This window comes from Helianthus annuus, chromosome 3 (assembly GCF_002127325.2).
Source record: "Helianthus annuus cultivar XRQ/B chromosome 3, HanXRQr2.0-SUNRISE, whole genome shotgun sequence".
Classification (NCBI taxonomy): Eukaryota; Viridiplantae; Streptophyta; class Magnoliopsida; order Asterales; family Asteraceae; genus Helianthus; species Helianthus annuus.
The window spans coordinates 155243908-155315996 of record NC_035435.2 but is presented as its reverse complement, the minus strand read 5'-3'; the positions used below and the strand labels follow the sequence as shown (position 1 = coordinate 155315996).

At 37.3% G+C, this 72089-nt stretch overlaps 1 protein-coding gene and 1 non-coding gene across 2 annotated transcripts; both read right to left on the bottom strand.

Annotated features, from left to right (window-relative positions):
* Positions 1 to 43343: 43343 nt before the first annotated feature.
* On the bottom strand, positions 43344 to 57794 carry LOC110930348 (transcription initiation factor TFIID subunit 5). Its single transcript, XM_035987625.1, has 20 exons — positions 57685 to 57794; positions 50098 to 50289; positions 49915 to 49996; positions 49749 to 49827; positions 49548 to 49645; positions 48969 to 49025; positions 48781 to 48868; positions 48584 to 48693; positions 48359 to 48466; positions 47672 to 47823; positions 47464 to 47574; positions 47296 to 47365; positions 46632 to 46668; positions 46364 to 46528; positions 46195 to 46271; positions 46005 to 46121; positions 44882 to 45147; positions 44701 to 44796; positions 44514 to 44589; positions 43344 to 43564 (listed from the first exon to the last, which is right to left on the bottom strand). The coding sequence occupies exons 2-20, from the start codon at positions 50262 to 50264 to the stop codon at positions 43511 to 43513; spliced, it is 2010 nt and encodes a 669-aa protein (XP_035843518.1). The 5' UTR covers positions 50265 to 50289; positions 57685 to 57794; the 3' UTR covers positions 43344 to 43510.
* A 9431-nt stretch (positions 57795 to 67225) lies between these two features.
* Positions 67226 to 67332, bottom strand: LOC118490859. Its single transcript, XR_004890084.1, has one exon. It is a non-coding gene; the product is annotated as a small nucleolar RNA R71 (small nucleolar RNA).
* Between the last annotated feature and the right edge of the window lie 4757 nt (positions 67333 to 72089).

Genomic DNA, 72089 nt, shown 5'->3' with positions numbered 1-72089 from the left:
TTCTACGGTTGTTTCCAGTATTATTGTTCCAACATCGTTTAAAGTATGTGTTTTTTGCTACTCCGATTTTCAAATTTGAGTTTTTAATTTTGAAGTGATATACTCTAATTCTCGGTTTATATTTCAGTCTAATCACAGTTGTTTGAAATTCATACAATCTGCTGCGGGTTATTATAGGTTTGTATTCAAAGAAGCATAAAGTTTAATTAAACACAAAGAAAGATTATTAAATTTATAGGTAAAATAATTTTTGCTTATGACTAAATGATGATTATAATTGACTTGTGCAGAAGATGATGATGTAGAACCCACAGTAGTTCCTACTAAACGCAAGAAAGGATCTGCTATTGTTTTAAGATAAGATTTTATCTTACTAGAGTAATGGTATTTCCTGCCTTTTTTGTATTAAAAGAAGCATAAAGTTTGTTTTAAAGGAGCTCTTTATTAACAAAGTTAAGGATTAAGTATATGAGGAAAGGGCTACTCTTCAACAGCTGAAGAAGCGTTTTCATGTACTGCATTTTGATCATCTGATTATTGCAGATGATGATGTTTTGTTTCATGTTGTAAGAATCAGTGAATTCTCATATAATATATTGCTTTGCCCGATTAGATTGAGTGTTAAATTATAGTTCTTTAAGTCATTGTTTCATTTTCTTGAATTCTATGTAATTTGGTAAAGAAGTACAATAACAAATAGTGGTTTTAACATCTGTTTCCAATTTCGTCAATAGTTAATGGAAACACATGTTAGGTTGAACAGTTTTAACCGAACAGTGGTTTTAAACCACCATTTTAATCATGTTCCTTCTCCAAAAAAACAATATTTTAACCCAACAGTCGTTTCAATCCCCTTCAACCTCCACAAAAACAATTTTAACCCAACAGTGGTTTTCAACCAGCAGATAAACATTTCTTTATGGGCAAACTCCTGTTTATGGTCAAACTTCTGTTTATGGGCAAACTTCTGTTTAAGGTCAAACTTCTGTTTAAGTCCAGACAACTGATATATAAGGCGAAACATATGTTTCTTCAAAACCTGTTGACCATTAACTGTCCAAACATCAGTGTTTAAAAAACTGTTGGGTATCATCTGATAGGAAAAATAGCCACTGCTCACTTTTTTATTGTTGACATCTATTGATATTGACCATCAGTGGTTTTCCTAAAAAACAGCCACTGCTCACTTTTTTGTTATTGATGGTGTTAATTAGTGATAGATTAAAATTATCAAATAAAAACTAGAATTACAATGAAATTACCATTTTACGTCATCGTTACATACCAATGAGGTAAGATTTCCTCCAACATTGTTTTGATCATAAAATTTAAAATTATATTAAAAAATAAAAAAAAAATTCTTGATGACTATTTATTGCAAATCAAATCAGTAATTAATGCTAATTTCTTGAGCTTTGGACATTTAAAATATGCAAAATGTGAATTTCAAACTGACGGTTATTATGTTTTAAAAATTAGAAAAGTCATCATGACAGTTGCTTTCAAATCAGATCAGTAATTACTGATAATATCAGTAATTACAGAAAAGTCATCATGACAATTGACCTTCTCTCTTTTTTTTCCTACTTTGCATAACAATTCAAATATTTAACATTTAATATTTAATATTTTAATAAAGGAGGATATAAGGATATATACTACTGTCGATTACCAATAAACATATGTTCCCAATAAACATCAGTTCCCAATAAATAAGATAATTTAATAATTATCAGTTCCCACATTCAAAATTCAAAATTCAAACTGTATATTCTAATCCTATAAATAAGATATAATTACCTGCTATCACATTCAAATCTCGCTCGCTCATATATGTGTGCGTATCTCTCTCTCTCGAATGCATCTTTCTCGTGATTTAGGCGGTAATCTTCGATTACACTTCTTTGTTCCAATGTTTGTTGAACATGTTATCGTTCCAGTATCATTGTTCCAACATCGTTGTTTTAACGAAGCTTCCCATCACACATCAACCTTTCAATATCGATGTTGCAGTATCATTGTTGCAACATCGTGAAAAGTTTCGTTGTTCGATTTTCGTTAAATCGAAAGTCAGGTTTTCTTGCGTCAGGTTTGTCATTGGGATTTCTTCTTTTATATAAAGTATGGATAGATTCGTGCAATATCTTGAAAACTTAGATGTGCTACAACAGTTGAGAAGAGACCTTTGCATTTTAGGTTTGTTTGTTATTTGTGTTGTCAGTAATATAGAGTGCGGTGATAGAGACGTGCAGTTCTTGGCGATGCTGAAGTACATACATTTAGAGGTTCAGCAATCGATGGAGTTGAAACTAAAGTTTCTTAATTCTTGCTGTTATTCTTAGATTTGAACTTTAATATTGTTCAGTATGTCATGTAATTATTGGACTTTTAGTTTTAAGGTCATGAATAAATGAATAAATTTAATTTATGAATCTATGTTGTATTTTATTTTTATTTATTATTTAGTGTTTGAGTAAGATTTAAATTATGTTGATGTTGAATTGTGTCTGAACATCTGTTTGGTAAGACAACAGAGGTTTAATAGTGTCAATGCTTCCTCTCAAAGGGTTATGTTGTGGTTATAACAGCTGATCATGCTAAGGACTGTTATAATTAACCACTGCTCCTTATAAAGACTGATGTTCTTAAAGGCTGATGAGGCATATCCACTGTTGAAGACAAGAACTTATGTACCTAAAGCCTGATCAATCCGTATAAGGAAAACCACTGCTCAGTAGCAGCAGTGCTTCATCATCTACAGTGGATTCAACTTTAGTATTTATCTACCAGTGTTTCTTTTGTAACAGTGTTTACTGTAGCAGTGGTTAGCTATATTTTATCTTTCGAGGCAAACCTTATTCAAACTCAAAGACGAACCACTGCCCAACAACATAAGTGGTTCAAATTAAAAGCAGATATTGTACCTTTGTTTATGTTAACAGTATTTATATGTAACAGTATTTATCACATCAGTGTTTTATACTATGTTAGATTGTTAGATTTCATATCACTGAGATGTTTATATATAACGGTACTAGATTTTTACTCGGGATTGCTTCCCGGGCTCGGAAAAGTTATTTAGATTAATTACTATTTGTTATTAATATGACCACATTAAATCAACCATCTTTTCTATTCAACAACATTGTCTTAAAATCACCGAACTAGATCATGAACCCATATTATAGATCTTACAAAAGCACAACAGGATAAGATGTTGAGGACAAAGCCCTGTTAAAGACAACCACTTATGTTAAAGACAACCATATTCAACCGAATTAGATCATGAACCCATATTCAGATGTTCAATAAAGACTGATGTACTTAAAGACTGATGAGAGTGTTCCACTGTTGAGGACAAAGCCCTGTTAAAGACAACCACTTATGTACCTAAAGGCTGATGAACGAAAGGAAAGCCACTGCTCAGTAGCAGCTGCGTTTCAGCAACTACAGCGGATTCAACTTTATTATTTATTTATCAGTGTTTCTTATGTAACAGTGTTTAGTGTACCAGTGGTTCATAAAGTTTATCTCTGGAGACAAACGCTATATAAACTCAAATACGAACCACTGCCCAATAACAAAAGTGGTTCAAATTAAAAGCAGATATTCTACCTTTGTTTATGTTAACATATTTATCACATCAGTGTTTTATACTCTGTTAGATTGTTAAATTTCATATCACTGGGTTGTTTATATATAACGGTATTTATCACATCACCCCATCATGCTAACTGATTATATGTAATACTTTATTTTAAAAATCTCAACATTCATCTTAAATATAGTTAAAATGAAAAATTTTTATGAGTTATAAGCATTAAAATGTTTTCAGGCTATCCACTTATAACTTAAAGTCTCCCACTGTTTTCATTGTAATTATTGCAACCACTGTTATTATTCCATCAGTGTCTTTATAAAACAATTGTGTTCCATTACTCATCAGGGGTTGGCTCGTGGACAATTCATAGCCGTCAGATCTTTTGTAATCGCTGCCACGTCAGCATTCACTTTTAAAGTTCAAAACCCTGATCAAAACCCCCAAACAGCTTTTTAACTGTCAAATCGAATTCATTTTTCCTTTTTCAAAGCAGTTATCCTCCATTTCTCTCAAAATTCCTCATCGTCCTTCTTCCTCAAATGGCAAAATCAAGGTCTTCATCAGTTAAAAGGAAATCCAGTCAAAAGGTCATAGAAATTCGATACAAAGCTCCCCATAACTACTTGGGTCTGTTGACAAAACCAAGTAACACTGAAACGTTCAATTCCATCATAGATGCCCTTTCGTCTTCAAAGTACAAAACTTTGTTGACTTCTGATGCTCCGATTTACTTGGCAACGCAGAGGGAATTTTGGAAAAATGCAAAACTTGAATATCAAGATAAAACACCCATAGCGATCATTCCTCGATAAAGGGTGTTGATGTTAAAATCACACCACAAACCATCTCTGAGGTGTTTGAACTCAATGATCTTGAAGGTAAGACTTCTTTCCCTAAAATAGAGTATCAAACAGATTTTTTAGAAAGAGGGTATGCAAAGAAAATGAAAAAAGACACTTTGCAAAAAGGCAGTTTTCCCCTTGCCCCAAGGTTTTTGTTTCATACCCTCTTAATGTGTGTTTCTAATAAGACTACTGCTTTCAATGAAATTCCATTAAAGATCCAATACCTGGCATATGCTATCTTGCATGGGGAAAACTTTAACTATTCACATGAGATCTTTAATGACTTGGTAAAAAATGTTGATAGCAAATCTTTTTTACTATTTCCAAGGTTCCTAAGCTTTTATTTTCAAAAGAAATTTGGAAAGGATGATGCTCATGTACTCATCCAGGGTGAATCTTTTCAAATAAATGGTCTTACACCGTTAACATTTACAAAGCTATCAAAAGTGTCCAAAACACAAGCAGAGGCTCCTGAGCAGACTTTAGCAGTTACCACTGCTCAGGCACCTGCTGCTGAGCCCACTGCTCAAGGTGATCACAGCAGCAAAACAACTGCTGTGAAACCCACACCTAAATCCACCAAAAGACCAAGACAAAAGAAAACACAAAATCCCCTCAAACCTAAAACAAAGGCAACTCTGGAAGATGAGATCCCAGAGCAACTGTCGGTGAAAACACAAAAGTCACCAGAAACCACTGCTGCTACTTCCTCACAGTAGATGGTAGAAATATATCAACCTAAGCCTCAAGCTCCTCCTATTTCTTTTCAAAAAGAACAGGTTGTAAGAATAGGGACATCAAATTATGTTGCTTTGGACTCAGTTGAATCCATCATCCCCAGCCCACTGCCCGGGGCAAATCCTCTTTCCACTCCCATACTCACTGTTACAATTCCACCACAAACAAAACTTTTGTTGGATGCAGTTGATATAACTCAGATAGCAATCAGTTCCTCTCAACCACCTATCACTGAGAGCATGCCACAGAAAGTGACTGAGTCTGAGCTTCCTATCATTGCTAACCCACCAACAACACCTGAGAAGGTTACACTGCAGGATGTACAAGTACTTCCTGTCAGTAGTTCAAGTGAAGCAGCTACTACAAGTGTTGAACCCACTGGTTTACACTTGGACATTAGTTTCATTAATCAGACTTCCTTGAAGGCAATTTCTTCTATGGGAACATTTCTAAATACTGGTGTGTATCCTGTATACACTGGTGAGCTTAGATTGGTAACCTCTGCTATGGAAAGAAGTCCCCAGTTCCAAGAAAAAGGGGCAACAGGGGATGACTTTTGGGAAAGTCTCCCTCAGTCAACCACTGTTACAACCACCTCTGGTGGGAAATCAGATGATCCCATTAAATTAGATGATGGTTTAATGTACCGAAAATTGATAGAGAGGGTTAACAAACTGGATACATCTGTTGCAGAAATCAAAACCATACTGCAACAGTTGTTACAAAAATAGCAGGCACCACCTGCTCCCACTGACGTTTGGGTATTATTTCAACCTCTGCTTCACCAACAAAGAGCAAATGCTGATCAGCAACATGAAATTCAGCTTTAAAATATCAGAAATATCATGGAAGCCAGGTTCAAAGACACCCAGGAAGATATAAAAACCCTGAAGGCTCACTTTATGAACACCACTGGCACTGCTACTCCCTCTATCATCTTTGTGGACAAACCACCACCAAATAATGCCAAAATGGCGGAGAAAATGAGGTAGTTGAAGAAAAAGGGATATGAAGATGGTCTGTACATTGCAACAGATAATTCAACAATTCTTGCATACATCTCCTTGCCAGATGGTTCCAAAAAGGTTGATGTAACCTTAAATGCCATTGCTGATGCAAAAGCAAGGGTGAAAAAGGATATGCAGGAAAAGAGAGTTTTTATGGAGATGAATGAACAGGGTATTTCTGAGCCAAAGGATCTAGAAAATCCTCAGCCCATAAGAAAGTCTACCAGAAAAGTCATACAACCCAAAACCACACCACCCAAATCCACAAAACAAAATCCCAAACCTTCCAAAAGCTCCACACATCAATCTTCCAAACCAACAGATGTTAAAACACCTGTTGTATCAACAGGTGTTGCTTCTTCAGTGGTTTCAACATCTGTTATCCAAACAACTTTCACTGCTACCACTTCAACACACACTACATCCACCGCCTTATCCCCATTACTAAAAATCCCTTCACCACCACCAATACCACCTGCTAAAAGGCAGAAGACAAGAGTTGACACATCATCCATGGTAATTGCAACAGTGGTTGAAACCCCAGTTGTTTCAACAGCTGTTAGTCAAACACACATCATCACTACTCAAACATCACAAACAAAACCATCATCACAAAACTCACCACCTGCCTTAAAGCAAAAGACAATTGTTGATACATGAACAGTTGTAGTGACAACAGTGGTTGAGACACCAGTTGTTTTGACAACTGTTAGTCAATTACCTACCATTTTTAACAATCCTTCCCAAGCCATAATCCTGTTTGCTCCAAAACCTCAAATAGAAACACCTCCTCCTGAAAGTGTGTATACTAGAAGAAAAAATGTTCAAGTGCATGATGATGACATACCAGCACTTGATCCTGTTTCATCTGTACCTTCTAAAATCACCAAACCTGAGTCTTTCATTCCTCCAAAATTAGTCAATCCAATCAAAGATCCAATAGCTCTTCAAGGATATGACTCTGCAGATACTAACCCAGCAGCTGCCAGTTATCCACTGGAAGTCCATGCAGTAAAGAATGAAATGAGGCAGTTCTACACAGTGGATGATCCTTCAAAAAAGAAATTCCCTTCTCTGCTTGGTTTTAGAATTCCAAAAAACATGGATGAATATCTAAAACTAAAAGCTAAACAAGCTCAAATAATAGCTAGGGTTGAATGCGAAGGAGAAAATGACAGTGTGTATTCAAGTCATTATCAGTTTTTACTCACGAAAGTCAAGCTCATGGAAGACTATGCTAGAGATTTAAGTAAAGAAATGTCAAATGTACCACCAGAACCTGGCCTGCAAAAAGATGTGAGAAAAGACATTCTGGCACTGATCATGAGTGAGAAGTTCTACCCTGCCAAGGAAGAACAATTCCAAGATTGGCCACTTGTTGGTCTCAAAGCAGAACTCAATAGAATTGAAAGAGTAAAAAGAGATCCAAGCATGAAAAGGTCAGCACCAAACTGGCGTAAATACAAAAAGCCTATTGATGATCTTGCCTTGGAGTATAAAAGAAAGAAACAAGAGTTGGTTGATGCAAAGGTTGCACCTGCCAAGGCCATAGCAAAATGGACAAGGCAGTACACTGATGAAGCTTATGAAAGGCTGAGAAAAAGGAGAGAAACAGATCCTAGCCTTCCAAAGAAGCCTGATTACAAAACTATTAATATGTCAAAGAAGCAGGTCCACAATTCGGAACCACTGTTCACATCATCAGATACCTCTGTCATTATGTTAAACCAAAGAAAAAGGCAAAAGTTGACTAATGCATAAGAGAAAGAGCAAGAAGCTGTATATTTTAAAGAGGCTATGAAGAAAATGGCACTTGAAGATGACAGCTTAGCAAAGCTTCAACATACATTGGAATCCAACCACTGATGAAGTATAAAAATTGAAGCTCAAACTACTCATGGGATCCAAGCATTGTTGAAGATCAAAGCATTGTCATTCAATGTCTGATCACCCTTTGAAGATAGCACAATTCAGTGTTTATGTTGAACATTTGATTTACTTTTGGTCAACATCTGTTTGAATTTTGGTGAAAATCTTATTTTGTTAAGAAGTACAAGAACAAACATTTTTACAAAATCCCAAATCACCCGGTCATTTAAGTGCATTAAAGTAAAATTGGAAACGATGTTATTCATGTGGTCATGTTGTGCTTTTGTTTGATCTATAATATCGGTTCATGATCTATTTCCGTGATTTTAAGACAATGTTGTTGAATAGAATAAGATGGTTGATGTAATGTGGTCGTATTAATAACAAATAGTAATTAATTAATCTAAATAACTTTTCCGAGCCCGGGAAGCAATCCCGGGTAAAAACCTAGTTATTAAATATATGAATTATGATGTTCCGACAAGCTTTGATATGGGCCGGAGCATGTGAGGATGATAAGAAACTAAGTTTGATGGTCAAAAAGGGTAAAAATGGTATTATAGAGATTTTGGTTACGAGTTAACAAAGGAATAAGTTATATGGATGGGATAATGAATAACCAAAATCCCACAAGAATAAAATGGACATTTAGACTTAATGGGTCAAATGGTGAAGATATCACCATTTGGCGATATTGACTAATGAATTATTTTATTAAGTATTATGAATTCACAGAATGTATAGCAAAATGATTTGCGTTGCTATTATCTAGCAATTTGGCGGATGAAGTAATAAAACGGGTCATAGCATTGATTCGAGCCAGGTATGTATAAGTAGAGTCGTTGCTAAGTCCTAGGATTGGGTAAATATGTAAGGAAGTCCTTTGTTGTAAAGGATGGGTCAGAGTTGACCAAAACGCCCTTGACAGACATATCGGGCAAACAATCGTAAAAGTTGTTTAGAGATTAGTTAATTGATTAAGGGAAATGTTTTGGACACGTATGAAAGTGAGAAGTATGGTTTTTGTTAGTCATAGACCTTAAATGCGCAAATACCCTTAACGGGTCAAAATAAGGTTTTGAGCAATAATGGGTTAAGAAGATGTAAGAAATCAGGAAATTGAACCTTATGTGTTAAGCGACTTTGAAATTATTAGGTTCATAAGAAGTTATGGTCAAACAAACGAGTTATGTTGATAAATGCATGAACGGGTCAAAATATTGGTAAAAAGGGTAATAAGTCGAAGACTTAAAAGTCTGAAATTTTATTAATCCGGATATTGGATTTTAACTCCATAAGACGGAGAATTAAATTACGGACGCGTAGGGAAAAAATCGCGCAAAACGGACATCTAGATCAAAAGTTATGAAGCTTTGAAGTTAAAATTTTGATCAAAAATGGAGCTGGGCAAATGCAGCAATCAACAAAGGAACTTGCTGTCAAAAAAGGGGCTAGGTGGGGCGTCTAGCCCCTAGGTGGGGCGTCTAGCCCCCCTGATTCCGAAAAATTGTTTGTTTGTTCTGTTTTGTCTTGGGAACTCGTTTAAACGCGTTACAAGTTACGTATGACTAATTTAACTTACGTTTTTATGAGCATATGGGTATGCACACATGTAGATAGGTATGTATGTATGTATGTATGTATGTATGTATGTATGTATGTATGTATGTATGTATGTATGTATGTATGTATGTATGTATGTATGTATGTATGTATGTATGTATGTATGTATGTATGTATGTATGTATGTATGTATGTATGTATGTATGTATGTATGTATGTATGTATGTATGTATGTATGTATGTATGTATGTATGTATGTATGTATGTATGTATGTATGTATGTATGTATGTATGTATGTATGTATGTATGTATGTATGTATGTATGTATGTATGTATGTATGTATGTATGTATGTATGTATGTATGTATGTATGTATGTATGTATGTATGTATGTATGTATGTATGTATGTATGTATGTATGTATGTATGTATGTATGTATGTATGTATGTATGTATGTATGTATGTATGTATGTATGTATGTATGTATGTATGTATGTATGTATGTATGTGGAAGGTATCTATACACGTATGTAGAAATGTATGTAAGCGTGTATGCACATACGTATGTAAGTTTATAAGTGTATGAGCAAGTATACGCGGATATATGAAGGTATGTATGTGGGTAGGCATGTATGAGTTATGTATATTGCAAGTAGTGATGTATGTATGTAAATATGTATAAAGTTATGAAGGTATGCGATAATGTAGTTATGTGTGTATGAAGACACGTATGTAATAATGTAGATGTGTATATGTGGGCATGTATGTATGTATGTATCTATGTATCTATGTAGGTAGTTATATGCGATTGTGTGAATATGTATAGGTATGTATGAAAGTATGCATGCAGGTATTCAACGTTATTGAGTATTGACGATAATAATAGTGTGCCTTGTAGATGAAGGTAATGCAGGAACAGTAAAGAACTCTCACCAAGAAATGTATGATTAGATGGAAAGTTGGGATGTAAAGAGTTAACGGAACGAAAAGTAAACGTGAATAAATCTTGTATGTTTATAATGCGTACTAATTTTATGTGGTGAGCGCAGGTAGTACGAGTCATGAGGATCATCAAGGAATAGAGATCGAGAATCGAGTCACAAGACAGATTGTACGGGAACCTTGGTGTATGAAATTTAGAAAACCCATGTTATGTTTTTTTTAATTGTAAATGATTCGATTGATGACTTCATGTGAAAAAGTTGTGTTAAAATGAAGATTTAAGTAAGTCAATGTATTTATAAGGAAAGAAATTTTATGGCATGAACTTCCGCTGCGACTTTTTGTCAAATACGAACTAGGGGCTTACAGCTGTAAACGAACCGAACGAACACGAACAAGGCCTTGTTCGTGTTCGTTCGTTAGGGATATAATTTGTTCACGAACGGTTCATGAACACTTACCGAACGAGATTTGTTGTTCGTGTTCGTTCATTAAGGAAAGGAACGTGTTCACGAACGGTTCACGAACACAAACTGACACATATAAAAACGGTGAAGACGGTGGTGGTTAGAGGTGGATAGTAAGAGGGAGCGGCGCTAGAGCTTGAAGCTTTAATTGTTGAACGAAGGCCGATAGTACTTTTTGATATGAATAACGAGAAGGAAAGTGGAATGGTGGATATACAAGGTGGAGATAGGGTTTCCTATTTTATTTATTTGGCTAATGAGACAAATAAGAATTAAGGATATAAAAATTTTGCATAAAATAAATAAATGCTAAAAAACCTTTAATGAATAGCATAAACAAACAAACATGAACCAATGTTCACGAACACATTACCGAACGTTCACGAACGCTATTGAACAAACGAGACATCTATTCGTGTTCGTTCATTTAACTAACCGGACGAAATTTCTTGTTCATGTTTGTTCATTAATTAAACGAATGAACGTAAACGAACTTCCCGCCGAACGGTTCACGAACTGTTTGCTGAACGTTCAGTTCGTTTACAGCCCTAGTAATAATCCTTTTTATTCAATAAAACAATCAAGATAACTACTATAAGCATTGTATATATTTTCACATTCATATAATATTTATTGTAGTATCATTGTGATAAATACGCATCGCATTGCGATACTTGTTTTTGGTTGTTTCTTATTCATATAATATTGAATGTAGCATCATTGTGATAGATATACATCAAAAGCGAATTAATCGGGTAATACATTTCATTGTGTTGTTCCTGGTTCGGTTGGTTCAGTTATTATCCTCAACCGAAGCCGAAACCAAAGTCCGGTTAGTCTATTTTATTAACCAATCGGTTTTCGATCAATCACTTCGGTTTATTCGGCTAGACTGACGGTTTTTGATATGGTTCATTTAGTTTCAGTTAATAGCAAAAACGAAACTTGAGCTAAAACTTTTGCTTAGAAATATATGAAATTGAGGTATAAATACATGAAACGAAAGTATAAATATATGAAATGAAGATACAAAATATAGAATATATGAACAGTAGGTATAAAAGCTAGAAATATATAAAAATATGAATGATTCAGTTCGGTTCAACTAATTTGTGTTAAAAGAGAGTACAAATTATTGATAACCGGTTTTTGGTTAATTCGGTTTTGAATTTCCAGTTAATTCAGTTTTTGGTTGATTTCGGTTTCGTTTGTTTTCGGTTTGGTTTAGGTTAACGATTTAGTTATTGCTCACTAATAACCAGTTTTGGTTAATAACCAATAGGTGCGCGCGTGATGCGGCGAGAAACACATACATTGCCACAATGTGCGTTGTTCGGTTGGTTAGATTATTATCCTCAACCAAAATCGAGGTCGTCGATTAATCTATTTTATTAACCAATCCGTATTCAGTTAATAGCTCTTTATTCAGTTAAATTGACATTTTCGATTTGATTTATTTAATTTCGGTTAATAGTCAAAACCAAAGTTGGGCTAAACTTTTGATTAGAAATACATGAATTTTATGTTTAAATACATGAAATGGGTGCAAAAGTACATGAAATGGAGGTATAAATATATAAAATGGAGGTATAAATATGAAATACATGAACTGAAAGTATAAAAGCTAGAAATATATGAAAATATGAATGGTTCGGTTCAGTTAATTGTGGTTAAATGAGTATACAAAAAAACCGATAACCGTTTTTGGATAATTCAGGTTCTAGTTAATCAATTTTTAGTTAATGAGTAAATTACAAAAATCGTGCTTTATGTTAACATCAGATTGCAAAGTGTGTCCTTTGTCTTCAAAAAGTACAAAAAACGTACTTGATGTTTGCAAACGTACTTGATCAGACCAAATGGACCCCACGCACGGGTATCTTAGTCATTTTACCCTAGACACTTAAATAAATAATAAAAAACCCCTTTCTCCTTATCTCTACCAAAAATCACCCTCCTTCCTCAACCCTCTCTATCTCTCTGTAGAGTCTACGACCACCACTGCCATCACATCACCACCTCCCAAAGCTCCTCCATCATCACACCATCACCATCATCGCACCACCACCCATAGCTCCCAGATTCTATCAGGTTCCCGCGCAACAGGGGTGTACGGTCTCATGGCGGTCGAGAAGTCGACCTTGGAAATAGCCCTAGCAGGGTTGGGTTTACACATGAGATTCTTTGCCGTTCAAGAAAAAAAAAAGGTGATAAAGCACAATACCGATAAAACAAAAAAAAGATATATGAATTGACAAAATTCTAAATCTATATATATATATATATATAGAGAGAGAGAGAGAGAGATGGAGAAAGAGGGAGAGAGATTATAAAGGATTAATTGTTGAGTGATAATTGTAACTCCTATTATTGTTTACACCAATAATATATAATATATAATGACATATAATATATGCTAAAATATTCTCTTGCTCAGATAAGCTTAAACTTCCTTATAAAAGGCATATGTTTCTATCAAGTGAGCTAACTAAGACCACACAGTGTGTACGTGGAAACACGGTGTTGTTGTCGGTCCACACCCACAAAACCATCCCGTCCCCCGCGTTGTGGTTGGGGCTTGAGGATTTCCACCGGCGTGGGGGCAAATGTGTGGGTGAGGTGGAAGCTCTTGATTGGTGGGTGTAGTTTAGGTTTGTTTTGATTGGTTGATGTTTATTATTATTTTTTTTTTTGTTTTTCATTCTCTTTCATGCCACTTTCCCACCCCCGTGCTTTTTTCTCCACACCACAATGCTGATGTGGTTGATACGTGTTGTTCCACGCCTTTCCTTCAAGCCCCTACACGTCGTGTAGTCTAACACGTGTGATAGCATTAGGCTTCAATCTACATAACGGTAGGACCACTGTCCCCACCTCGTAGCCATGTTGTTTATGTTCTTAATTATTTTTATTGATTAACAAAGAGATTATGTTCAAAAGTGAACAACTTCTTGAAAGTGAACTGAGTAAACTAATCTTGGTCCTTGATTATTTTTAGATTAAAAGGGTAAGATTGACATTAACCAATTATGTTTAATTAAAATCCCTTAATTTTCTCATTTCTTAACTCTCTGTTTCTCTCTCTCATTTTTAATTATTTCTCCATTATTTAATTTATAAGAAATTGAAGGGCTTTAAATTTTGGTAGACCATCATGGATTACGACATTATCAAATCTTCAGCTCATATGTTGAAGTTGATTAAATGTATTCTTATCACTCAAGAAGATGATACAGACAAAACTATTATTTTTTTTTCCAAATGTATTTTTAGAAATATTCTCTTTACAAATGATTTAATTTCCCAATATATTCGTAGTACTCATTTCTTTATCCATAGATTTTGTTTTAATTTTAACTTGAATATTGTTTTTCTTTTATTATCCGTATATATAGATATCATAATATATTGTTTTTAACTTTTTATAATTTTCAATAAATATTGAAAAAATTTTATGAGATTGAAATTGTAATTATTTTTGGGCATTAACTTTTGTTTGAATATGTGATCAAGTTATTTATTTTTGCATACATGTAACTTGTTTCGTTTTCATTAATTTCATAATTTTTATAGGAATCTACTCGTGTGGATGCATAACATACTATATGTTGTTAATATACACATATGTAATTTTCTGAATATAATACATAGATGTATAAAAGTCTGTACACATTTGTATAAATTGGCAACTGTGTATAAATTGATAGTTAGCGAGACTGTACACGTGTGTATAAACTAACAGCTGTGTATGAGTGTATCTTGTATAAGCTGATACTAGCAAAACTGTACACATGTGTTACACTAACAGCTGTGTATCTTCTATATATGGAAACTAACGAAATTTTAGGGATTTTGATAACATTGTTTAATAAATGTAATTACAAAAGACGCAAATACCCTTATTTCATTTTAAAGGGAAGTTACAACATTATAATTACAATATTGTCATTGTTTAAAAATCTCTAGATGATGTAATTTAATGACCCATATTAGTTTACATAATTCACTCTCAAATCTAGTGTTCATTGTAGAACACTACGTACCCTTAATAAAGATTTGTTTGTTATTTGTGTAACCGAGGTTTAGAGGAGGAAAATTTCCAAAAGATGCCTCTTCCCCAAGAAGGTTTATGTGGTAAACTAAAAATTGAAAATTTATTTAGAGAAAGTAATAATATAAAATGCAGAAAAGCAGGGATGAAGATCAATATTCACATGGGGTCCAAGCTGGAGTGAGTCCCGTACTTTCACATTCACAGTTGTTGGAACTTTGTTAATTACAACAACTAGTTGATTTTTCGCTCGCGCGTTGTGTCGGGAACTCAATAGACTACAAAACGCGTGTCAGCAACGACAAGAAGATACTGAATATTAAAACATAAATAAAAATGACGTGGTAAGGATAGTCACTTCGTCCTAAAAAACGATTTTAAATAAGATAATATATAATAATAGGACCCACACGTCCTATATGTTGGAAATTCGGTGGTTTTCAGTTCAGTTATTACGGCGTTAACACGTTAAAATATGGATGAGCTCGGTACTGGTAACGACACCGAAAGTAACGATCCGGAAAATCTCAAACTTAGGCACCGGCACCGAAAATACTCGGTACAATACGGTATGGTATTTGAAGGTAAAAATCAATAAATAAAGGTATGGTGCTAGACCGGTGTCGAACCGAAAGTAACGGTTCTGAAAACGCCAAAAGGTGGGTACCAAATTGGTACGAAAATGATTTGGTATAGTAAATTTGGAACCGATACGATACCGGTTTGATTACAGGATTTGATACAATTTGCTCATCAATAATCTAAATATCCAAGTAAATTTTGCATGCTACAATTCATTAATTACAGAAAAAGACAAAAAAATAAAGCAAAATAAGTTGTTGTGTATATAAAAACTCATTCAAACGAAATACATTTTACTTACTGTGTGTATGAAAAGTAATCTAAATGGTGCAATTATTTGCATCGCTACGTTGCTACAGGATTTGATGAGCTCGGTACCAACCAGTACAAAAAATACCGTTACCGAAATCCCCAAAAGTGGGTACAGGTACCGAATATACCGGTTACGGTACGGTTTGGTACCGGTCGGTACTGGTACGACACCGGTATTTGAGGGTAAACCGGTGAATATCGGTACCGAAAATACAACCAGTTTGGTAAATTTGATACCGGTACCAGTACCCGATACCATTTACTTATCACTTAGTGTTGTTACCATTAATTCATTTCTATTTTTAATATATAAGTGATGTTACTATTCATTCCTACCGGTACCGAAAATACCTTTACCGAAATCCCCAAAAGTGGGTACAGGTACCGAATATATCGGTTACGATACGGTTTGGTACCGGTCGGTACTGGTACGACACCGGTATTTGAGGGTAAACCGGTGAATACCAGTACCGAAAATACACACAATTTGATAAATTTGATACCAATACCAGTATCCGATACCATTTATTCATCACTTAGGGTTGTTACTATTAATTAATTTCTATTTTTAATATACAACTGAAGTTACTGTTCATTTCTTTCAAATTTTAATATATAAGGTAATTCACTATCAAAACATACGAATTTACCTCTTAGTGGACAATTAGTTCCACAGTTGAACATTAATTGGGTATTTAAACAAAAATACCTCCATCTTCGTGAGTAACAGTCGATCGAGGTGCCTTCGAGGTGAACGACACCTTTCTTGGTGGCGGTAACAATAGTAAGCTGGGAGGTGGTAGGAGCGGCAACAGGGGGTGTTAGTTATTGTTGAATGTGTCTGAAAAATATTAGTGAAAATGATTTTTCATTAATTTTACACAATAAATAATTGCCTCTATATGATAATTATTTATAAGTTTGTGTTATAAGATGTGAGAGTTTCATAAACAAACTAAACCATGTCAAAATCAGAGTTAAGATAAATTGGATACCGATGTTCAAAATTAAGTAGTTGAATTAAATATTTCTAAATACTGGTAACTCTAGTAGAAATTTTTATCTTTATCATAAAAGGATTGATTTGTTATAACTCTTTCAAAAAATCATTATGAAGGTTTTGACTATATATGGCTCATAATATTATATAAATTGACATTAACATGTCATATGAATCAAATGTTTTATTTGATTCATAAAATTGATATAATGATACTTAAATAAGACTATGAGTAGTGGTTCACCATATAAAGGGAAAATTTGTCATGTGACATCCACATGAGCATGGGTCAAATTACTCCAAAAACGGTGTAGTGTTATAAAGCAATTTATACCTACTTTTCAAATACACACCAACTCTCTCTCATAAAAAAGTCTTTCTCTCTCGTGATATAAAGCACGAAGACTACGTATTTTGACCCAATAAAAAGTAAAAAAGAAAATTGAAATAGAAAAAATGTGTGAATAGTAGCTTCTTAGAATTTTTTTATCTCCTTTTTCTAATTACAATATTTAACTTTGTTAGATAAGTTATAGTGTTGCTATCATTAAACATTCACCGCTCATTTTATTTGATGTAGTTAGTGACCAATAATTTGTAAAGAATTATTAATTACATGGTTAGTCTATATCATTATTATAACTATTTTTTGAACAAAAACGAATAAAAGTATAGCTACTTGGGGTACCCCAATGGCAAAACGCAGGCCCATATGTCCACAATACTTAAGCACCCTTTGTTCCAGGAGGTGAGGAAAGAAGTAGCTCGACTGAAAGGAGAGGAATTGTTTTTTCTCTCCTGATTGGGTTCTTCCTCATCAATCTTCTCTTTCTACTCAGTTGCCGATGAATAAGTAAGAATTGCCTCAACAAAAATAGATGGAATTGGGCCTAAAAAAACCATTATGGTTCGTTATCGATAAGGGGGCTTCTCGTTTAAGAAAGATAGTTCCTCCTTGATCGCAGTATGACATTTTTTTAGGGTATCGCAAATAACTTTGGGTTGTCCAAATCCACTATCTCCAATTTCGGGTAAAGTCTACCGCCCGAAGGCCTACTACGATAAAACTCAGTTAGGATCGAATTCAAACTTCGACTTTCCGTGCGAGTTTTGCCACAATTTTTTACACACATAGATTAAAATGTTACAAACTTAGCTGCAACAAAAAACGTAGCATTGTTTTCAGCCTTTTCACGACACTGTAAAAAGCTGCTGACATCGGCATTTACACACACTGTAAGAGTTTTACAGTGGTGTAAACCAACAAAAACTACTAGCTTTTTTTTTTTTTTGAAAAAAAAAAACTGATTTCTGTAGAAGTTTTGTAAAAGATTTCTCTAAAAAAGCCTTTGTTTTAATGAAGTTTCTAAATTCTTATAACTCGTAGGAGTTTTCATTTTACTCCCTATAGTTTTATTATAAGTGCAAGTAAAGATAACCTAGTTACCTTTTCCATTTCACAAGAGTTTATTAACTCATACTCAACATTGAGGTCAAATGGTATGTTTGTAAATTAAACAAGTTGTAAATGTAAATTAAACAAGATAAATACCAAAGCCATAAGAACTCAAAAGTCATTATAACTGTTCATCTCATCTCATCTCATCCCATCCCTGTTCATTTCTCAACCCTGACCCTCCATTCTCTCTCTAGATTCCCTTGTATTACGTGGTGGCCACCGCTACTGTTTCATACGTCCAGAACCTGCCTCCTTAGCCACCTGTTTTCCCCATCATCTACCAAAGTACACCAAGTAATCATACCACTCAGAGAGTAAGAGTTTTGTTACATTTTTTTCTTGTTTTGGTTTTCTGGGATTTACCCTTTTTAACCCACCCAAACCCTAGATGTTTACCTTTCCTTAAATGTGTATATCTTGCTTTCTGTTCTCAGATCTGACTTTGAAATCTTTTTCTTTATATAGTTCATGCTTTGGTTACCCTATTTGGGTGAGGGAGAGTTAGAGTTGACAGAAGAGAGTGAGCACACAAAGTCAAATTATACCAAAGTGAGTTGTATGATTGTTTTGGGTGCTCACTGCTCTATCTGTCATCTTGATTCTTAATCTGCTCAAGGGGTGTGGGTCAAACTACACAAGCAAATCAAACCACAAATGTTTTGTTTTTGTTTTTTTTTTTTTTTTTTTGTTGGTGTGATCCATGTGTTTGTTTGATGTTTATCAAAACCAAACATTCTTTTTGTGTGTTTTTTTGCTGGGATTTTTTCGGCAAGAAGGAAGATGGGTGCTGTTAAACAAACAGGATTGAAAATTGAAATACAAAAACAGTTTCTTGTTTGTTTAGGGTCTTTGTTTGGGATTTAAATAAATAAAATAAAATAATGACGATTGTACTTTGAAAATATATTATTGAATATTGATAAGACTAGTTAATTAGGAGTAGGGTTTTGTTTTAGAGAACCGTGACATTTTATCGTTTACTGTTCTAAATCAACGGAAAACTAATTAGTCTTGATCTCTTTTTATTCTTTATGGTCGCATGTGATATTAGCGTAAAGAAATTTTGGATCTTGACTGGATTTTCTGATCTATTTTACAAGTAAGGTATTTATTTTTATTTTTATTTTTTTTCTATAAAAATTGGTAAATCTTTGAGAACTCAGAAAGATAAATTTTTTGGGTTATTATGGATTCATGGAGGAATCACTTTCACTTGTTCGATCTTTTTTTTACAGATTTTGAACTTTAAAAGCAATTCAAGATTGTAAAACAAGTTGATTTTGACCCATAGTAAGTTACCAAAACCAAGGTGTGTTTTTTTTTATTGTAGGTTTGTATCCTACTTAAGTCAGCCTGCTGACTATTTACATCACATCACTTTGACTGCGTTTTTTCTGGTTTGTAGTGTTATAAGATGTCATTCTTTTTATCTCTTTCTACGTTACGTTTTTTTCTATTTTTTTTTTTTTTGTATCTGGTTATAGACTTTAAAATTAGTAAAACAATTTTTAATTGAAATAAAATATTGGTTTTGTTGATCTCTAGTTACTAAATGTTGTCTTCAATGAATCACAAAGTCCATGCACTAATCAAAATAATGATGTACAATCAATATTTGTAACTTACAATGATACAGATTAAGGGTATACTTTTTAGCTAGACAAAAGATCAAATACAAATAACTTTAACGTACAAAACGTACGAACTGAAGGTTTTGCTGAAAAAACGTGGTGATATTTTCGTAATTATTTACGTTGTAGAGTAGTTATCAAAATTACTCTACAAATGATCTTGTACGGTAATTTTAATCTTGTAGAGTAATTTTGTAAAATGTTCTTATAGAGTAATTTTGATCTTGTAGTGTAATTATCAAAAGTACTCCACCAGTGTATCTTGTAGGGTAATTTTGATCTTGTATGGTAATTATCAAAATTACTCTGCCTCAAAATTACTCTACAAGTGTATCAAAGTTATTTTGTAAGTTTATCAAAAAAACATACAATTCAAAATTACTCTACAAAATCATTTGTAGAGTAATTATGATGCTCTACAAAATTACCTTACAAGATCAAAATTATCATAAAAGATCATTTGTATAGTACTTATGATACTCTACAAAATTACTCTAAAAGATCAAAATTACGCGACAAGAACATTTTACAAAATTACTCTACAAGATCAAAATTACCCTATAAGAACATTTGTATAGTAATTTTGATAATTCCTCTACAATGTAAATAATTTCGAAAATGTCACCGCGTTTTTTTGGCTTTTTCATGTCTTTCATACGTTTTGTACGATAAGACAATTTGTACGTGAAGTTAACTCTACTTTTTATTTGTTACTTGTAATTAGTTGGCAGTTTAAATTTTTTATTTTAACAGCAAGCTAGCTAGGACCATTTTTAGTTGGCTAGTCAGAGATGGTTTGTTTACATTGAAACACTGACCAAACAACTCCATTTATGTTTGCAAGATATATTTTGTCAACTGCTATATGATTTTTTATTTTCACATGAGTTGATTCTCTCATTAAAAAGGCTTTTAGCATTATATATTTCTGGGTTATTGGTTTATAGCTGAGTTTGTAAGTGTCACATGTGCATAACACACTATAACATGCACATAAATGGTGCAATTTTAACAACAAATTTTTACATCAATCTGTTTTTAGCGAGGCTCTAACCCTTGACCTCAAGGGAAGCAACATTTTAACTCCAATAACATTGTCATTTGGACCAACCCCCCCCCCCCCCTCTCCACACACACACACACTTTTTATAAATAGTGCGATATGATTGTAAATGTAATCTGGAATCAAAACCAAAAGATTTTTTATGTACCATGATTCATTTAATTTTGAAAATAAATAAAAGCACGCATGATGATGATTATGATGAATGTGGTTGCAAATACGAACTCACTTTTTGAAAATTATTCTCATTGGATACAAAATAACGAGTTGAGGATTTAAGAAAAAATTGACAACATTTCTTCTCAACTTCCCAAGTATGCGTATAAAACGTAAACGATGGGGGTAAAGAGACATGAATCTATACTGGCATTGTATCAGCATTTCAATTGATTTATGTAGTTAATTTGTTGGTGGTTGTTGTTTGATAATTATATAGCCATTGAACTAGTTAGTTTTTTTTAACGCCTAATACACACCTTCTAAATCCTAAACACCTTTGTTTATCTTGGGACTAGAACCCTTAACCTTATGGGGGAAAGACACCTTTCCAACACACCTTCGTGCCACTAGGGCCTAGGCTACAAGTCTTTTGGTATTGAACTGATCATTAGATGGTAATTTGATTATCAATTGTCATGTTAACCAAGATCTTTAAAGTTCAGATCAAGTTATGCCTTTTTCATCATATTAAATGCAACGCTAATTGTGGTTTTGTTAGTGCATGTGTGTGTATACATGGTTAAATGTAGCACAATTTAATTTGCAGCATGGTAATCCTTTTAAAGAAGGTGATCTCTTTGAGCATACACCTTGTGCATTTTGAAGGCTGTGCTATACACGGTTAAATGTAGCACAATTTAATTTGCAGCATGGGAATCCTATTAAAGAAGGTGATCTCTTTGATCATACATCTGGTGCTTTATAAAGGGTGCGTTATAACTCGGATCAATGCTATTACAAGCTATGGTAAGTTCTATGTTTTATCTAAAGTTATGCAGTTTCATGTTTCTTCTAATTAGTGGTGCTATATTTTATTGGCCTTTGATCTATAAGATTATGTCCCCTTTCAGCAAATCGTATAATCTCAATTAGAGACTGCATCCAAAACTAATTTACATCTTTTTTATGTACTTTTTGTATTTTTATTATATTTTATTGCAAGTAAACATGAATGGTTTATTTTTTTTTAAAGACTAGCAAGTGCCTGTAGTGGCTCTTGAATATATTAGTTCTATAGTGGCCCTTGGAAGAGGCTTGGGGCTGTGGGGGACCGCAAGTCCGCAATGAGGCTTGATCTATGCTTCTCTTGAAAGTTGTTTCTAAGTGCTGGTTTCTGGCATGGCATGTTACATGTTTCAGTAGCTGCTTTTATAATTGTAAGTGTTTTTTTTACAATTTAGATAAGAGTTCATGAAGCCTAAGAGTTCTTTGCATGGAATATATATACATGTTTTTAACCAACTTTAATTAGCTTGAATACTATAGTATAAAGTGGGTTAATTGAATTAACATCAACTTGCAGATACTTAACATTATCTCTTACACTTGCCATTCCACCATGTCCATGTAGGCTTGAACCTAAAACCTAAATAGTCATACCTTGTTGAAGCCCCAACATCTTTTTCGACTAGTAAAAGCCTTACATATATAGATGATTAACATGTATCGGTTTCTTTACACAATTAAGGTTTTTAATAAGGGGTTACTTTATTTACAAAGAAACTAATATCCTTTTGAACTTTTGCAAACAATTATCCCATGCATACACATGATGCATCTATATGAAATCAATGTTGCGAATAAGAACACCAATTGCCTGTGTTTTATTGAGAATAACCCCATAGTCTGCCTTTGTGATTGATAAAGTTTTTTTTCCCTTTAATTATCGTGTCTACTTGTTCAAATAAATCTAATCCTAGTTAAAGCTAGAGATTATAGCATCTCTGTTGTGTTTTGAATTTTCTCTTGCTAATTAGCTACATATGTATCTTTACAATATTACATGTACCATTTCAAAGTTAATCTTAGTTGGAGATGCATCTACCATACATTTTATTTTCCTTCTCTTTTACAGGGATATTTGGGTGGTAGGCTAAATCAATTTTAAGCCACAGAGTAATTAAGCATTGTGGTCTCAAAGTATTCAATTCATGTGTATTAAAAGTTAAGTTTTATTGGATTTCATTGTTTTTAAAACATACACATGATTCCTTTCTTCACACTGCCTTTGTTATGACAGCCTTAAATAATTGTATGGTTGTGTTAAATCTAAATGATTAAACTTGTTTTAAACTTGTTTGGGATCAACTCAAATTAGACACTTGTAATGTGTGATATGCTATCATTTTATGTAGAGCAAACTTCCACTGATTAACGCTTTATGAGGTAGGTAATTATCTATTGAAGGCTTAGAGCTGCGCGAAAGAACCGACTTTCAAGGACTAAAAGGCTTTCTCTAATTGTTGGCATCCAAATCTTGTAATCACATCTCCATGGTGAAAGTGAAGGAAACAAGCAATGGACATATCATAGAGAGGCAAAGAAAGAAGGCAAGCTGAGGTGGAGGGAAACTATAGTTGACTCGGTCCTTGGAGTTGTAACCACACCTTGCGAGGGTCCGAAGGAGAAAATCGTAGCTTGTGTGTTTCTGGAATCTGGATTGGCTTCGTCAGGACTTTGCCCAACCACAGAAAGCAAGCGCCAGTGCCTGTACGGCCTGTATATAATACAGTCACTTTAAACAGTTAAGTGTATATATGACATGAGCACTTTAATATAGGACATGAGCATACTCTTGACATATTCCCCAACTGTTTTCCTGGGTTCGAACCCGGGTCAACCGTTTAGAAACAGACACACACAACCACTGGGCTATGCCTGGTGGTTGTTTCCCTAACTGTTTTCCCCCACACTTTGACATTTGTTTCCTGGAAGATGCTATTTCCATACCAATTTTTGCAAAATTTGATTTGGTAATGATTTGTAATAAGAAGAAACCAATCCATATCCTAAAGTGTGTATTTATTTTTGTATTGATAATATATATTACTAAATTGTTGCCTTTATCGGAACAACCAGCTTATGGGAAGTAGCGTGGCATTTTAGCTAGACAGAGAGAGTTTGTGTTACGAGCCTAAGGGGGGACGGTGCACCAAGCGGGTAGCCTAGTTTGGGTTCCAACCCGTGCCAGCACACCCTCGTCACCCTAGTGGGTTGGCTTGGCCAGCTGAAAAACCTGCGTGAGATTTGATATTTTCGATAAATTTTAAATACTATATATATATATTTCTTATACCCACATAATTTAATGACACACTCAAAATCTACCAAAACACTCAAAACTCTCTACAATGATTCACATAAAAATCTAGAGGTGCCGGATCGAGCAAACGAAGTGCGGTTCGAAAAGGAGGTGCCGTTTCAAGGAAACAAGGTGCCGGTTCGAGCCGAGGTGGCCCTTTTGGTACTGATGGGTATATGCCACAACCTCCTCTTACTCGACATATTACACTGACCTATATGTTTGGGCAACAACCAAACTATTTTTTTTCACATCCTATGGTTCAATCGTTTCGGCTCAATTTTTTGCCAGAAGTGATGCAAAATTTCGAACCGTTTGGGTCGTATAGAAACTCATGTCATTTTGTAGAAGAAAGTGAAGAACGAGAGCTACCACTACGTCAAGACGTTGAAGAAGATGAGGGTGATGAGGAATACGTCCAAGAAACGGAATTTGAACCTAATTTGGAAGAAATGCAAGTTGGAAGTGAAGACCATGTAGAGGAGATTGTGGAAAACACTAAAAGCAACAAAAAGAGAAAATTTGCTAACCAGGCGAACCGAACAGAATGGAGTCCTGAGGAGGAAGAAAAGTTGGCTAAAGCTATCCTCCACTATCGGTTGACCGACAAAAAGGAAATCGTCAAAGAAAAAACGGTTTGTGGAAAGCGGTCCACAAACACTTTGTTGGGTTCAAGGGTAGTGCCGACCGAACGCATTTTCAACTAAACTCAAAATGGACTTCAATTTGAGGAAAATTAATTGGTTCAAGGGCCTCTACATTCAAGGGGTAAACATATTATTTACTTTAATTTAATTTAACTTGTAATAGTTTTCTAATTTCTTTGTTTTTTAAACATATATGATCGTAGGGGTGAGCAGAAAACCAAAATAAGTGAACCGTAACCGAAATTACCGACATTACCGAACCAAAACAAAAACCGACTGTTCAGTTTCTGGATTTTTAATAACTGAAAATTTCGGTTCGGTTTTCGGATAACTATTTTCAATAACCGAAAAAACCGAACCGAAACGGAAAAAATATATTAAACATATATTTTTATGTTTAAGTTTAAGTTGTCTAAGTGTTTAACCCGTACTTTTAGAAATTATTAATTTTATTCTTTAATATTAAGTATTATAATAAAAACATTAACATGTTTATTTATAACTGAGATGATTTATTTATTGCCTACAACAAATAACAAAATTTCATATATAAATTACATAATCTTCAAAAAAGAAAATGTTATAAAGAAAACTTTGGAGAAACATAATGTCACACCCCAACCGATGGCGGAATCATCGGGGCATGGCACTGAGCGAAACAGATTGTCCAGAAGTTTCCACAACAACTATCATTACTATTCAGTTTAAATAATACGTCCCATACCGTATCCCAAATAGTAAAATAAATTATTACAGATAACAACTAGTCAAATGTCCTGTTCCGACAACTCAGATTCAAATATAAATATAATAATTGTTCAAATGCCTCTAGAGACTCGATCTGCAAGATCTACAGACAACTATGCTCTAGACGCTTATTCTAAGCTAGTCTTCCTAGCAGATAAGCATCCTAATTACCTGTCACATACGTTAAAATAAAGTCAATACATAAAATGTAAAGGTGAGCATACAAGTTTGATAATAGCATATAGAGTTCGAAATAGTTTACGCATAACCAGCACGTACACAGAGGAAAACGAAACATGTTAATTATCGACATGGAACTATCGATACCAATGACTGTGGGTTGACTGCCCGAGGCAGTTCGCAATACATGATTACCACCGTAATCCATGCAAGTAATTGTCCTTAACAACCCCTCGAGTGAACGGGTGCTGAGTCCAAAGTATAGTACTATCGCCGTTAAGGCAGGTAGACAGCATTCCACGTGTAAACATAACAAGCATTCATTTAATCACGTAATACATGCAGAACGGTTAGCGTTTTAAATAGTCGAGTAGTATGTTCAATTGTGGTTTAGGTAAGGAACGTATGTAACACCCAAAAGTGCTAAAGCAAAAAGGGATCGAGTATACTCACAGCGATTGATGGATTGAAGGGAGCGCTTGAGAGTAGGGTTAGCCTGAATAGTTCGATAGCATAGCGATGAGTAATGCGTAAAACGAAAACAAGTGTTGGTGGGTCGAACAGCCTGGTCGATCGAACGGTAGGTTCGATCGGACAGGTTGTTCGTTCGGTTTGACAGTCCGTTCGGACAGTCTGTTCGGCCGGCCAGTAGGCTCGATCGGTTGGACTGTTCGAGTGGATTGTTTCTTCCTTTTGAGTAGGATGTGTTTGTGTATGATGGCTTGTCCTTTTGAGGTTTTCGTTGTAGTATTTGAGAACATTGAAGTGTTCTTACCTTTCAGGTCGATCGATCGAACGGGCCGTTCGATCGGCCGGCTTAACCGATCGGTTAGATACTTCAGTAGTAAGTCCTCAGCAGGATGTCACCTGATCGGACAGCATATTCGATCGGGTGGCACTTCAATACGTCGAACGAGTTGAAAAATCGACTAAGTGTTGAAGCATAGTATCTCATGATCCGAAGAGTAATTCAAACCAAACCGTAGTTCGATCGAACCGCACTTCGTTCAATACTAGACTTCATGAAATTGTTAAAGTGTGGGGCCATGTGCTAGCCGATCAGCTGGCCTGGTCGATCGGCTGACATGTCCGGTCGGTTGGGCTGTTCGTTCGAACAGCCTGTACTTCGCTTGAACAACTGCGGGTACTTCGCCTTCATGTCGCTTTCGAGTTCCCAAGTGAACTCTGCGCCTCGTTTGCCTTCCCATCGGGCTTTCACGATAGGGATGCGCGAGCGTCTGAGTTGCTTGGTTTGGCGATCCATGATTTCGACAGGCTTTTCCACGAAGTGCAGCATTTCGTTGACTTGAAGGTCGTCGAGAGGTACAATCAGGTCATGGTCAGCTAGGCACTTTCGGAGGTTCGACACATGGAAAGTTGGGTGGACGTTACTAAGTTCCTCCGGTAGTTCGAGTCTGTAGGCGACTTTTCCGATTCTTTCCAGAATCTTAAAAGGTCCAACATATCGAGGCGTTAGTTTCCCTTTCTTGCCGAATCTGACCACCCGCTTCCAAGGTGATACCTTTAGGAGTACGTAGTCGCCAACGTCAAACTCAAGGGGCTTGCGTCTTCTATCGGCGTAAGTTTTCTGTCTATCCCTGGATTTCGACAAGTTGTCTCGAATCTAGAGGATTTTGTCAGTCGTTTCTTGTAGTAGCTCAGGACCGGTTAGTTGCGAATGACCGATCTCGTGCCACACAATAGGTGAACGACATCTTCTTCCATATAAGGCCTCGAATGGTGCCATTTGTATGCTGGCATGATAGCTGTTGTTGTACGAGAATTCGACTAATGGTGGGTATTTGTTCCAACTACCACCGAAGTCTATGACACACGCGCGGAGCATGTCTTCAAGTGTACGGATCGTTCTTTCCGTCTGTCCGTCGGTTTGAGGATGGAATGCGGTACTTAGGTTAAGAGACGTACCGAGAGCTGCTTGAAACGTTTCCCACAATCGCGAGGTAAACCGAGCATCACGGTCAGAGATGATGTCACGAGGCGTACCATGATTACAAATGATCTCGTCGGTGTAGATTCGGGCTAGTCATTCTACCTTGTAGTCTTCCCATATTGGCAAGAACTGGGCTGATTTGGTTAGACGATCAACTATAACCCAAATGTTGTCGTGACCTGATGGTGTGGGCGGAAGTTTGGTTATGAAATCCATAGCTATACTCTCCCACTTCCATATAGGGATTGGAGGTTGTTCGAGTAAACCAGAAGGTCGTTGATGTTCGGCCTTAACTCTTGCACAAGTTAGGCAACTTCCAACATAGAGAGCAATATCCCGTTTCATGCCCGGCCACCAGTACTTGTAACGAAGGTCCTGGTACATTTTATCGGCACCGGGATGAATAGAGTATCGGGATTTGTGGGCTTCGTCCATTATAATCTTTCGCAATCGGTTCTCTTAGGGATCCAAATTCGGTCCAGATAATAGAAGATCCCATTTGCTTTGCTTACAAGCTGAGCTCCATCGTGATAGATCCTCTCTTTCTTTAAAGTGCGTTCGTTAAAACAAGCATGTTGTGCTTCGCGAATGAGGGTTTCGAGATCATGCTGGGCTTGGGTATTGCGAGTACTGAGCAAATAACTCCGTCTACTGAGAGCGTCAGCAACAACATTTGCTTTGCCTGGGTGATAACGAATCTCACAGTCGTAATCGTTAATAAGTTCTACCCATCGGCGTTGACGCGTGTTAAGTTCTTTTTGACTAAAGATGTGTTGTAAACTCCTGTGATCGGTGAAGATCGTACACTTGGTACCATACAGGTAGTGTCGCCAAATCTTCAATGCAAAAACAACAGCGCCTAGCTCGGTTGTATAGTTCTTCTCGTGGATTTTGAGCTGACGAGATGCGTAAGCTATAACCTTGTCCCGTTGCATGAGAACACAGCCAAGACCAAGGTTGGAAGCATCACAATAGACAATGAAATCGTTGTTTCCGTCGGGCAACGTAAGAATAGGAGCATTGCAAAGCATATGCTTGAGGGTTTGAAAGGCAGACTCTTGTTCGGTTCCCCAAACAAAAGGCTTGTCTTTATGGGTAAGGGTGGTAAGCGGCGCGGCGATTTTAGAGAATCCTTCAATAAATCGTCGATAATAGCCCGCTAATCCGAGAAAAGAACGGACTTCAGACGGGTTCTTAGGCGTAATCCAGCTCTTAACTGCTTCAATCTTTGCGGGATCAACATGAATACCTTGACTATTAACGATGTGACCCAGAAACTGAACCTCCTCTAACCAGAATTCGCACTTGGAGAACTTGGCATAGAGTTGATTCCCCTGGAGTAGTTCAAGAACCAAACGTAGATGTTGCGCGTGTTCGGATTTCGATTTAGAATAGATCAAGACATCGTCGATGAACACGATGACGAAACAGTCTAGAAATGGCTTACACACGCGATTCATCAGATCCATGAAAACCGCGGGTGCGTTAGTTAAACCAAAAGGCATAACAACGAATTCATAATGGCCATAACGAGTACGAAAAGCGGTTTTAGGTATGTCTTCCTCTTGAATGCGCAATTGATGATAGCCTGAACGTAGATCGATCTTCGAGAAATGCTTAACACCTTGCAGCTGATCAAACAAGTCATTGATTCGAGGTAGAGGGTAACGGTTCTTGGTGGTTAACTTATTCAATTCCCGATAGTCGATACACATCCTAAATGACCCATCCTTCTTTTTAACGAAAAGGACTGGTGCGCCCCAAGGAGAGGTGCTCGGGCGAATAAAGCCTTTTTCAAGTAACTCTGGTTCGAGAGTTCGCGCATTTCAGATGGAGCGAGTCGATAAGGGGCTTTGGCAACAGGGTTAGCTCCAGGAATGAGGTCGATACGAAAGTCGATATCATGACTTGGCGGTAGTCCTGGAAGATCATCAGGGAACACCTGAGGAAATTCACGGACCACTGGAACGTCTTTAACTTTGGCCTTCTTTTTCTTTTCCTTCTCCGTTACTACAATGTTGGCCAAGAAAGCTTTGTATTCTTTGCGGAGATACTTGCTAGCTTGGATGCATGACATGAGCTTGAGACCTTTCGAAGCTGTCTCACCGTACACACATAATAGATCACCATTCGCGAGCGAGAATGGAATCATTTTATCAAAACACACAACTTCAGCATGGTTTTCGCGAAGAAAGTCCATGCCTACTATGACGTCGAAACTTCCGAGCTGCATCGGAATAAGGTCGATTGGGAAGAAGTGATGGTTGAGCTCGAGAGTACAATCACAGAGAACAGAGTTAACGGCGACAGTTCTTCCAGTAGCGACTTCGACTTCGAATGACGAGGGGAGATAAGAGCGCTTACGACTAAAGAGCTTCTCGAATTCAAACGACACAAAGCAGTTATCGGCTCCAGTATCAAACAAACACAATGCATAAATACCATTCACAAGGAACGTACCATTAACCACGTTGTTGTCAGCCTGGGCTTGACGGGCGTTGATGTTGAAGGTTCTGGCACGGGCTGCTTGTTGCTGCTGCTGAGGCTGCTACTGCTGCTGCTGGGGTTCTTGTTTCACAACCCTGTTCGGGCACATGTTTGCAAAATGGTTAGGATCACCACATGCAAAGCAGACTCGAGCATTGACCGCGGGTGCTTAAGCTGCATGTTGACCTTGAGGGGCCGGGAGTAGAGCTTGATGAGCAGCGGCTTGAACTGGGGCTTGATGAGGACCATAGCGACAGTTGGCAGTGAAATGGACGTAGAGGTTGCAATGAGCACAGAAACGACAGGCAAGTCCCACCGGATGATGATATGAGCATGTCGGGCAGAGCGGGTGGGGACCTGTGTAAGCGCGCTTTGCGGGCGGCGCTTGAGTAACTGGTGTTGGTCGAGGATGAGACTGCTGCTGAGCCGGTACGGCTTGCAGATGAGCAGTAGTGGTTGTGACAGCACAGTTCCTGTTGCTAGAGCTGTTGTTGTTGTGCTTCTTCTTGCGACGTGACGACTTGGATGGTTGAGCAGTGGTGGTGTCGGCGGTTGGTGCAATAGTAGCTTGATGCAGAGACTTGGAGGGCTTATCCCAGAAATCAGCTTTTACTCGCTTGTCATTTATCTCGGCGGCAAGCAAGTAGGTTTCCTCGATCGATGAGGTTTTCATGGCGTGAACAAAATCGGCAACACAATCGGGTAGAGCTCGAATGTACTTCTTGATGGCCATGTCTGACGTCTTGACTTGATCGGGACAGATAATGCTAAGCTGCTTGAAGCGAGCAGTCAAGGCAGCGTTGTCTCCGTCCTTCTGCTTGATGTTCCAAAACTCGTCCTCCAGCTTTTGGCGTTCATGGGGAGGGCAAAATTCGTCCATCCGAATAGCTTTCAGCTCTTCCCAAGTCAGCTCATAAGCTGCATCATTCCCGCGTTTGTTTTGCTCGGCCGTCCACCAGTCCAGAGCTCGGGACTGGAAGACGCCGGTCGCATTTAGGGTACGGAGATTTGCAGGACAGCCGCTTTGGCGCAGAGTGACTTCGATAGAATCGAACCATTGAAACATAGTCGTTGGGCCATCTTCTCCGGTGAATTCTTTTGGTCCGCATGCCTTGAACTGTTTGAAGCTGAAAACAGTCTTATTAGCATCTTTAGGAGCTTCGGTTCTCGACTCCTCAGAAGATTTGCTGACGTTTTCATAGACATCGCTCACAGCTTTTGCCACTTGCTTGGCGATGATAGCAGCAAGACGTCTGTCTCTCTTCTCTTGGCGGGTAAGTGGGGTTCGGTGTCCGGATGACGACATGGTCTGCAACAGACATCGTCGTAGGTCTCAGACACATCAAAATCGAATCTCACCTCACACGTCTACTACTTACTAAAGCTCAGGAACATGTCGAAACACGTATCACATAAACACATAAGCACATAATCACAGATTCACGTAGTCACAGAAGCACATAAGCACGTAGAGCGCAAAAACACATAAACATAGAAAGCACATTCCTATTTAATCACAGAGGTAGTCAGAATACAGAAACCTATCATTCAAGTTCGCGTGTCGTTCGTGCATAGTGATCGCGTATAGCATATCAAGTGGTATAGTATAGTCGTATAGCATCTCGAGTATAACATAATGTCGTTTAGATTTGTAGCGACTTGTTAGCGTTTTGAGATAAAAGAGCAATACGAGTCGTGCGTGTTGATCGAAGTGATAGTAAAATCGAATAATCTTCCAAAAATTCAAACATATAAACAGGTAATTACACATAAAGCACATAAAATCGACGAATCATCAGAGTCGGCAGTTGCGGGCTCAAAATCGAAATACATAAAATCGAGATATAGACTGTCTGCGGCTATTTAGACATCGACTACCCCAAAGCGGTTCAACTATTCGCAGTAGACTTGTCGTCACTTTTCGACTTTCAGGATCGCGTTTCTGCATCGATTCTTGGGCATTCAACACGTATTCTCTAGGTCATACTTGTGAGTTCAGGTCGTTGGAGTCCGTCGAGGCTTTGGTGAGATGAGTAAAAGTTGGAATAAGTTGCCAAGGTTTGGGTTTCACCCCTAGCTTAGCAACTTCTTCCTTGTTTTAGCAAGATTGAGGAGATTATTCATCGAAATATGGATTTCACTCCTGATTTGGTATAATTCTCCTCGTTTGTTATTGAAAATAATGAGGAAATCATTGATAAATTGATAAAATCATCATTGACCAAGCAATTTAGTCGAGAGTTTGCGGCTTTCACACCTATTCTCGACTAAATCGCTTGACTCTTTTTGAAAATTCGAGTGCAGTGATAGCGAAGAATAATAGAATATAGCACTTAAGCTTGGTCTGTTTGTTCCTAACTATAGTCTAGGTCTCTAAGACAGCGACCCGGACTAGGTCGTGACTAGCCTAATTCCCTATAGTTATGGCTCTGATACCAATCTGTCACACCCCAACCGATGGCGGAATCATCGGGGCATGGCACTGAGCGAAACAGATTGTCCAGAAGTTTCCACAACAACTATTATTACTATTCAGTTTAAATAATATGTCCCATACCGTATCCCAAATAGTAAAATAAATTATTACAGATAACAACTAGTCAAATGTCCTGTTCCGACAACTCAGATTCAAATATAAATATAATACTTGTTCAAATGCCTCTAGAGACTCGATCTGCAAGATCTACAGAGAACTATGCTCTAGAGGCTTATTCTAAGCTCGCCTTCCTAGCAGATAAGCATCCTAATTGCCTGTCACATACGTTAAAATAAAGTCAATACATAAAATGTAAAGGTGAGCATACATGTTTGATAATAGCATATAGAGTTCGAAATAGTTTACGCATAACCAGCACGTACACAGAGAAAACGAAGCATGTTAATTATCGACATGGAACTATCGATACCAACGACTGCGGGTTGACTGCCCGAGGCAGTTCGCAATACATGATTACCACCGTAATCCATGCAAGTAATTGTCCTTAACAACCCCCGGGTGAACGGGTGCTGAGTCCAAACTATAGTACTATCATCGTTAAGGCAAGTAGACAGCATTCCACGTGTAAACATAACAACAGGCATTCATTTAATCACGTAATACATGCAGAACGGTTAGCGTTTTAAATAGTCGAGTAGTGTGTTCAATTGGGGTTTAGGTAAGTAACGTATGTAACACCCAAAAGTGCTAAAGCAAAAAGGGATCGAGTATACTCACAGCGATTGATGGATTGAAGGGAGCGCTTGAGAGTAGGGTTAGCCTGAATAGTTCGATAGCATAGCGATGAGTAACGCGTAAAACTAAAACAAGTGTTGGTGGGTCGAACAGCCTGGTCGATCGAACGGTAGGTTCGATCGGACGGGTAATTCAAACCAAACCGTAGTTCGATCGAACCGCACTTCGTTCAATACTAGACTTCATGAAATTGTTAAAGTGTGGGGCCATGTGCTAGCCGATCGGCTGGCCTGGTCGATCGGCTGACATGTCCGATCGGTTGGGCTGTTCGTTCGAACAGCCTGTTCGATCGGTCAGCTTCCTGACCTGGTCGGCCTGTCGTCTAACACTTGGCTGTTCTGATGGTTTGACGTGATATCGAAGTATTTTTACAACGAGTTGAACCATGGAACCTTCGTTCTTACTTGTTTCCCTGGCTCGAACAGGAATCACCCAAGTCCGGTCGGTGAATGGTTCGGAACGGAGTTTTAAGTTTAACCCGAAATCGGTGAACCTCGTAGATAGAATCCGAATCTTGAACCACTCAACTATTATAATGATTAGTGAGTTGGCTCAAGCTCCGTTTCTACCGGTTTGAAGGCATCGAGTGTAAAAGAATTGCAAGAAAGTTGGAGGATCCTTCTTTCAATCCTTTACACCGTGTAATGTTTAGATCTATAATAGATCTTTGTTTATTTATGTGGAAATCGGCTGGATCCAAGTGATTCTTGGTGGATTGAAGCCAAAACATGAAGTTCTTCAAGAACCCATGATGACATCATTCTAGAACACTTAGATCTTGATGATTTCACGGTTAAAAGTTAAGATTTGAAAGATAAAAAGGTGTAGGAGTGTGTATTGATCAAGAAAGTACAAGATTTAGGATGAAATCTTACCGGGATTGAGAGAAATCTGAGAAATAGTGAAGAACACAAGCTGGTCGGTCAGAGAGTTTCCAAAAGTGGAAAGAATGACAATGACAGGCCTATTTATAGGCTTCCAAAAGGGGAAAGAGCTGGCCGATCGGCCAGGCATCCTGATCGGACAGCCTGCTCGATCGGACAGTCCGTCCGATCGGCTGGGCTGTTCGATCGGCTAGGAGCCTGATCGATCAACAGCCTATTTTGAATGTTCGGCGAGACGATTTCTGATATTTCGATTTCGATTGAAGGCGATATGAATACGATAGAATTTCCTATTCAAATTACTTTTAATCCCAACCACTATATCTACATACAAGCATCTACATCTTGCACTGTCTCTTCTCCAACAATTATCATGATTCGATTTCGATTGAGTTTGATTGAGTTTCGAGTTTCGATTTGATTCGATTGATTACCACACACATAACATAAGTAAACATGCACAAGTAACACATAAGGCACACACACACGTAAAATAACACCAAGTTTCGTAATTCGAGTTTCGAGTTTGATGATGATTCGACTAGCTTGATTATTGATTGATTGACTTTATCGCATTGTTACTTCCTACTATTCACAGTCGTAAAGCGTTTCGCGTCGATTAAACATTCGATTACTTCGATTCCTTTGATTAATAACACTTACTCCACATAATACAATTTAAAACAAACATAAAATAGGCTAATCACAGTCAAAGAAGTCAAACTTGACTTGGACTTGACTTTGACTTTGACATTCGAAAACACGGGGTGTTACAGCCTCCCCTTGTTTAGGGAATTTCGTCCCGAAATTAAGCTGAAAGTTGTACAGCGCCGTGATCAGTTAAAGACGTGGTGACAGAACACGCTAAGTGTTAAGTTGAGGGTGACAGGCGTCAAAGTTATAGTTGAGGGTGGCAGAGGCTAATAGTCAATAGTTGGGGGTGATTAAATCCAATAACCCTATTTTAAAAATTATCATTTTTTATTTCCGGTTTTTAGTATAATTTAAATTATGTATTTTTATTTTCATTTTAATGAAGTTTAATTTTATATTAATTAACATTTGACATTATTTGTAGGGGAATTGGCCTGTAATAATCCCAACTAGACGTCATTAGCCATTGTCAGTCCCACCTGTGAATATTCCTCATGCCAGTCCCACATTTCACATATTTTTCCTTCACCGGTCCTCAGTTAAAAAAACTTAACGGACTTAAGTTTTTTTCTGAATTACAAACTGACGTATTAGGGCTTTGGATCAAAACGAGGATATGAGTCTATTGATGTAAAACTTACCTCGAAATGGTGCTCCAAACGACTTGATTTTTGTTAATTAGAAGTTTAAACACCCGAATTGAAGCACCATTTTCATCGTTTGGAGCACAATTTCAAGGTAAGTTTTACATCATTCGACTCATATCCTCCTTCTGATCAAAAGCCCTAAAACATCATCTTGTAATTCAGAAAGAAAAAAAAAACTTAACTCCGTTAAGTTTTTTTAACTGAGGACCGGTAAAGGAAAAATAAGTGAAAGGTGGGACTAGCATAGGGAATATTCAAAGGTGGGACTGGCAATGGCCAATGACATCGAGTTGGGATTATTACAGGCCAATTCTCCTAATTTGAATTAAAAATAAGAACATTACCTAAATATCTTGGAATTAGCCAAACAATTACTCGGTATACGATAATAGTTAACTGTGGCACCCATTGCAAACAAAAATGTCTTGTTATGGCCATTATAACACATTACAACTACATTCATGTATTATCCAATGTGTCGTGTGTGTTATATGATAAATTACAGGCAACTAATATCCGATACAACTCAATGTATACAACGGGTCACAATAAGGTATATTGGTTTGTAATAGAGCTCAACATACCCAAATGAGTTATATTGGGTATTATATTATTTAATCGGCCGTGAATCCGTGTTGGTCCTTACTGGGCCTTTATTAAGCCTTAATAAGTAATGATACGTAATAATACGTCATATTAGGTCTTTTATAGTCCTGTCGGTTTGTAAAAAAACACAGAGTATTCTGCAATGTGCGTCCCTATGGTTATATGGCTGGATCAATGTTCATTCTTCATTTTTATTTTTCACTATCTGAGTCCTTGTGGTTTACTCTTTTACACAATGAGCGCCTTCCTCTGATTAGATTAAGTGGTATCGGTGTTTATTACTTTGGCAGCGGAATTTATACATCAGGACCGTAGTTAGAAAATATTATTTATCAGAGTTAAACACCAAACTTTTATAATAATAAATGGGATAAAAACCCAAGTTTCCATTACAATGCATTTATAGGGATAGACCCTAATTTATTGAAAACCAAATCTCATTTTTTAGGTAACTTTTATAGCCACTTTTCTAAGCCTTCGGTGCTCTTCAGCTGGCTTCTATTAGCTTCACATTAAGTTACCTGAAACGCGTTTTAAAAAGATTTTATCAGCAAGAAATAATGGTGAGTAATTACAGGTTTTAGACATTACAACATTGAGAGTAATTACAATGTTTATATCTACCCAATTACTCGGACAGTACTTGTCACTCGACGGATCTGTGACTATGGTCATATCACACATTGGATACCCGTGCACCGTTAGCATATTTTGTTACTGACTTAACGACATGGGGGGCGTTTTGGTCTTTTTAACCCAATAAAAACCCTAACCCCTCAAATATCTAATGTTCTAACACATTAGGTCCCTCTCATGTCCCCACCAACCCTCCATCTCCCTCCCCTTTGATCATTGACCGACCACCTACAGCCATACTCCAACCCGACATCGTTGACCACCCCACTTTACCTGTACTCCAACCCTACTTCACATGTACTCCAACCTGACACCCGCTTCACTTCACAGTTCACCTGTACTTCAATCTGACAACCCGACGCACCTCCGCCACCCACCCACCTCTGATCATCACCCACCGGCCTCGATTATGGTTTTTTCTGTGGAGGCGGTGATAGATACACAAGTAGTATCATGTAACTTCGATTTTCGCTTATCTTGATTATGATAATGTAGTTTACTTGAAAGTGAACAGGATACAAGTTGATTTTGAATATTTGTAGCTGACATTATAGTCAATGGTACCCAAACCCACCTTGTCTTGCACTCAAAGGTGGTTATAAAGTTCTTAAACAACAAGAACTTCAGATTTAGCTTTGAACGAGGCAGGGAAGATAGGATCCAGTAGATAGGATCGACTAGGGGTGGATGATTTTGTATGATTTGATGTCTAATTATGCTAAAACTAACATTTGATCACGGTATTATTGAAGATCTAGGTTTATTTGTAGATCACTATTTTAAAATGTATATTGTTGTAAATGGTTTGGATTATCATGAAAAGTTTGGTTGTATAAGGTTCTAATGTCGAGTCAAATGGTTTGGTTGGTTTAGGGTATATGGTTATATATGTTTCTAAGGTCGGGTCAAATGGTTTTGTTCTAATGCCAGGTCCTATGTTGGTTTCATGGTTGATTCTATGTTGATTTAGGGTATATGGTTATATATGGTTCTAATGTTGGGTCAAATGGTTTATTCTAATGTCGGGTCCTATACTGGTTTCATGGCCAATTCTATCTCGATGTATGTATGGTTGGTTCTATGTTGATTTCATTATAAATCCTATGTTGGGTAATCAAGCCATGGTTTTGTCTATGTTACTTGGGTAATTAAGCCATGGATTCATGGATGATTCATGCAAGGTTATGGGGGCAAATTATAAAATTAGAGTAAAGTGTCATTTTGGTCCCTGAGGTTTGGTCATTTTTGCCACTTTAGTCCAAAACTCAAACCTTTTGTATCTGGGTCCCTGTGGTTTCAGTTTTATTGCCATTTTGGTCCAAAAGTGAAACCAGGTCATATTTGTCTTATAAAATCCTGCTATTTTGTCCTTTTCCTGACCATTTTGCCCCTGAGGAAATGACCATTTTTTCTAACCATCCTGCTATCTTATCAAAATGACCATTTTGCCCCTAAGGAAAATGATAAAATAGCAGGATTTTATAGGACAAATATGACCTGATTTCACTTTTGGACCAAAATGACAATAAAACTGAAACCACAGGACCCAGATGCAAAAAGTTTGAGTTTTGGACTAAAGTGGCAAAAGTGACCAAACCTCAGGGACTAAAATGGCAGTTTACTCTAAAATTAATTGTTTGGGAAAATGTTGAAAGCATATGGATGCATATCACAATAATAAAAGGGTAGTTTCATCTTTTCACCAATATTTAAAATGAAATCTGAAGGCTGTTAGTGGGAGGGACACAAAGAAAAAAGTTGGTAAACCACAAGGACTCAGATGACGACAAATAAAAATGAAAGATTAACGGTGATCCCGCTACATAATCACATGGACACAAATTGCAGTTTACTCTAAAACATATCTTACTCATTCAAGTTTGTTTTGTAATTTGTATGCTGTGATTATGGGTTGCCCATTGGTGAAATTTGGTAAAGGGCTTCGGGTCTCACAAAAAAGGAGTTATAAGTTGGGCCAAATGGGAATTGTGGGTTTCTAAACCTAAACTCAAAAAAAAGTGTTATAAGTTGGGCCAATTGGGAATTGTTTTGAGCTGCTAACTAAATTCAAAACAAACTAGATCGTAGTCTGTAGACAAGTGATTGTAAGAACCAACATGAAGAAATGCTTGAATATAGTAGAGTTAAAAAAAAAAAAAAAGTTGATGGCTAAAAAGTGTATAAGCACAAAGGTAGGGATGTTTTGTTTGTTTGACCAAAGAACATGAAATATTGAAATGTGTGTTTAGTGTCTCTAGCTATGATTCGAATAGAAAGGACAAAGGGAGGATAGAAGGCCTAATAATATATGGGGAACACCATATAAGCTACGTCATGTAAGTGTTTAATAAGTGACTTTTGAGTTTTGACGCTAGACATGCTCAAATCCATAAATTCCTGGTAGGGGCAAAAAATTGGCCGGGTAAAGACAATGGGTTGGGTAAAAAAAAATATTTGATCAAATTATTTAAATAAAAGAAAATACCAAATGATGATAGAATAACATGAAACAATTTATTTAACAAGTATAAATAATTATATATATATTAAATAATCAACCGATTAGTTAACTAATAATTATTTGTAACATAACATCTATTAATTTCATATAAATAATCAACCGATTAATTAACTAATAATTATTTGTAACATAACATCTATTAATTTCAAATAAGTTATTTTTGGTTGCTCCAGTAAACACTTCTTAGAGTTAACTGATTAATTAACTAATAATTATTTGTAATATAACTAATCCGGTCTCTTGTACCATCAAGATTTTTTATTTTGCTCCTAATGACTTACCTATGCAGAAGCTCACAAAGTTTTTTTTTTTTGTTGCCCAGTTAAGACTTCTGGGAGTTCACCCATCCTGATGTTGCTCTCACTCAAACATGCTTAACTGTAGAGTTTTTATATACTCCACAACCAATGTGCCCAAAACGTATTGGTGATATTTGGGGCAGACCATTTCTTATAAACCAAGAATCTACCCTGACCACGACCTCCCGGTTTTAAAAGAAAAAAAAATTACTTATATAGAATTTTTAGGTCCGGTAACTTCCGACCCCCGGTGAAAATTTTCAAGCTTCGTCACTGGATACACAAATATATTTCATAAATCATAAACTTTTTTAAACATCTTAAACTATATAAATTATAACCTACACAGAAACAAATTAAGTGCATAAATACCAAAAGTCTTTCTTTAAATTCTTATGATATATATTGAGTTAAAGGATTTTATTATATGTCTTAAAATTGTAATCACTTAAAGTCTTAAAATTATATAAAATACATTTGTATCCTTATATGCATTATAATAAAGTAATAAAAATACATGTATAAAAGTGGTTTTTTAAGACGCTTTTAAATAAATGAAAGACGCTAATTAAAGAAATAATGTAATTAAAAGTACCTTAAATACGTTTAAAACTAATAAAACTAAGAAATGGAAAACTTATTATTAGGCACCTAGGGTGTCGCAATGAATCATGTTAGTCTTCTCTGTATAGTTACAACATTAAGATCCCTAACTGACTTTAGGGTTATATAAACTTTAAATCAAACTAAAGGGTATAACTTTTAACTCTAGTTAAAATTTAAAGAGCTTAACATTAAATTACTTGCCTTTTTTTCTAATAGGATCTAGATTTTTCAGGATAAATACACCATAAACCATGCAAGATTTGAGCTTCCAACCTTTTTATTATGAAGTACATCATTTATCCACCAAGATATCTCCTGATAGTGTCCCCAATTATTGCAGTTGGATCTAGGCTAACTCGATCTGCTCATATCATAGAAGGTTTATCGCTTCCTATACATTGGTTACAACAACAACCAACAATCATACCCAGTATATCCCACAAATAGCAAAGCTACTTATAGGGTCTGGGGAGGGTGGGATGTAGACAGACCTTGCCTCCATCCTTAAGGATAGAGAGGCTGCTTCCAGAGAGACCCCCGGCTCTAAAATCATTAACCTACCGCACCAAGTCAAAATATATATATATATATATATAAATAAGAAGTCAGAGAGTATAGGAACACACAACAAACCAACATATCAAGAAAGTGATCAGAGAGTGACACAATATAGTGTTAGACATGTATTGTAGCATACAATATCATATGGGTATAAACACAAGACGGCAATCACCTGTAAAGTCACTTAAAAGATAAGAAGAATCTACGTCCCTAGATAGACCTAAGACCCTACTGCGATATCTTCTAGAAGTCTTTAACCCTAATTCTACGCCTCCACGAAGTCCTATCTTGGGTCATGTCCTCAGAAAGGTGCAACTCTAATAAATCATGCCTAATTTGCTCATCCCAGGTCAGTTTGGGTCTACCTCTTCCTCTCTTCCCTTCCACAGTGAGATTTTCCACTACTCTAATTGGTGTCGTCGTTTCCCTCTGCTTCACATGCCCAAACCATCTCAATCTCCCCTCCTTAATCTTATCCGATATACTAGCCACTCCTAATCTTTCCCTAAAAACTACATTTCTTATTCGATCTAACCTCGTGTTTCCACACATCCACCTCAGCATCCTCATCTCTGCCACCTCCATTTTGCGCGCTTGTGTCTTCTTAATAGTCCAACAGTCTGTTCCATATAGCATAGCAGGCCTAATTGCTACCCTGTAAAATTTCCCCTTTAGTTTAGTTGGGAACCTCCTATCGCATAATACCCCTCTGGCTGCCCTCCATCTACACCAGCCAGCCGGTATGCGATGGGTTACATCACTATCTATGCCACCATCTCTTTGTACAAATGACCCCAGATACTTAAATTTAGTTGCCTGCGGGACCAACTGATCCTCAATGGTGATTTGGGTGTTATCGTCATCGGCTAGACCACTGAAATCGCAGTGTAGATACTCAGTCTTAGATCGACTAATTCTTAGGCCCTTGCTCTCTAAAGCTACTCGCCACTCCTCTACCCTCTCGTTCAGGCAGTTTTTAGACTCTGCAATCAACACAATATCATCTGCAAAAAGCATGCACCACGGAACTGTCTCCTGGATCAACTTGGACAACTCATCCAAGACAACAGCAAAAAGAAAAGGGCTCAACGCAGACCCTTGATGGAGTCCTACCTCCACCGGAAAGGAGTTTGTATCCCCTACAGGGGCGCGGACACTAGTCTCTGTTCTATCGTATGTATCCTTAATTATGTCTATATACTTCCCCGGTAGCCCTCGACCTTCCAAAGTATCCCAAATCAGTTGACGTGGGACAGTGTCATATGCCTTTTCAAGGTCGATAAACACCATATGTAAATCTTGCTTCTTCGCTCTATATTTTTCCATCAACCTTCTTAGAATATGTATCGCTTCTGTAGTTGACCTCCCTTTCATGAATCCAAATTGATTTACTGAAACCTGAGTTTCTCTTCTAATTCTAGTTTCAATTATCCTCTCCCAGAGCTTCATAGTATGACTTAGCAGTTTGATTCCTCTGTAGTTCCCACAACATTGGACGTCTCCTTTATTCTTGTATAAAGGCACCGCGACACTACTCCTCCATTGATCTGGCATTTTTCCAGTCTTGAAGATAAGATTGAACAAAAATGTTAACCATCGGACTCCTTCCCCCAAACACTTCCACACCTCAATCGGTATGTTAACCAGACCCACTGCGTTGCCTCTTCCCATCCTCCTAAGTGCCATCCTCACCTCTTCATGTGTGATCCTCCTACAGTAGCTATACATTGGTTGCACAACCTTATATGGTTCAGTCCTCGGTCCTCACTTCTCAGCCAAATCGGTCTTGGTCCCGGGCTGATTTGGGTCAAGCCGGGTTTGATCCATTGCTTAGCCCTACCCGACATGATTATTCGAGAATGCTAATTCCACATGTGATAACAATTATGGAATATTATTTTCGTGAGTGCTTTTAATATGAACCTAAATTGTGTCATTATATGCATAAATTTTGATGGCATAACCCTTTATAACTATTGCATGTGATTAGTAATTAAAAAGAAGTGAATGCGGATATCATTGCTTGAATTGTGGTCATTATATATATACATACATAAATTGTAATGGCTGTTAAATGTAGTGAAAAATGGAGCGATTGTTGTCCATTCACATTAGTACTATGGTAATGTCACTGTAGTGCTACGTAGTGGAAAGGTAGAAATATGAGTGGTGGTACTATAGACAAGGGCGTAGCTTTGTGGAGGAGGGAGGGGCGGCCGACCCCTCGAACATCGCTACAAGTATTCCAATTCTAAAGCTTAAATTCAATAACTACGTCAAGTACCCAAAAACATTTAATAATAAGAGCTTTGCAACTTGCAACAGGAAAAATAGAAATCTATAGTAGTTGCAGCAACATAAGAAAGAAATACTATAAAGAACAACTAGGAGGATACTAACAATATGTTGTAATGCCATTTTACAGATTTGTTGAAAGAGCCCCAGCAGCAAATAGAAGATTCCTTCGCGAAAACTGTCAAAAAAAAAAAAAAAAAAAAAAAAAAAAAACAGAATTTCCATAAAACTTGCGACGGGTACGGTCCACTTAATTGAAGTTTTCTTGAGTCAGGGGTGTAAACGAGCCAAACCAGACCTAAGCTCAGCCTCTAATGGTCAAGCCAGCTCAACTTGTTTATTATTAACTATATATATATTTAACTATATTACTTATATACATAAATAATTACTTCTATGTATATTTTAATCATATTTTTATACGTAATAACATTTATCATGTAAATATATATAACTATATAGGGGCAATTTCTTATACACTCTACAAACTTGCAAAATATCATATATACCCATGTAAAATTATAAATATCATATATACTAATATACCCTTACAAAGTAGTTAAAATATCATATATGCCTAATTCATTACAAACAATTTCATATACGACCTTTAACTTCAAGTACTATATTTACTCATTTCTAGCATAACTTATTTAGCTTAAATATTATATGTGGAGTACTATTGTTTATGGGTAAAAATAAAAAAAAAATAAATAAATAAAAATGGGTAAAAATAAATATAAGCTAAAAATATGTTATATAAAATTATGAAGTTAAAATGGCATATATGAAAACTTGAAGTAAAAAAATAAGGGTAAAATGATCATTTATTAGATTGTTTTAAATAATTGGGTATATTTGACATTTTAACTACTTTGTACGGGCATATATAAAATTTTTAGCTTTTGTTGGGTATACATGAAATTTTAAAGTTTGTAAGGGTATATATTGAATTAATCCTATATATAAAATAAATGAGCTCCCATTTGGCCTCAACTCGGGCTCGAGCTGGCTTAATTCGAGATTTTAGCGAGCCGATCTCAAGTAGCTCATGGGCGGCTCGGCTTGTTTACACTCCTATTCTTCATAAAGGTCATCTAAAAGTTTGGCCGAGTGTGATGTTTTACCCTTAGAGAATAAACTGGAGTAGATTTGGTGGGCAGAGTCTTCAGCGATCTGAGCCTGTTTGTATTTCCATTTTTACTAACCAAAAAGAGAAACGAATATATTAGCTGTCTTCACTCTTCAGTGCTATAATTTATACAAATAAAAGTTCAAAAAGAACCAAGATGAATAAATAAACGGAAAGCTTACCTTTCTTCAGATCTTGGCGGTTTTACACTTGTGTTAACGTCCCACAATTTGACAGTTGAATCAGCCGAACCAGATGCAAGAAGCGATCCCTCACAGCTGAAACCACACATTAAGACCGTTTGGATGTAGTGATATACAGTCTCACCTAAACACGGTTAAAGGATTAACAAGGAAAGTTTACCTGAAAGCAAGGGACCAAACACAGGACGTATGGCCCACAAGAGGAGTGATACAACGACCGTTAGAAACATCCCACATCATTATAGTACCGTCTTCATCGCCAGACGCTAAGTATCTACCGTCCGGTGACATTGCCAAACATAAGACTGAACTCCTATGACCAATGAAAATCCTCATGCAATTTCCAGACGAAACGTCCCACATGCGAATTGTTTTGTCGCTGGATCCCGTCGCTAGGTAATTGCAGTTCACGTGCCATTGTACACACTGCCAAAAAAACCACATCATAACATTTTTAAAAACTCGAGTAAAATGCCATTTTTGTTCCTGAGGTTTGGCCAGTTTTGCGATTTTCGTCAAAAAGTTTGTTTTCCGCATCTGGATCCAAAAGGTTTGAAATCTTGCCATTTTCATCCAGCTCGTTAACTCCATCCATTTTTCTCCGTTAAGTCAGGGGTATTTCCGTCTTTTTTGTTAACTTAAAGGGCAATTTGGTCTTTTCACTTCATGTACAAGCACTTAGCATAATGTACAAGTATTCAAAATACCCTCACGAAACAAAAAAACAAAAAAAAACAAACACAAGTAGGTAAAAAGACGATAATACCCCTGACTTAATAGAGAAAATGGATGGAGTCAACGAGCCAGATGAAAATGGCAAAATTTCAAACCTTTTGTATCCAGCTGCTGAAAAACAAACCTTTGGACGAAAGTTGGAAAACTGACCAAACCTCAGGGACGAATATGACATTTTACTCAAAACTGAAAAACAGAATTAATGTAATGTTACAAATATTATTAATTTATGAGTTAACTGCCATTTTCGTCCCTGTGGTTTGGTTTTGGTGGAAAATGCCACTTCAGTCCAAAAAAAAAAAAATTTTGCGCCAGTTCCGTCATCAACATTTTTGAAACGTGCCATTTCAGTCCAAAAAGATAAAGCGCAGTTAAAAACGTTGAGAACGGAACTGGCGCAAGGCGTTATCTTTTTGGACTGAAGTGGCACGTTTCAAAAATGTTGAGGACGGAACTGTCGCAATTTTTTTTTTTTGGACTGAAGTGGCATTTTCCACCAAACCACAGGGACGAAAATGGCAGTTAACTCTTAATTTATTATTACTTACATCAACATCAGATAAATGTCCTGCCAGTATCCTTAAAGGTTGTACTCTATCCATCGACCAAACCCTTGCTGTTCTGTCATGAGATGCACTCGCAAAATAATGTCCATATGGACTAAACTGCATACACACAGAAATTAGCAAAAAAAAAAATTAAGCAATAGGTAAAGGATTAATCATTAATGACTTCTACCTGAACATCCCACACAGGGTAATTGTGACCCTTGTAGCAGACAATGTTTGCATTGAATTTCGTGCTCCACAATCGTACTGCGGTAGATCATAAACTAATTCGTAAATACGTTTATTAACTTGAGGCAAATAAAACATATAACTGTGTTTCATTACTCTATATAACATACTTGTTGAATCTGATGAAGATGATAGAAGAAAATCCCCCCAAGGACTAAATGAAGCTGAATAAACGGGTCCAGAATGACCCTGATACAAAGTGTACGCTCTTTTTCCACCATTTGATCCAAGTGTGTTTTCATTCAGACCCGAATCATTTTCACCCAGAGTAACAGCTGACATCACCAAAGTTTTAACATCCCAATTTTTTTCATACATAATCAAGATATTGACTTATTTATTTCGAAAGAAATGATTGTGAAATGTAAAATGACTTACAACTGCCCATACGCCCAAGTTTCGCAACATCCCAGACCTAGCATCAAAACATTAACTTAGGAAATCAGTAAAAAAACAAGGCAAATTGGAAAATAATAATCCCATCTTTCTGAAATTGGCTGATAATAATCCCAAGTCAGTTATTGGCCAATAATAATCCGACCTCGTCCAATTTTTTTTTGTAAAATAGACAACCGTTAAAATAAGTTTAACGGAGTTAAGTTTTTTTCCGAATTACAAACCGATGTTTTAGGGCTTTTGATCAGAACGAGGATACGAGTCAATTGATGTAAAACTTACCTCGAAATTGTGTTCAAAATGGCTTGAATTTTGTTAATTGGAAGTTAAACACCCGAATTGAAGCCCCGTTTTCGTGGGTTGGGGGAAGTATTTCGAGGTAAGTTTTACATCAATCGACTCGTATTCTCGTTCTGATCAAAAGCCCTAAAACATCGGTTTGTAATTCGGAAAAACACTTAACTCCGTTAAGCTATTTTAACGGCGGACTATTTAACAAAAAAATTGGACGAGGTCGGATTATTATCGGCTAATAACTGACTTGGGATTATTATCGGCCAATTTCAGAAAGATGGGATTATTATTTTCCAATTTGCCTCAATAACTGAATTTGCATCAGTAATAAAGATTAGCTTAAAAAAAAGACCTTGAGTGATGAATCAGAGAATCCACCGGCAACCAACGATCCATCATGGGATATTGATGAACAATTTAGTCTGAAGTAGACAACATCAAACACTTATGAGCACAAAGAAGACGTAAAAAATGAGTGCAATATGAAATTTTGCAAGAGGGCACATAAATAGTTAAATACCCATTATGGGTGTTAACGAATGTGTAGAAACAAACTGATGGAAGTGTTGAATTGCTCAATTGTACACGGTTACGAAGGTCTTCAAGTATGGAATTTTCAACGTCTGTTGGTCTGAGATAAAATGATATAATAAGTAAAACGAAACACGAAACAAAGATAACGTACTTGCTAGACAATCTCATATAACAAAACTGAAAAAAATACATACATTGGTGGCAACGTAAGCTCCGGTTTAACACGGGGAGCAGCAGCTGCTTTGTCGCCCTCCCCTCTAGCACCTTTTCCTGCTGCACCACCAACCTTGTCCTTCTTTAACTTCTTGAGGGGCCCGCCTTGCTTTCCACCCTCTGCTGTTTTTTTCTGAACATTAAATACACTCAAAAATACTTAGAGATGCTTATTGTGCTCATTTGTAGTTTACAGAAAAGCAAAAGAGTAAAATGCCATTTTCGTCCCTTGGGTTTGGCTAGTTTTGCAACTTTCACTTAAAGATCTGTTTTTCCACATTTGAATCCAAAAGGTTTGAAATCTTTCCATTTTCATCCGGCTAATTAACTCCATCCATTTTTCTCCGTTGATTCAAGGGTATTTCCGTCTTTTTTGTTAATTTAAAAAGGAATTCGGTATTTTTCACTTTATGTAAAAAAAACCGAATACCCCTGAAAAAAGACCAAATTGCCCTTTGAGTTAACAAAAAAGACGAAAATAACCTTGACTTAACGGAGAAAAATGGATGGAGTTAACGAGCCAGAGAGAATGGCAAGATTTCAAACCTTTTGGATGCAGATGCGGAAAAACAAACCTTTGGGCAGAAGTCACAAAACTGGCCAAACCTCAGGGACGAAATTGCCATTTTACTCGAAACAAAAAATTCGGTAAAATCCAAACAGATTACCTTACTCTCATCCAACTCCCCTTCTTTAGCATCTCCTTCTGTCTTCTCTGAATCTGAGAGCAAACCCCCTGCCTTCTCAAGCCGATCTTCTAATGAATCTTCAAGCAACTGCAAAAATTTTTAAAGTAAAAAAAAATAAAAATTTTAAGAACTAGAAACCCTAAGAACAATACTTATTTTATTTGATTCTATTATGTTATGCAATGTGTAGACCGACTGACTAACCCCCCAGTGTATTTCTTTCTGATTTATTAGGTTAGCAGCATCTTGACCACTTCCAACAATTGAAAAGGCTTCAGCATCATCAGAAATCGAGTTAGGCTGTCCAGGAGATACTGTCAAGACAGTTATAAGCCTAAGTAAGAAATGCGCTAAAGTTTAATATTAAAAAAAGTAATTGTTAATCTGTAATAGGAAATCACCTTGGAAATCAATATGTTCATTGATAATACCAAGCATTGTAATCGATTGTGTCTTGTGTAGATATTGCAGAAGAAGCTCATAAGAATACTGCACAGTAATCATATTTTTAAAGGTAGATATGATAAATTTGCCAAACATACAAACATCAGCCGTAGGTGAAAACGAGAAAACCTAATATAGGTATAACCTGGCATATCTTTATATTCACTTTGCTCTGCCTTAGAGAATGAGCAAACTCCATCTCCTGTATATTCATAAAAAAAAATTTAAGACATAGTGAAGGTGTTTAACACAGTTTAAAATAGGGATGGGACGGTATAGTACCCGTAGCCGTACCGGTACCGAAAATAGTGGTACCAAATTTGAACAAAAATGGGTACCAAATACCGTATCGAATATAATGGTACAGTACGGGTATTTCGGTACGGTACCCGCTTTGGTACCACTTTGTTTTTTTACGGGTACCAAATTGATAGAATTAGTACGAGTACAAAATAGGTATAATTGATACGAGTACCATAAATACCATAATACGAAATAAAAGATAATATAAGAAAACTCTTAAAAGTTCTATATAAAATTCCGTACCAGTATCATATCTTACCCATACTCGTACCAATACCGAAAGTACCGAATACCAAAATCAATAAAACTGTGTACCGAATACCTAAAATCTGTATGGGAACAGGTACCGGTACGGGTATGGGTATTTGGGAAAAAAAAAACTCATCCCTAGTTTAGAGGTTTAAGGTATTAGGTGACTAACCTCCAAATGCGACGGAGAAAGGACACCTTCTAGTTTTTTGAGATCACGTGAATGCATCATCTCATGATCCTCACGGAAGCTACTGAAAAATGCTCGTGCTGAAAAATCAAAGCACCAGTTTTTAAAAAAACAAAAGTGAGAATCCCAACTATAAAATGACGACTGCTTATATGTTGTACACTCAAGGTATAATATGGCTACCTTCTTGAAGATGACCTTTTGCTATGAGATCCATGAAACAATGGATAAATACGGGATACAGAACACGAAGCAACTCATGCTGTATTCATTAAAAACGTAAATAAAGTTAAATATATGAAATAAATATACTAGATGAAGAACATTAAGAAATTCAGTATATGAGCACCTTGTACAGATCTAGCGAGCTATAAGTCCAAGATCTCAGCTTGCTGTATCCATCATGGTACATTGCAGGGATATTTTCGGACCTGAAATTTGCAGCAAAATCTTTACGCATTTTTTGTTTTCAAACTTTTGACATCCTTTAAGTTCTAAAGAGAACAATGTGAAGAAAGAGTAAGGAAAGTACTGAGACAATGTGAGGATTTGTTTAGCAAGATCGGTGTCTGACATGGAAGCATCGGTAGCATTCTTGTTGTTCTTGTTCTGCTGTTCTTGTTGAAAAATCTGCTCAGTTTGTGTAAATCCCTTTTTCTTCAAATACAGAAATACGGCTTTATCTAACTCCTCTTCCATCTGTGTCTTCTTTATGTTTCTTTAACTGAAATATAACACAAGTATGCATCATTACGGAATCAAACCCAAACTTGTATCAAAATAAACTCAAATTGGTATAGAAAAGAGCAAATATTATACATCAATAAATTTGACATCATGCCAACTTATAACAAGCAAATAAACGTGCGTACCCAATAAAATCCCACTCATAACAGATTTGGATCATAAACGCATTATTATGATTCTAGAATTTGGGGATAAAAAACATACACATGCAGACAAATTATTTGACTGCTACCTACAGAATTAAATGTACTACAAAATAAACAAACAATCAAAAAGTAAGGCTTCAATTTCTCAATTTATAATACCAACACACACAACCACATGGGAAAGTTAACATTATTGCGTCCAGAGTACAGAATCCCTGCAATCTACCTTGTTCAGGAGCAAATAAAAAATTGTGTTGGTGGCTGAATTTGTGGTTAAGAGCTAAAACTTATCTCAACTCAAAAAGAACTGAGTGCGATTGTGAGGATAACCAAGCGTAGAGGTGGCAAAATGGATGGGTTGGATTGGATTGGTTGTTGGGTCAGGATGGGTTTGGGTTAGAATGGGTTTGGCCAGTAGTGGTGGCAAAGTGGGCAAGTTGGATGGGTTTGGGTAATGGGTCAGGATGGGTTTGGGTTAGGATGGGTATTTTAAAAAAAAGGGTTGGATGGGTAATGGGTCAAGATGGGTTTGGGTTAGAATGGGTATAGGTCAAGATGGGTATTTTAAAAAAATTATAAAAAATCAAAAAAAAAAATTCTAAAAAATCCAAAAATTTCTAAAAAATTCTAAAAAATCAATAAAATCTAAAAAATCAAAAAAAAATCTAAAAAATAAAAAAAATTCTAAAAAATTATAAAAAATCATAAAAATATAAAAAATCTAAAAAATTCTAAAAAATCTAAAAAATAAAAAATTCTATAAAAAAATCATAAAAACTCTAAACAATCCAAAAAATTCTAAAAAATCAAAAAAAGATCAAAAATAAAAAAATCTAAAAAATCAAAAAATTCTAAAAAATCAAAAAAATTCTAAAAAATCAAAAAAAGTTGCAATCTTTTTCCATTTTTGGTTCAAGAAATAGAACAGAGAGAGGTAAATAAAGAGCATAGAATGTACAAACTTGCAGCTGGAGGTACAATTGGTGCAAGAAAAGTCAGCATGTTTAACTTGAAAAGCAAATGTAGGGGAGTGAAGATTGGAGATGGGTTCAGGTTTCTTGATTAAGTTAACAGAAACTTCAATCTTTACTTCCACATATAGTCACATAATAATAATCCAACAATGAATATCCAAATAACCAATGAGTATTCGGTAAATTTGAGCAGAGTAGCCATTAGAGAGTGGTGTGAGGTCATGAAATACGCAGAAGCATGGCTGTAGACTGATTAAATATAGTTACCTAACAGAAAGTGAGAACTCCACAGAAGCTTGAATAAATAAAAATCCAAATTACACAAAGAGGTACTAGAATCAACCACATCATATTCTCAGTGGGTGGACTAATTGGCCTAACATGTTAATAAGCTACTGTCAAGCATTAATCTTTGACATTGACACTAAAACATATATTCTTTTTGTCAAGATTCGTTCTCACCTGAACCAAAATGGCCCTTTTTTCAAAGCCACATGTTTGACCCGAACCAAAACGACCCTTTTTAAAGCGACCCATTCAGACCTAAACACATCCTAACCCGAAGCAAAATGACCAATTTTAAAAGCGACCCGTTCTGACCGGAACCCATGAACGTCCCATAAACAATTTGTTTAAAGTTCGGCCAATTTTCAAAACTCGTATCGTGTTTCGCCGGTAGTTTAGATACAATACTAAAAGATATTCATCTAGTTTAGAAACAACACTTCTTTTTAAAACCGAAGTCATATTAAAAACAAAGTAACGAACAAAGCCTAATCATAAGTACAGACATTACAGTTCAGACTTTGCATCGTACACCCACTCTACATCATAAGTTCAGGCATTTCATTGAACACAGTTCAAGCATTTCATCGAACTGGTCTACGTCAACAGTTTTAGCATTTCATTGAACCCATTCATGCAATTCATCGAACACCTGGTCTACATCAACAGTTTAGGCATTTCATCGAAAACAGTTCAAGCATTTCATCAAACACCTAATCTACATCCTAAGAAGATAACCAAATGCCGTTAATTTTTACTCCAATACCACCAAACACTGCTACTTTACTTTAATACCACAACGCATATATATATAAATAAAAGTTGTCTATCAGAAACCATAACCATGGTAGAACCCATATGGTACACAACGTCCGATTTAGGTGAATATCTTCGATTTGACAACACAACGTCAAGTGAATTGTTTCGAAAGCTTTGTGTAGCAGATAAAACGTTTACGACGACTATGTAGAATCAAACAAAATCAAAAAGCGAAAAAGAAACCAAATTTAGGATCCTAATGTGATCCCATCCTTGGTTTAAAAAAGCGCGAAGCGCTCCGAAGCGTTTTGGTTCCAAAAGCTTTAAGCGAAGCGAGAGCTTCACGTATACGAAGCGCTCCATATTATATATAATTATATATAATGTTAATTTTATATATATGGGGATAGCTATCCATATTAAATATATGTATTTTAGGGTCAAGTTATTCTACAAAGGCTTCTAATTGTAAGAAGTGTAAGAAGGATTTATAGAGTGACAAGTGTCCAATAACCTAAAACTAAACCCACTACATCACCACCAAAAACCTAAACACCCACCCCCACCCCACCACCACCCAAAAACCTAAACCCCCCACCCCCACCCCACCACCAAAAAACCTAAACCCCCCCCCCCCGCGCGCAAAAAAAAACAAAAAAAAACTATACCTCACCAAAAAACCCCCAACAAAAACCTAAAAAAAACCTAACCCCCCCCCCCACCCCACCCCCAAAAACCTAAAAAAACCTAACCCCCCCCCCCCCACCCAAAAAAAAAAACCTAAAAAAAATCTAAAAAAAACTAAACACCCCCCCCCACCCCCACCCAAAAACCTAAACCCCCACCCCCTCGGCAAATTTTTTTTTTTTTTTTTTTTTAGGGTGGGTGATGTGGGGGGGTGCGGGTTTAGGTTTTTGGTGGTGGTGGATGTTTAAGGTTTTTTTTTTTTGTAGTGGGGTTTTTAATGTAGTGGGTTTAGTTTTAGGTTATTGGACACTTGTCACTCTATAAATCCTTCTTACACTTCTTACAATTAGAATCCTTTGTATTTGATCCTAATCCATGTATTTTATAATGTTAATTTTGTACTTTTATGCATAAATTAAAAAGTTTAAGGACCAAATGTAAACTACTGAAGATAGAGGGGGTTAAATGTTTAAATAGACAAACTATCTTTACACTTTTTAAGTAAAAAGTTAGAAGTTTCAGGGACTGAATGTAAACTAATGAAAGATAGAGAGGTTAAATGTTTAAAAACCTTAACTTATAAAAACCCTAACAGCCTAAAAGATACGCAGCCGCATCTCTCTTCTTCTTCTTCTTCCCCCTTCTTCCTTGTTTCCGGCTGAAAGCAACTCCGTCGCCGGAATTTGTCACCGGATTTCACATAGGAAGTCGCTATATCGTCGATATAAGGTCGATATGTACCTTGTAAAGACTGTTGGGCTTAAAAAATGGCCCAAATGGTGATCTGATTGGCTGGAGCGTCGCTTCACAACTTCATCGCTTCGCCGCTTAAAGCTCGCTTCACTTCGCTTCACGTAATGTAACGCTTCAGAGCCAAAAAAGCGTTTTTTTTCCAGCGCTTCATCGCTTCATCGCTTCAAGCTCGCTTCAAGCGCGCTTTTTTAAACACAGATCCCATCATTCTAACCAACATAGGGTCAAACCAACACTCGAACAACAACTCCATTTTCAACCATCAACAAAAGTTAAAGCAAAACAAGACCAGAACATGTAGAAACTTGCTTAAAGCAACAACCACATTAACCTCAATCAATCATACCACAAACTACAGTTTCCCAAAACAAGAATCTAAGTATCCAACAACTCGGGTAATACAAAACTACAAAATCCCAATGTGAATCCATCAAACAAGACAACATACAACTCAAACGACATCTAGATCATCATGAATATTCACGGATTCCTAACTAGGGTTTTGATGTGTATTTGAAATTGAACAATTAAGAAGAAGTTTAGAATGCATACAGAAAATAAATCAACCAAAAGTGAAATTCATACCTTTCAATCGATTAACAAGTGTAGAATAGATTGTTAACAGGTTGATTTAAGGGAGTATTTGAGAGCGTAATGGTAGATAGTAGGAAAGAATGAAGGATGAGCGTAGATGAGTTGTTTGGGTAAAAAAGATAATGGCCCATCCAGACCCATTCTCTTTTTCTTCATGGCCCATTCTGACCTGCTCTTTTTTAATTCTGGTTTTCTTATTACCCATCTAGACTTATTAATAATTTTAAGGGTAAATTACTTTTTGAGTCCCTGTGTTTTATGGGTTTTAACTAGTTGAGTCCAAAAGCAAAAAGTTTAACGACCTGAGTCCCTATAAGCATTTTCTTTAACCATTTGAGTCCAAATTTCTAACTCCATCCACCAAGTTTGTTAACTACAAGGGTAATTTGGTCATTTACATCCAAAGTACAAGTCTTATATGCACAAGAGTATAAGGAACAAGTGTTTAATGCATAAATATTTTAATTTTAATATTATATATATTATTATAAACACCTGCACACACATTTCACACACACCTCTCTCTCTCTCTATACCTAAGATCTTTCTCTCTCTAACATACCTTTCTCTCTCAAGAAAACCACCACCACACCACAACCATCACCACCTCCACCACCGTACAACCATTACCTCCTCCACCACCGCACAACCACCTACACCAACATCGTCGCATCAACACCGCATCACTACCACCAACACCTCTCTTTATCTGCACATCCTAACACCCTCCACCACCACACCTCCACTGCACCACCGTCGCACTACCATCACCACCGCCGCACCACCTCCAACAATCCGACTTCACTGCATCACCATTACATCAGAGGCCGAACAACCACCAGTAGATTGGAAGCACAAGATGCACAGATGAAGATTCCAACAACTGGCCACCATCACTAAACCTGAAACTGCCTCAGACCGTCACCATCATCCACCAGATCTCATCACCACCGCCGCACCCTTCACCATCCCACCCGCCATCATTCAAATCTGACCACCAAATCAACTTGGCTTCGAATTTTATTTATTCATCCCTATTCCCAAATTATAAACCCTAACTTCTATAATACACCAATTCAAGGAATACATACGATATTTACCATTCACTCGCTGCCCCGGTCTCAACCTTTTAGATGATGGCGGCCGCAGAGGAAGCGATCGGGGCGATTGGGTTGGGGTATGATCATACGGAGGATTTGAGATTGAAATATTGTAAAGGGAAGTCACCCGAGTCGAGGTTGATTGGGATAGATGATGAACAGGTTAGAGATATTGTGATCCCGGGTGGGATATTGATTCAGAATGTATCGAAATCGATTAATTGTGATAAGGGTGAACGGATGCGGTTCAGCTCGGATATTCTGTCTTTTCAGCAGGTATTTGATTCTTAAACTAGAAAGTGGAAACTATTTGGTGTTTTGGAACTTGTGGGTTTGAATATTTTTGTGTGTTCTTGATGTGTATGGTTGACCGGTGGTGCTTTGCAATATGTAGTGCTACGCTCGATTGAAAAAATGCTAGTATTTTCAGCTCGATTGAAACCACGGTGATGGTGGCGATGGTGGTGGTGGTGGTGGTTGTGAGAGAGATCAGGAAGAGAGAGAGGGATGAGGAAGAGAGATGCACATTGTTCTGTGTTTGTATGTATATGTAATTATAATAATAAGAGTAAATAAGTTTTTTTAATATAAAAGGGTGTTTTGGTCATTTTAAAAAAAGTTAACTGAGATTATCTAACTGAGTTAGAAATTTGGACTCAAATGGTTAAAGAAAATGCTTATAGAGACTCAGGTAGTTAAACTTTTTGCTTTTGGACTCAACTAGTTAAAACCCATAAAACACAGGGACTCAAAAAGTAATTTACCCTAATTTTAATCAATCCAAAATAACCCAGCAGCTTAAAATTAAAGTCCAAATTGACCCAAGTTTAGGTATTTGGGTAGAAATTGTCAGGCCTACTCAAACCCGTATAGCGGTCATAGCACCGCTTTTAATGGCTTTTAAATTTCAGCCCAAAAGCCCACATTAATCCACGTTTTGTTTGAAATAAACTTATGGGTGGCAAAGTGAGCAAGTTGGGTGGGTTTGGGTAATGGGTTAAGATGGGTTTGGGTTAGGATGGGTATGGGTCAGGATGGGTATATTAAAAACAAAGGTCTGGATAAGTTTGGTTCAGGATGTGTTCGGGTAAGGATGAAATGAAAAAAAGAATAAAAAAATGAAATTAAATATAAAAAAAATAAAATTTAATTTTAACCTGATGGGATTTCTAGACTAGGAAAACAATCTTCTCCTTTTTGTGATTTGCCCCAAGGATCATCATCATACTCAGTAAATCCCACCAATAGCAAAGCTAAGGTAGGGTCTAAGGGTAAGATGTAGACAGCCTTACCTCTACCTCGTAGGAATAGAGAGGCTGCTTTCAATGAGACCCCCGGCTTGATGATAGTTTTGCATCAAACCTTGGACATAAGGCACATAACACTCGGCAATTAAGACAAAGACCACTTAGTGCATGTACTCCCTTGTCTTTCGGCTATCAACGCTACCACATGATGCATGATTAACCATCCCCCTCTTTTAACATTATTTTCACGAAATTAGTAAAATAACGTTAAAATTAGTGCACTTTCACTTTTGCCCCCCGAGCGCCCACACATATATACTTATATGCGCATACCGCAAACGGGTTCCGATTTGCCCCAAGGATGCGTTTACTTAATAACATTTCAGGTTTTAACATATAATTTGTTATACAGCAAAAGGTACTTAGGTACATCACTCTAACTTATTCATACTTACTTCAATGTATATTGTACATCTATTAAGTTGAAGAATACTTACTTCCTAATTCCTATTCCTTTTAGCACCACATTCAACTCCTCTTGAACCAAATGTTTACTTAATTAAGAACTCACATATTAGAAATTCACTGTATAACACTAAAAATCCAATACCTATGTGATAAAAAATAACTACTTTGACCTTGCCTTGTAAAATTTATACTCAGATCAAATGTCTTCATTCCAAATTCAAGCACAAACACACGGAATACATGAATCAGGCATAACAAATAAAACGATATTACATCGAGTCTCAAAAATTCAAACTTCATTCAGGAATATCAACACAATTTCAATCAATTTTACAAACGAAAAATCAGTCAAAACTAACCCGAGTTCGTTTAATTTCAATGAGAGCCTCCTTCTGAACACGAAACGCCCTCCCAAACTTGTTCGACTGAAGAAGAGGGAAGGAGCCGATTGCAAATCGTCTTCACCCTTTCTATTTTTTAGGGTTACCCATCCTGACCCGACCCGTTTATTATATTAATTAAAATCTGATATGCCCATTCTGACCCCTCTAAGTTTAAATATTAACCCAAAACAGCCCATAACTCTTTTTAAAGTCCAAATCAGCCCAAAATAGATCCCTTGGGCTAAAATTGCCAGGTCTGAGTTATCATCAATTTTTCGGTCAATTTTACTTCGTAAAGTTGAAAGAAAGTTAATAGAACCCTAGATTTTATCTGAGAGTGAAAGTGAGAATTGTAGAAGAGAACTGACCGGTGAATACTAATTGGCTGATAGAGTGCGACGAGTCGGTGACCGGTGACCGGGAGTCGGAGTTGAAGTTCGCCGGTGTCGCCGGTTTTGCTGTTCGATGAGGACGTCACGGTCTCACTCTTTTTACAGACTGAATTTATTGAGTGGTTGGGCTATTGGGCCAACCAAAATGTGGATTGACTTTTTAATAAATCCATTTGGTTTCCTCGTGTAACCAAGAAAAAAATAATAATAATATAATTTGAATAACACGCTAGAACTCGAACTCCGTGTATTATACGGGTTAAATACATATAGTTTTATGTACTTAATAATAAAAAAATATATGTTTAAAAGTCATGTTTAGTATGCGGGTTGAATAAATATTATTTTATATATTAAATAATAAAAAAGTTATATTTTTAAAAATCATGTTTATAGTACGGGTTGAATAAATTTAATTTTATATATCAAACAATAAAAAAATATATCTTTAAAAATTTTGTGTATTACACGGGTTGAATAAATATAATTATGTATACTAAATAACAAAAAGATATATCTTTAAAAAAACACGTGCATTATACGGGTTAAATAAATCTAATTTTATATAGCAGATAATAAAAAATTATATCTTTAAAAAAACTAACGAATATACTCAATATGTGCGGGATATGGTTAACGCGGATGTGGTTCTTGAAAAAATGTAGGTTATTCAAGAAGCAAATCAGTAGCCGTGATAAAATGTTGGTGCCAATTTTGACAATTTGGTTTATAAATTATATAATAAAATCGATATAATAATTTTTTAGTAATGAAAATAAAATAAATAATATGTTAATACAAAGTTTGGTTTTCTTAATTTTTTTATTTAAAAATATCTTAAATCATCATCATACTCAGTAAATCCCACCATTAGGCAATAGCAAAGCTAAGGTAGGGTCTGAGAAGGGTAAGATTTAAACAGCCTTACATCTACCTCGTAGGAATAGAGTGGATGTTTCCAGTGAGATCGCTGACCGCTGACTCAATAATAGTTTTGCATCAAGGCTTGGACTTAAGGCATATAACACTGAACAATCGGGACAAAGGTCGATTAATGCATGTACCCTTTATGTCTTTCGGCTATCAACATCACCACATGTTGCATGATTAACCGTCCGTCGCTTTTAACGTTATTTTCACGAAATAAGTAAAATAACGTTAAAATTAGTGCAGTTTCACTTTCGCCCTCCGAGGGCCCACACATATATACGGTAAAAGTATCTTAAATCAACAGTTTAAATTGAGGGTACTATTTTATTAGAAAAATAGTAGGATTCGACATTTAAAGTAGGATAAGTTATAATATTAATTGATTTATTATTTATGTAATTATTATAATATAAGTATAAATGTCACACCCCGATTTCCACGTGTTTCACCGGTGGGCCCGGTAGGGGATTACCGTGACGTAGTTGGCAACAATATAGTCAAACCACACAATATTTAAATGCACAGCGGAAGCATAAAGATAGATTATATTTTAACCATCGATGGTAATATCCAAGTATCACGAATAGTCGAAATAAATCCACGAGGGATCAAAATGAAAATAAAATATTGTTCAACAGATATTGGCATCCCAAGCTTGCGAGACTCTAACGATGCTAAGGAGTGGCCAGCCTATTTCGTACAGAACCTGCATTTAATCTTTTTGAGGAAAATACGTCAGTTTACACTGGTAAATACATTCAACCGACACTTTTGTAAAAGGTTTAATAAAAATTGATTTGAATGCACAAGGCACAAACTCTTTATAACTTGGGATAATTTATCAATTAAATCTTGTAAAAGAATTACATGTTTTCTATGCGTTCAGTCCCCCGGGTCGTGCCGGGTTTATGGTTAATAGACACGCCACAAAGCATAAAGGCGTGGCGGGAAAACCAACGGTTATACCTTTATAATTATAGACACATTATCGGGTGTACGCCTACACCCGCGTGTCGAGGTCGTGGCCATTTCGTAAAATGATGCCAAGGATATCCGGGACATGGTCATTAAGCTCCCAAAGGCGTAAAGCCAACAAAACAAATTTTCAAACGGGTCACATTGATAATACCCAACTACTAATGAGTTGGGGTTAATTGCCCGACCAAGCGGTATTTTAAATACCGTAACCCAAGCCCGTATAACGGAAAATAAGTTAAAAGTATTTACCTGAGCAAGTAATAACCTCAATCAAACAAATGCAAGTATCTTTTACAGGTATCCTATTCTGGAACGAAGGTTTATAATAACCTATTAGAATCCTAACGGGTCTTTAATTTAGCCTTAGCTTAGACCGGTCAGTTTCAAAGGATAATTACGGTTTAATCACGTGAAAGGCGAAAACCGGGAATGGAATGTGGTTTGGGCCCAACAAGTTTGAAGACTTGTTTTATATGGGCATAATAACCACACTCTGAATTTTGAAGTAAAAACGATAGGGTTTGACCCGTTTCGGCTAGTTTATGTAAACTAGTTACATAAACTGAACCGTGCGCGCAAAAGGCGTAACGGGTAACCGTAGGAGTCCTACACAGGTTTCCTAAGTTAGTATACTCTAAAGAGGTTGTGGTATCAGTAGGATACCTTCCATAATGCCTGTAATGAGTTTAAATCCAATATACACCCCGAAGGGGTATTTCGGTCTTTTTAAAGATTATAAAAGAGATTTCCGAGTTCTACAGGGAATCTAAGTTTTCCGAACCGTTTATAAAGTTCAAAATACTTTATTTATTATTTAAAATCAGTAGCAACTGGAATCGGGTCAAAATACTATGTAGAACTCAAGTTATGCCCGAAAAGGGTATATTCGGTATTTACCGAATCGATGCCATAACCGCAAGCTATGAGCAGGTTAAAAATAATTAAAAATCTTTAAAAATCTCAAAATATTATTTTACATCAGTGTGTAAAAGTTTTGGTGTCGAAATTTGGGTTTAGATAGGCTTTATGCTAATTGCGCCGTTTAATTACTAAAGTTTCTGTAATTGCGCTATTTAGCATAACTCCTATTCTAGACCTCGGATTAACGTGAAATTTTAGGGACATGCTTAGAAATCAGTAACTAAGGTTATTGTCCTTTCACATGTCCAAAATTCTCGTTTTAAAGTAGAAAGGGCGTTATGGTCAATTTTTAAGCATTTAACGGAAATGTGCAAAAGACTCGGACAAACGATGAACCGGTCACAGAGGGTTATACCATCATGTAATCTGGTCCTAAGAGAGTCCTAAGGCATATCTAAATCGTACCATAACGGGTCAGAACTGAAGTCAAAGCAAAAGTCAAAGCCTTGCGACTTTCGATTCCGAACCGGGTCAAAATAGTAAATGGTCGGATCAAACAAGCTTAGACTAGTTAATATACTTATTATCATGTTATATGAGTGTTAAAACAGGTTGCACGCCATCTACATTACTGATTATGCATAAAATCGCAATTTAGCAATCTGTTAACTTTTTTCTAAGCAAGTTTGACTCGACATTCGGACTAGTTAAAGTGGGAATCAGAGGATGCCCTTTTAGGGGTTTAATGCCCACATGATTACCAACATATAACTGCCTTTGATTCGACAAGTCACTGGACCATTTGTGATTTATCGTCAAGTCAATCGTTAATTACGACGAATTGACTTTTAGGCTATATCTAAGCAAAACTTAACCAAGGAAGGGTGGAGCATACTTACAGGAGTCTAATACAAGATTAGGAATGCTTAGGAATGGCACTTGTGCTCCAGAAAAGCTCCAGGAATGCAGAAGTGATGAGTGAACACAATGTGCAACTCATTGGCCTTTTATAGTGAATTTAATCCATTGAGATCATGACAACTAGGTCTATGGGGTGATCCAGATCATTTACAAGTGTTTCCTAGTGTCTAGGAAAGGTTAGGGGTCGCCCATGTTGCTGAAAATATCTTGGTAAGTCGGTTAAACTGTTATAACAGCCAACAACCAACTTTCTGTCGCTGGGCGTTCCTTACGGACCGTAAGGCAGGGCCTTTGCGGTCCGTAAGCCTTTGACAGAGAAAATGTTTTACCCTTTCGCACCTTACGGGCCGTAAGGCAGGACCCTTGCGGTCCGTAAGCTCTTGTCAGAGGCAAAAAAAAAATAACCTTTCATGATTTGAATGGACAACTTGCAACGCATGATTTCTGGTTTAATCTTCAGCACAATGCCTTTAACCTATGCTTGGACAGTTATCTACTCTATCATGCAGAATCATTGGCTTGCATAAGGATCTCTATGAATGATTTATTGAGCATTATTTTCATAGGATCCAAATTAGCAAACTTGGACATCCTTTATTATTAGTAACTATCGGATTAAGGTATAATAGATGTTTGTTAATCATGTTAGGGTCTTGGGATCTATAATGAAGTCGTTCAGAGGAATAAAATAACATGTCGACATGTTCAAAAATCCTACCACACATCTTTAATTAGATCCGGGTTTATAATACTTTTGTCATAAGTGACACGTGTCGTTTACTTATTGGACACAAAATTTCGAGGTGTTACATCCTCACCCCCTTAAAAGAAATCTCGACCTCGAGATTTATTGAAATAAATAAGGGTACTTTTCTTTCATCGTGGACTCTACCTCCCACGTGTACTCGGGACCTCTACGGGCATCCCATTTTACCTTCACTATCGGTATATACTTCCTGCGAAGCTTCTTAACCTGTCGATCCTCGATCGACACAGGTTTTTCAACGAACTTTAAGCTCTCGTCGATGTGTACGTATGTATGCGGTATAACCAGTGATTCATCAGCAAAACACTTCTTCAAGTTACAGATGTGAAACACATTGTGGATACCACTGAGCTCCTCTGGTAAGTTTAATTTGTAGGCAACCGATCCGACACGTTCGATTACTTCGAAGGGTCCAATATATCTCGGGCTTAACTTGCCTTTCTTACCGAATCGCATCACCCCCTTCCAGGGTGATACCTTAAGCAAAACCTTGTCGCCTACTTCGAAATTGAAAGGCTTACGCTTCAAATCTGCGTAGCTCTTCTGCCTGTCTCGGGCAGCTTTCAATCGATCGCGAATTTGGACAATCTTGTCCGTTGTTTCGAATATTATATCAGGTCCTGTCATCTGGACATCTCCAACTTCTGCCCAACAAACGGGCGTTCTACACTTTCTACCATATAGGGCTTTAAATGGTGCAGCCTTAATGCTTGTATGGTAGCTGTTGTTATAGGAGAATTCGACTAAGGGTAGGTGGTTATCCCAGCTACCACCTAAGTCGATCGCACATGCACGGAGCATGTCTTCCAACGTTTGGATTGTACGCTCACTCTGTCCATCTGTCTGAGGGTGGTAAGCCGTACTGAAATTCAAACGTGTGCCCAAAGATTGTTGGAAACTTTTCCAAAAGTGTGATGTGTATCTGGTATCTCTATCAGAGATGATAGACACAGGCACGCCATGAAGGGCTACAATCTTATCTACAAACAACTGTGCTAATATATCGGAGCTATGAGTCTCCTTTATGGGTAGGAAATGTGCTGACTTAGTCAGTCTATCAACTAATACCCATATTGTATCGTTTCCCTTCTTTGTCTTTGGCAACTTGGTGATGAAATCCATCGTCACCATTTCCCATTTCCACTCGGGAAGTTCAGGCTGTTGCAGCAAGCCTGACGGCTTTTGATGTTCAGCTTTTACTTGTGCACAAGTCAAACACTTTGCTACGAAGGTGGCTATAGACTTTTTCAAGCCTATCCACCAAAAGTTTGCCTTCAAATCCTGGTACATTTTATCAGCTCCAGGATGGACGGAATATCGGGAACTGTGGGCTTCCTGAAGGATAACGTCACGAAGACCTCCATAAACAGGAACCCATATCCTTCCATTCAATCTCAGAATTCCGTCTTTGCCATAGGATAACTGCTCCTCAGTTACTCCTAGCTTCTCGTGGGGATAGTTAGCTTCTAACACAGCTTCCCCCTGTGCAGCTAACAATCTCTCATTCAGACTGTTCTTGATTTCAATGCTCTTGGCATTGATCCTAATTGGTTTCACTCTTTCTTTTCTGCTCAAGGCATCTGCGACTACGTTGGCCTTGCCTGGATGGTATCTTATTTCACAGTCATAGTCGTTCAGAGTTTCCATCCAACGTCGCTGCCTCATATTCAGATCTTTCTGATTGAATAGATGCTGGAGGCTTTTGTGATCAGAATAGATCACAAATTTAATGCCATACAAGTAATGCCTCCATAGCTTTAGTGCAAATACAACGGCACCCAACTCCAAGTCATGGGTGGTGTAATTCCTTTCATGCACCTTTAATTGTCGTGACGCGTAGGCATAAGCACACAACCCATACCGGTGTGCGATGCATCACAATATACGACAAATTCTTCCATTCCTTCCGGCAATGTCAACACTGGAGCATTGCTCAGCTTTTGTTTGAAGATATCGAAAGCTTCTTGCTGCTTAGGGCCCCAGTTAAACTTTATATTCTTTCTAGTTAAAGAAGTTAAGGGTGCAGCTATCCTTGAGAAGTTTTCGATGAAGCGTCTGTAGTATCCTGCTAAACCTAAGAAACTGCTGATGTGTGTAAAATGCAACATATAAATTACATCAAATAAGACATAAAACTAACCCTTTTTAAGTACTAATGTTGGAAAAAGAGTGTTTTTGTCTTCCTTTTGTATTTTCAGGATGAAATGAGCTCAAATTCACAAAAGAAGCAAAAAGACAACTAATTCTAGCATAAATACAAGAAAAGGAATAAAAGTAGACTGCCCGAACCCTCAACGGCATCCTCCAAAGCAAAGAAGAGAAAGCAGAAGCCTGAACACGCCCCGTGCTCAGCCAGCACGGGGCCGTGCCCAAGAAGCAGCAGAAAAGACAAACCTGTAGAAGCTTCCATTGCCCACCACGGGGCCGTGTCCAGTGAGCACGGGGGCGTGGTGAAAGTACAGCAGGCGCATTAATTGTAATTGCGAATTACAATTAATGAGGAGAGAGAGTGTCAGACGGGCACGGGGGCGTGTCCAGCGGACACGGGGCCGTGCCCAGCCTTCTGTTCAGCCTATAAATAGGAGTGCTTGGTTTCATTCCAACTCATCCCTTGGCACACCACCTCTCTCACACTTCATCCACCGCCCACCACCACCATAACACCATCATCCACCACCATCATCCATTGTCCATCGTAGAGTGTGTGAGTCGTCTCGGGATCCAAGATTGATCGTAAGAGTTCTTGACAATCAAGGCCATGTTTGCCTAAGTCTCTTACATCACTTGGTGAAGACAAGTGTTTAGTATAATACTTTTTATTTTTAATCTTTTGCACTTTTTATTTGGTTTTGTATTAATGACTTTAATAATTAGTTGCTTATGTTGAAGGTGATCTTTCCTTATCGTTTGTCCGTGGTGTCTTGGCATTATTTTACTGTCTATATAAAATAAAAGATTTTCACCATTCATATCTCCACGGTCTATATGGAGGTATGTTGGCTACCTAGTTGGGGGTTAAGGGAACGGTTTGGTAAGGGTCTTGCCCTTGTTCAGCGTTTAGAGGTCCTGCAAGGGACCTGGGTCAAATTTAGTAGGATCTCCTTCAATGCCCATAGGTATTGGATGGCGGGGATCCAAACTCTTTGACCCCCTCATAAGTTAACTACTATTAATACTATAACCCAGCTATTTAGGACTGTATCCCTGCTGACTCAGACTACTTAGCCGAGGGTAACGTCACCGCCAAAAGCGGGGCCTACCATAATTTGCATTAATAACTTAATTCATTATCTTCCAATAATCCAACCCTTTAGGATTGTATCCTTGCTGACTCAAACTACTGGGTTGAGGGTAACGTCGCCTTCAAAAGAGGGGCCTACTACAATAACTAAGATAATCTCTTAAACAAGTGCAAAAGTGCGAAAATAATCAAAGGTTATACTAATACACGAGTCGGATCCAAGTGATTCATCTTGTCTATCTGTTTTTATTTTTATTTTATTTTTCAGCATTTAGTTAGTTTTTATTTTCTTAGTTAAAAAAACATTTTTCTAACTTTTGATTTGATTAGACGTTGAGGATAAACCGATATTAAAAGCTCTTGTGTCCTTGGACGACCTCGGTATCTTACCAACACTATACTACGTCCACGATGGGTGCACTTGCCCATATGTGTGTTTAGTGTTAGTGAATATCGTGTTTTATAAAACTTGGCTAAAAGTGTAAAAAGGGCTTAAAATATACATTAAAAATATATTACACTACACACGCATCATGTTTTTGGCGCCGTTGCCGGGGACACAAGGATTTTAAGAAAGTTTGGAATCAACGGCCTAATCATATTTTTATTTTTCTTTTTTTTAATTTTTAGGATTTTCTTAGTTTTTCAGCTTCTGCAGAGCTCAGCATGGGCCGTGCCTGGTCGGACACGGGCCGTGCCCAGCATCGTTACTGGCAGTTTTTAGTTTTCCAAGTTACAGAAGGCTGACCACGGGGCCGTGTCGGTGCAACACGGGGCCGTGTCCAACTTCCAGTAACTGGGATCTGGAAAACATTCACTGTAACTCCGACCACGGGCCGTGTTCGCTGAACACGGGGCCGTGGTGAACCTTCTGACCAGCATTCTTTTCTGTTTTTATTGCAGGACTTGGAACCCGACGCCAATCTTACATAGTGTATGAGCTCCAGTTCTAATAAGGACATAAAAGAACCTCTAGAAGAACCCGAACGCTTTCTCAGAAAAAGATTAAAAGCTAAAAACCAAGAGAAAGTTTCGGGTGATCCACCTCCGATGGCGGACCAACGTACCCTCATGGATTATCTACGACCCACCGTAGGTAACCTAGGCGCCGCTATCAATGCTCCGAATGTTGAAGCTAATAACTTCGAACTTCGGCCGCATCTGATACAAATGCTCCAAAACTCCGCAACCTTCCATGGGCTTGCGGACGAGGATCCCCATCTACATATCACTAATTTCTTAGAAATATGTGATACCTTTCGGATCAACGGAGCATCAAATGACGCCATCCGCCTCCGAATGTTTCCTTTCTCACTAAAAGACCGAGCGAAAGCTTGGCTCAACGCCCTCCCAGCTGGATCGGTAAACACCTGGGATGAACTAGCCCAAAAATTTCTATATAAGTATTTCCCTCCCGCTAAAACGGCTAAATTAATGACTGAAATTAATACATATTCACAAGAGGACGGGGAATCCTTATATGAAACTTGGGAAAGGTTCAAGGAGTTATTACGCAAGTGTCCACATCACGGCCTTGCGATATGGCAACAAGTATCCACTTTCTATAATGGATTGTTGCCACACACAAGGCAGACACTTGATTCTAGCTCCGGGGGACTTTTAGGTAATCGACGCCCGCATGAAATATATAACCAAATTGAGGAAATTGCTCAAACCAATTTTCAATGGCACACCCCCCGAGGCAATAAATCTATTGCCCCGGGCGCCCATAAGGTCGATGAAAGCACTTCTTTACAAGCCCAAATCGAGGCCCTTTCTTCAAAAATAAAAAAATTGGAAATGACAAAAACAGTCTCGGTTATGGCTTGTGAAGGGTGTGGTGGGTCACATGAAAATTGGAGTTGTATGAAAGAAACGGACGATCAACAAGAAATGGTGAACTACATTGATAATAGACCTAGGCCGTCGGGTCCCCCAACGGGAACTTACAACCAAGGATGGCGAAACCACCCAAACCTTGGTTGGAGAGAACCCTGCAATAGTAGTAACCAAACCCAACGAACAAACTTTCAACAACCAAGAAATGAGTCACAAAATTTCACTCAACAACAAAGTGGACGAGAAAGGCTTGAAGATACTGTATCTCGCCTCATCTCCGACACTGAAAAGAAAAACTCGGAAAGATTTCTACAATTAGAATCAAATTTTAGAAATCAACAAGCTAGTATTCAAAACATAGAAAAACAATTAAATCAAATAGCTCAAAATTTTGCCGAGAGACCGCAAGGCGCATTACCTAGCAATACCGAAACAAACCCAAAAGCGCAAGTCCACCTCATCACGCTACGAAACCGCACCGTAGGGCCTGCAGAAGCGCCGCCGCCAACAGAAGAAACGGTACCCACACCTCTGCAGGAAAAGAACTCCCCTCCGTCACCAGAGCCTACCAAAGCTCCTCGAGTTCCGTACCCCGGTAGGTTAATTCGTCAAAAGACCAATGAGCAATTCGCGAAGTTCGAAAGTCTATTAAAGCAATTGCATGTCAATATTCCTTTTATTGAGGTCCTTACCCAAATGCCCAAATACTCTAAGTTCATGAGGGACTTCCTCACGCATAAAAAGAAAATTGAAAATTTACAATTAGTCAATTTAGGCGAAGAATGCTCTGCCCTCGTACTCAATAAACTTCCTCAAAAGAAAATCGATCCCGGAAGCTTCACGATTCCCTGCTCAATAGGGGAGTCCCCCGTTCGTAATGCCCTAGCTGACCTTAGGGCTAGCATTAACCTCATGCCCTCATCAATGTTTAAAAGACTCGGCTTGGGAACCACGAGTCCTGCAAAAATGAGCATACAACTCGCTGATCGATCCGTCAAATTTCCACAAGGTGTCATCGAAAATGTCTTGGTAAAGGTAAGCAGATTCGTCTATCCAGCCGACTTTGCCATACTCGATATGAAGGAAGACACCGAGGTCCCCCTTATACTAGGGAGACCCTTTCTTGCCACCGCCCAAGCGGTGGTAGATATGAATGACGGAACACTCACCTTGAGGTATGGGGATGATGAAGTAAAATTCGGAGTTGGGAAGAGAATAGAGGACGACGACCCGGTCAACTACATGAAGGTTATTGATTCGAGCTTGGATGCTGCTCTCCGACGGTGTAACATGGGACGCCAAGCATCCCACTCAGAAAACATATAACCTCACATTGGGTCTAGCCAAGGACCCTTATAAACGTGGCGCACCACGGAGGCATTCTGCGGAACTATCCTTAGTTTAGCTTAATCCTTTAGTTTTAATTTGCAGAATAAAACACACTCATGGTGGTAATGGATGAAAAAGGGAACGAGAAAAATGGATCCATGCACCAAGAATGGAGCAACCCGATACAAATCTCCATTACAGAAGGCTCAACACGGGCCGTGCTCAACCAACACGGCCCCGTGCTGAACCACCTGCAGAAAAACGCCCAGTTCAGGTAACTGGACACGGGCCATGTTCACCAGACACGCCCCCGTGTCCAGGCTTCTGTCTCATTTCTTTAATTTCTGTTACTGGCACCTGAACATGGGGCCGTGTCCAGACTGCCAGTAACATAAATCTTTGCTTTTTAACACTACATTACACATCCAATCAACCTAAAAATTTATTTTTTGGGACACATTGAGAACAATGTGTAATTTAAGTGTGTGTGGGGGGGGGGGAAGCTAACACTTTGAAATTTTGCAAGTCCTAACAACAAGCCTTACACAAAACTCTATTGGAACCGCTAAACACCCCAAATTTAAAAAAAAAAAAATTTACTTGTCTAAAGTTTAAGTTAGGAATCACAAGATTAATAAGGTTATATTTTTATAAAATTTACAACCGAGAGCGTCGTGATAACAAGAACCAACATAAGAAAATTATGAAACGACATAACAAGTCTAGTTAAAATTTGATTATATATACTTGATCACATTAAAAACCCATTCCCATAAAAGTGAGTTTTGAGCCTTTATTGAGCATACAAATTTACATCTTTAGACTAAATGCTCATTTTTCGTTTCTTGTGTGAATAGCCGCTTGGTCCTTACAACTCTAGAACTTGCCACGACGATTCATTCCCGGTCCTTACCAACTTAAACCCAAGTAAGTAAATGATGGAGGCATTAGGACTAACCATTTTTCTTTCTACACCATTATTTTTCATTTTTTTTTACCACCTACCCAAAATCCCCCTAGTTAACCCCTTTGAGCCTAAACCTTTCATTTCATTACCCTAAACCCTTTTTACCCACCAATAACCCTTTTCATTTTTCACCCTTTATTCTAGTAACAAGCTCGGTTTTTTCGCAAGCTCGTTCTTTTATGTGACTGAAAAAAAAAATTGATGATGAAGTTAAAAACAAACAAAGCTATACAAACAAAAGCTTGTTTGGAGAAATACTTCAAAATAAAAAAGTCACTAAAAACAAAAATGTGTTACGAAAACCGACGCTTTTTACGCTTTTCGCCCTTTTACTAACCACTAACCCAACCACCTACCTTTAGCCCAAGCTTAACCCTTCACCCAAAAAAAAGTCCTCTTGATATTTACAAAGGTATAAAGTTAAAAAGGAGGAGGATTGATTGCTTGGCAAGCCTATGGAAGGCGTAAGTTCATGCCGCTCTCGAGTGATTCACTAAAAAAAAATACACCTTCGGCCGAGTGTTGAGTGATTTCTCCCGTGAGGTATGTGAACTTGTATATAAATGGAATTTTAAAAAGGCATGTTATGCCCAAATAAGTAATTTATCCTATGAAACGTTCTAAATAAATCATAACGAATAGGATTGTAAATAAATAAAAATAAAACCCAAAAAAAAATCTTGGATTCCCGACACTCTATGACAAGCCAAAAACTTTCTCTTCTACCCATTCTATTTGGGAGTGTAAGCCACATTTAAAGAGTTTTGCTTGAGGACAAGCAAAAGTTCAAGTGTGGGGGTATTTGATATGTGTAAAATGCAACATATAAATTACATCAAATAAGGCATAAAACTAACCCTTTTTAAGTACTAATGTTGGAAAAAGAGTGTTTTTGTCTTCCTTTTGTATTTTCAGGATGAAATGAGCTCAAATTCACAAAAGAAGCAAAAAGACAACTAATTCTAGCATAAATACAAGAAAAGGAATAAAAGTAGACTGCCCGAACCCTCAACGGCATCCTCCAAAGCAAAGAAGAGAAAGCAGAAGCCTGAACACGCCCCGTGCTCAGCCAGCACGGGGCCGTGCCCAAGAAGCAGCAGAAAAGACAAACCTGTAGAAGCTTCCATTGCCCACCACGGGGCCGTGTCCAGTGAGCACGGGGGCGTGGTGAAAGTACAGCAGGCGCATTAATTGTAATTGCGAATTACAATTAATGAGGAGAGAGAGTGTCAGACGGGCACGGGGTCGTGTCCAGCGGACACGGGGCCGTGCCCAGCCTTCTGTTCAGCCTATAAATAGGAGTGCTTGGTTTCATTCCAACTCATCCCTTGGCACACCACCTCTCTCACACTTCATCCACCACCCACCACCACCATAACACCATCATCCACCACCATCATCCATTGTCCATCGTAGAGTGTGTGAGTCGTCTCGGGATCCAAGATTGATCGTAAGAGTTCTTGACAATCAAGGCCATGTTTGCCTAAGTCTCTTACATCACTTGGTGAAGACAAGTGTTTAGTATAATACTTTTTATTTTTAATCTTTTGCACTTTTTATTTGGTTTTGTATTAATGACTTTAATAATTAGTTGCTTATGTTGAAGGTGATCTTTCCTTATCGTTTGTCCGTGGTGTCTTGGCATTATTTTACTGTCTATATAAAATAAAAGATTTTCACCATTCATATCTCCACGGTCTATATGGAGGTATGTTGGCTACCTGGTCGGGGGTTAAGGGAAACGGTTTGGTAAGGGTCTTGCCCTTGTTCAGCGTTTAGAGGTCCTGCAAGGGACCTGGGTCAAATTTAGTAGGATCTCCTTCAATGCCCATAGGTATTGGATGGCGGGGATCCAAACTCTTTGACCCCCTCATAAGTTAACTACTATTAATACTATAACCCGGCTATTTAGGACTGTATCCCTGCTGACTCAGACTACTTAGCCGAGGGTAACGTCACCGCCAAAAGCGGGGCCTACCATAATTTGCATTAATAACTTAATTCATTATCTTCCAATAATCCAACCCTTTAGGATTGTATCCTTGCTGACTCAAACTACTGGGTTGAGGGTAACGTCGCCTTCAAAAGAGGGGCCTACTACAATAACTAAGATAATCTCTTAAACAAGTGCAAAAGTGCGAAAATAATCAAAGGTTA

What these genes read in the sequence shown, in the direction of transcription:
- LOC110930348 (XM_035987625.1), bottom strand. Translation starts at nt 50,264, where the DNA reads ATGGAAGAGGAGTTAGATAAAGCCGTATTTCTGTATTTGAAGAAAAAG. An exon ending in AGAAAGAAATACACTGGGGG is followed by an intron (nt 48,467 to 48,583) that starts GTTAGTCAGTCG and finishes AAATTTTTGCAG; the next exon opens with TTGCTTGAAGATTCATTAGA. An exon ending in ACTTGGGCGTATGGGCAGTT is followed by an intron (nt 46,529 to 46,631) that starts GTAAGTCATTTT and finishes TGGTGATGTCAG; the next exon opens with CTGTTACTCTGGGTGAAAAT.